Source organism: Ostrinia furnacalis, unplaced genomic scaffold, assembly GCF_004193835.3.
Source record: "Ostrinia furnacalis isolate ACB-3 unplaced genomic scaffold, ASM419383v2 OfSCF0166, whole genome shotgun sequence".
NCBI classification, from domain to species: domain Eukaryota; kingdom Metazoa; phylum Arthropoda; class Insecta; order Lepidoptera; family Crambidae; genus Ostrinia; species Ostrinia furnacalis.
The window spans coordinates 476,458-548,546 of NW_021130405.1; the positions used below are offsets into that span (position 1 = coordinate 476,458).

At 36.9% G+C, this 72,089-nt stretch overlaps 3 protein-coding genes across 5 annotated transcripts; all 3 read right to left on the minus strand.

Moving 5' to 3' along the window:
* Nucleotides 1–35: 35 nt before the first annotated feature.
* CPG6 (cuticular protein glycine-rich 6) lies at nt 36–8,668 on the minus strand. 2 transcript variants are annotated; one of them, XM_028305275.1, is made up of 4 exons: nt 8,605–8,668; nt 5,324–5,519; nt 1,609–1,719; nt 36–435 (listed from the first exon to the last, which is right to left on the minus strand). In XM_028305275.1, exons 1-4 carry the CDS (start codon nt 8,614–8,616, stop codon nt 287–289), a joined length of 468 nt encoding a protein of 155 aa, XP_028161076.1. In that variant the 5' UTR covers nt 8,617–8,668; the 3' UTR covers nt 36–286. The 2 variants fall into 2 exon arrangements, with proteins under 2 accessions (XP_028161076.1, XP_028161067.1); XM_028305266.1 differs by having other exon boundaries at nt 1,609–1,722.
* A 32,978-nt stretch (nt 8,669–41,646) lies between these two features.
* LOC114353226 (carboxypeptidase B-like) lies at nt 41,647–46,589 on the minus strand. 2 transcript variants are annotated; one of them, XM_028305148.1, is made up of 8 exons: nt 46,335–46,589; nt 45,812–46,024; nt 45,511–45,604; nt 45,207–45,308; nt 44,876–45,091; nt 43,719–43,857; nt 42,449–42,735; nt 41,647–41,834 (listed from the first exon to the last, which is right to left on the minus strand). In XM_028305148.1, the coding sequence occupies exons 1-8, from the start codon at nt 46,403–46,405 to the stop codon at nt 41,676–41,678; spliced, it is 1,281 nt and encodes a 426-aa protein (XP_028160949.1). In that variant the 5' UTR covers nt 46,406–46,589; the 3' UTR covers nt 41,647–41,675. The 2 variants fall into 2 exon arrangements, with proteins under 2 accessions (XP_028160949.1, XP_028160940.1); XM_028305139.1 differs by lacking the exon at nt 42,449–42,735 and adding an exon at nt 42,937–43,223 and having other exon boundaries at nt 46,335–46,576.
* A 255-nt stretch (nt 46,590–46,844) lies between these two features.
* LOC114353219 (carboxypeptidase B-like) lies at nt 46,845–57,459 on the minus strand. Its single transcript, XM_028305127.1, has 8 exons — nt 57,307–57,459; nt 56,620–56,832; nt 55,579–55,672; nt 55,157–55,258; nt 51,385–51,600; nt 48,809–48,947; nt 48,178–48,464; nt 46,845–47,293 (listed from the first exon to the last, which is right to left on the minus strand). Exons 1-8 carry the CDS (start codon nt 57,375–57,377, stop codon nt 47,135–47,137), a joined length of 1,281 nt encoding a protein of 426 aa, XP_028160928.1. The 5' UTR covers nt 57,378–57,459; the 3' UTR covers nt 46,845–47,134.
* Between the last annotated feature and the right edge of the window lie 14,630 nt (nt 57,460–72,089).

The window sequence follows — 72,089 nt, forward strand, 5'->3', positions numbered from 1 at the left end:
CAATATTGTGGGTCACATGGAGGAATACAACTTCGTAGTACTTTACATTATCGTATATTCATAATATAATATTTACAAAGCTCGTACAATTCGTTGTATAAAATAGTGTTCGTTTCGAGACTACCCTTGGCCAGCTGTGAAGATCTTGAGTTGAATTATTGATTTAAGCCCATTAAAACGCAGCCGGCCAAAGATCGTGCATTTAGTAAATAAGTTACGTGGCAGTGTAATTTGATTTATAGTTGAGTATTAGAATTAATTTGAAGAACACTTTTTTGTCGATAGTTTAGTGATGTCCGTAGTAGCCGAGTCCGCCGAGGCCGTGGCTGTAGCCTCCGTAGCCGCCGTAGCCGGGGTAGGCGACCTGGTTGGCGTAGCTGACAGCGGGGCCGCCATAGTAACCGTGGCCGCCGTAGTAGCCGTTACCGCCGTAGCCTGTTGAATGACATACCAATTAATGATCGGAGTAGATTAATGATGGACAAACGCACTATTTTCAAGGTATAAGTTCTTGCAAGTCACGAAGGCGAGTGAGCTTTACTTGCGTGTGTACGTGTACATGCACATAACGATAGTGTAATGTTTATCAAAACTTTTGAAAAACGAACAGTAGCGAGCCACCAGCCATGTAATGCTTAGACTCCTTCGTGAATTGCAACAACTATTATCCTTTTTATTGGCCCTAGGCTCGTACTTATTGAGGCCGATGTGGTTTGTATACTCGTAGCTTAACATGTGCTCCTAAGCAAACTATCTTCTATAAATAAAATAGCCTCGTTGTATGCTGATATAAAGTCACTTCAATCATAGAGTGTGATTTTCCACTACTCTGTGGAATCAAGAAGTACAACCACTTATTAATCACCGGATAATTGAGGCATTACGAGTGATTAATGAATGAAATCGTACTAACACTGCTTTACATAACGCCATAGTTAGGTTAAAGAAAATTTCTGTATTTTGGTATATCTGAGTAGGTTTTTACACCTATTAATTGTAAAAAAAGTATTATTTTCAAATACAAAATATAATATAATTTGTTTTTATGTGTAAATAAGAACAATTAGACTGCTCATTTACTGTCTGAAGACAATGGAAAGTGACAGTCCAACCCCAGTTCATAGATACCAATCACGCGTTCAGCGGCCAGATGATATCGCCCGCCCCAAAACAATCGGAGTTATCGGATCAAATTCTAATTACGGATACGCAACGTAATCGAATTCGGTCCTTGGTACCTGTCCAATTCGGCTACCGATAGGCCGTGCACGTAAATAAGTTCGACTGTTAAAATTGGATTCCAGGCAAACAATGTCAGTTGTTTAAAACAATATGGCTTTGTAAGCGTTGATAGAGTTCTCATGTGGTTGAATGGTATATTATTATGTAGCATTGTGCTGAAGGGTCTCACGTGGTTCCCATGTTGGTTGGATACTTCGTTCGTTCGTTCGTTTCAGCCATATGACGTCCACTGCTGGACAAAGGCCTCCCCAAGGTTTTCCACAATGAACGGTCCTGCGCTGCCCGCTTCCAGGTACTTCCCGCGACCTTTACCAGATCGTCGGTCCACCTAGTAGGATGCCTGCACACGCTATGTTGGATACTTACCAAGGCCGGAATAGCCGCCGAGGCCGGAGTAGCCGAGGCCGTTGTAGCCATAGCCGCCGTAGCCGAGACCGTGGTTGGTGGTGTACGCTACCTTGCTGACCACTGGCGCAGCTGCTGAAAGAATTTTCATGGTTTTAAAAGTGAATGTTATGTTTTTTCTTTCAGTAACACATAGTTACTGAATTCATCGCAAAAGTGCGATTGTGAGAATAAATTATAGCCTACAAAGAGGAGATGACGGCACGGATTGACTGTAAAGTCTGTCTGAATAAGGCTGAATTGCACCACCTTATTTTAACCGTAACAATTACAAAAACCAGTGCTTTTTGTATGAAGTTTGACAGATTTTTGACGTTTGTTAAAGTTAAAGTAAGATGGTGCAACTCAGCCTAAGTAGAGACCATTAGCAAGACAATATTCAAAAGCTTCTTAGCTCTTCGAAGTTAGTCTTCTTTCGACCTAATCAAAGTAACCGAAGCGTGTTACGACCTAAAACTATCCTAGGAACCGTCTAAAAGTGTTTTTATTACTTCATGAATCTCATTCAGGTAGAAATTCTTGGAAAGGTTAAGCTAAAGTGTCCGTGAAGGAGAACAAAGCGTGTCGAATTTGTATAATCGAATAGCCAATGTGAAGGTCGACAAAATTTTAACCGGAAAAACGTTATAATAGATTGTATTTTATTCGCGTGACCGCTGCTGTACTTTGTAAGGTTATGTAATTTAAACAAAAGATACTCTGGTACAGTCACGAGCAGTAAATGTTACGTATTTTATACCGATACAATATAAGGTTAAATTCTATTAGAGTATAATATTTTTTCACGTTACTATACAAGCTGTTCATTGATGAATTACTTAGGTAATTGAAAGCATTATTCTGTTTTTTATGATTCGATAAACAATCCAATCAATTTCTCAGAAGTTACACGTAGAAAATGAAAATGTCAATAGGTAATTTGTTACCCAAATGATAATCCCATTTCCGGGATACTGATAAAATTATTTTCCCGGAAATGGCTTTATTACATTTTTTTTTTATAAAAAAAAGATTATTGGTATTTGTTATTACACAAATTACTAATACTCTCGTTAGCCCCTCGTACTAAGCTAAATATGCTTGCTTGTGTCACGAGTGAGCTCATCACAATAGTCGAGCGGCGGCAGGGACCGAACCCGCGATCCCCGGATCACGAGTCGGCCAGTCCGACCCCATTTACCGTTCGGCTATCGTGGCTGACATTGAAGGTATATAGCCATATTTTTAGTTGCAATAAGTACCTAGCCAAGGTACTACCATTTCAGGGCACTGGTTTTCATCAATAGAGCACCATTTTCCAGTTAGGTATTCCTTATAGGCAAAGGCAATGCTTATTGTCTATACGTCAGCTATAAGAGACTAATAAACAGACAATTCATCAAAATCAAATTATCTAGCCGGTACTATGTCACTCTGTAATTATGCCAGTTGTATGCCAAGGATTGTAATATTCCCACGACATGTCATTACACCTTGTGACATTGTATCGGTGGCGGTCAGCGGGGACTTGTAACTCTTGTAACCATTATACAGGATGTTCCGTGCATAATTAAGGCTGAGTTGCACCGTCTTACTTTAACTTTGACAAACGTCAAAAATCTGTCAAACTCAATACAAAAAGCACCGGTTATTGATATTATTAAGGTTAAATTAAGGCGGTGCACCTCAGCCTAAACTTTTTTAAATTACGTCTCCTGTTGGTTAAGAATTTATCCCAAAAACAAACATTTTAATCCAATGGGTTTCTGAAAAATATTAAAAATATGTCATCAAAGTCATCCTAACCTTATAGATGTTGTAAAATAATGATTATAATTAAGCTTAGTCTCATTGAAGTTTAAGCTCTTCAATCATTCCATGACAAGTCATTTTGTCATATTAGATTCCCATGATCATTATATAAAATTATAATTACATGAAGGCGCTAAATCAGGATTACATGAATGCAATGAATTCTAATGAAGGAGTTGTTAAATTGCGTATGAAATTATATCATTACAATGTAATCTGCTCGTGAACTGCTCTAGATGTGGTTAAGCTTATTACAAATGTATGAATTAATTAAGTTGTTTTGTTCCAGTAATTAAATGCTCTCACAGTGATTTAATACCTAGTTGGCTTTACTTGAACACCTTTCAATTGATATTTCACCAGTCGTGTCTCGAAATTTACTACTGAAGAAACGTACAAAACCTGGTTCCAACCAAGGATCTATAGTTTTTCTACTATCAAAGTTGCTGTTCCTATACATTTGATAATATGTTGATAATTTGAACCTGGAAGAAAGATAGTTTACTATCTTTTTCATAAAAGAAAAATAACGTATGACAGAGTTATAAAAACGAATGCAGGTAGGTACCTAAACTTTTGATAAAGTTAAATTTTTCACCTTTTGATAAGTGCAAGTCAAAGCAAAGCCGTATATAATGAGCACGTTCATGAAGTCGTCTAATGTCTAATAGTAAGTATGGATGACAAGCAATCATTCTAATGTCCGACCATTACCGCTGCCCCTGTTTCTGAATCGCGTTCAACACACCCTTATTGTTTCGTAATAGCGATTAAAGTGGAATGAAACGTTGTCCGCGATCGGGATAGTTCGCAAGAGATAATGAGCACTGGAAACGGCCATTTCATTTTGCTCCGGTATTAATCTCTTGGAACGATTTGCCCTGCTCTCGGTGCACTTAACTGCTGTTTTATTGCACTACTAATGTTGGTTTATCGTATCCCTTGTTCGCTTTGGGATCTGAGTTTTAAAATTTATACGTTACTTCGAACTTTAATTGCCGAAGATCCGAACTGTTGCAATCGTACTGTTCCCGAGTAACGATTAGTGCGGAATTGAAATTGTTGGTGTAAATAGAAATGTAGGTTGCCAATAGGCAAAGGTATTTGGAGTAATTTAAAATGCGTAAATTAAAGATTAATCATTCCAAATCAAATTTTCAGAACTTAAAGGTCAATATAAATTTTAACTGAATCGAACTCAAGTTTTTCCAAATATCCAAGGAATTTATGAGTTGATCCCTAATTGAATTGTTACAAATTGCAGATTCATTTCATTCAAAATTGAATCACGAACTATGCTAGTAAGTTTCCGTCTTAATAATATAAGATTTTTCCTATAAAAAGGCTAGGAAGAAAGTTAGATGTCAGCTATAAATCGGGTTAAGGTAGCACTTTATGCTTTACCGCGGTAACGTTGTTATACGAAACATGCTACTCCTTTGTATTTTATAAAATTTGTAAGAAAATCATCTTGTAGAAGTTATTCAACAAATACGATTTATTCTCAGGTACTAGTGGAATTTGTGTGTTATTTTCTTAACCTTTTCAATGTTTTCAGACCTTGGAATAATAAAGCTTCTCTACCCGTGGAAATCCTGAAAGACGATGAAGGGACAAATATGCGAACATCAAGCCTCCCAAACCTGCCAGGGGCGGGAAGTGTTGGTTAAATCATCCATTTGCCTCCAAATAAATTAGACAATAATGCTGTTAACGTTGTTGTCATGGACTTAGAACAAGCCCTACCACCAACCAAACCGAACAGAAAAATCTGCCCCACTGGGAATCGAACCCGGGACCTCTGCGTCTGAAGCAGGTGGTCTTACCACTAGACCACAGAGGCGGTGGAATGATGATGACGATGATTTAGTGATGTTTGGCTCACCGTATCCACCATATCCAAGACCGCCATAGCCGAGCCCGCCGGCGTATCCCAAGCCGCCTCCGTAGCCGTAGCCGTCATAGCCGACGCCGTGGCCGCCGTAGCCGAGGCCTCCGTAGCCGAGCCCGGCTAGTCCTCGCTTCTCTGTCTTCTTGGCTTCTTCCGCGCACACGGCGGCGATGGCAAGAGCGGCTACGATCTGTTGGAAGAAGCAGTCGTTTTAGTATTTAAGGGTAACGTTTCTAAGCATTTAGCATGTATCTGTCTATCTAGCAATTTGTAAAAAAACTGAAATAAATGAAAGTAACTAATGATATACCTACAACTACATATGAGTTATGTTAGATCTAGAAAATGTTCCTTGGATGCAAAGATCGCTTTGCCTTGAAGTCTTTATTAGTCCATTTCAAGATTAGTTGTGGACTTGTGGTAGATAGGGGTCACTTAAAAATTAGGGATTGATGGTGGAAACGGGCATTAAAAAATTTAATTTAAAAAGACATAAATTACTACAGAATTTCTTAGTAATTATTAACAAAACAAGTTATGATTTACATTTAATTTATTAAAACAAAAATAACCTATTTCAGAAACAACAAATTGTCTTATCAATGACAATGATGACAAATTAATTTAATATAACCAGAAATACGCACAACAGTAATTAAAAATTCCTAATTAATTAATTGCTGGAGGTATGCAATCATTGTATTCCGTGCCACGAGAGGACACTTAATTATAATTGAATCCATTGAAATTAAAGACAACATTAATTACAATGGGGTTTGATTTGCATGTAAATTTAAAATCTCAATTTGATGATGTTTATGAGTTTAGCAAGCATTGTATGCGTTTAAAAATGTCCGTGACTTTATTGTAAGTGAAATATTACTATTAATTAGTTCTGCGGTGTTAATCACAGGGTTTTAATATACCTATGACATGGTTTTTAACATTTATGACATACAAACTGTAACTTTTACTAGCCACTGTATGATATGTTTCACGATCAGACAAAACACAGACATCATTTTGAATAATCTTAATCTTGAAATATACTCATACTCGTAGTAGATTGGATCTAGAAAAATTAGTTTCAATTTTGAAAACCTAAAAGAGTGAAATTATTTTTTAAGTGTACGAAACTCTACTTTGAAAAAAATATTTTCAGAGTAGTTTTGTTTTTACCAATCAACGTGTACTATTTTAGGGCTAGATGCAGGCCGCTGCCAACCGTGCGATGTGGAAGTCATTGGGGGAGGCCTATGTTCAGCAGTGGACGTCCTATGGCTGAAATGATGAGCATATATGAGCTATGTAAAATGCTAGTTTCAGAAATCACTGCCAATACGTACGTACATACAGTCCTACAATCATGAATCATTTGCAAATTCATTCATGCCTGCTACATTTCCACAGCTATTTGGATATGGTATGGTATTACCATTGAAGCCTATGTGCCAACAGCTTGTAGTGTGTCACCTTACCAGACACTTTTGTCGCTTGCGCCACACTTCCGATGCATACTTAGACAAAGGACAATATGAGGCTACAAAAGCCTTACCGTTGGTGCAGACAATTAACTCTTTGTTGTGATTGTCTACGGCTAATCATGATTGCTATCGCAATAGACGTGTGATTGTCGTTTCGATGCATATTGGTATGCATTTTTTTCACCCTATTCAAGATATGCAGGCAGGCTCTGGTAGGTTATATTTAGTATAAATAGGTAAATGTTGAGCTATACTTATATCTTATTTAAGTTTATTTGGTTGAACGTGGTAATCTCAGGAACTGCTGGTTCGTTTTTGAAAAAATATTTTTCTGTTATATTTTAGTCCATTTATTGAGTAAGGCTATATAGATTGATAGCTATACTTACGAATAGTATCACCCTACCACCAATAGGAACGTATAGTTTATAAAATATGAACCATTAATGAAAAATGTTGCAAATACGGGACTAACTATTCAAACTATTTTCACGCGTACGAAGTCGTGGGCACGACTATTTAATAAAATAATTTTATAAGCTATTTTTAAAGATCAATGGAAAACTTAGGTAAATCTTATCTCATTTAGCAGATAAGTTAGTGAACGAAAATAATGAATTTTGGTTTTCAATTAACCTTTGAAACTGCCAGTTAAGTTTATTTTTGAACAATAGTTAAGATGCCAAAATAACAACATTCTGCTTTTGACAGCTTATTATCTTAGATCTTAAACAAGCAGTTAATAACTATTTTAGTTTATCTAGATTATGACACAGTAGCTAGATCTTAGCAAAATTATGTTATTTTATGCTCTGTTGAGTTCAAATTATAAAGAAGAATACACTAATAAGATTTTTTAACAAATCTGTTTTGTTAAACCGCAATGTTTTTTTTTGGTTATGATATGCTACGATAAGTATTTTAGTGCGATAAAAGTTACTTGAATCTAATAAATTGACAGATACCATCGCGAACTTTGCACTCTAATTATTTTTATGTTACTATGTATGTATAATATCTATTAAACTATACTCACATTGTAAAGGCGAATGCTTTAGAGCTTTTTTTATTATACGTTCAAGCAAAGACAACTGGACGGATTTTGATGAAACTTTTTAATGTTTTATAGCATACATTACAAATTGATGCGATGTAAGAAATTAACTCGGTGGAAGAAGACAATTATTAGTTACATGCAACAATATGATTATTAGTTACGTACAACAAGTTGTTTTGTTAAGATTCACCTAAACTAATCTTTAGTTAACTTTTGAGGAAGGATAATATTTATAAATTCAGTTTACCGTAAACTTTCAGTTTGATTTACATTTGGAAAAGTTCAAATGTCAAAGCTAAGGCATGATTTGTGAAAGGAAGTGGTTCAATTTATTTGTACGTTAGTACATACATTAATTTTGGGTTATATCGCAATATTATTTTCTGCAATCAATCACGCATAGGGTGCGGCGCCCTATGTCCTAAAGGCGTATTTTGATTGACCTATTACAAACATAACTTTAATATAATAAATATAATTAAGTAGTTATGTTATTAAAATTGTATTTAAAACATAGTATGGTATAAATATGTATGGCTATGTAATACAATTTTTGTGACCGTATCGCCACAAAAATTCAAAGTTAATTTTTAGAAATAAATAAAAATAACTGAAAATATATGCAATAATTATATCTTTTAAAGTGAGATATTGTTTTAATTTAAACTTTTTAAATGTTAGTATTTTTCTGATTTGACTTTAACATTTGCCGCTATTTTAATACAAATCCTTACCAAAAATTTCATGTTGTATATTTATGTAGTTGCACAGCACTGAACACTGACTGACTGATGACAGGCTCCAGCGCAGTTTGCTTTTATACTATGTGCTGGAAGCGGCCAGTGTACAGCGCCAATTATTGTACAGTCGAAGGCACATCACACTGTACAGTTTTGTTGCAAAATAGAAACTATTGCAACCGCATAAGATGGTCTTTTCAGCTTGATGTGCTGAAGATTGTACATTTTTCTGCTGCCAAGGATACCTGATGCATTGGAGTTACATGAGGGATGATGTGATTCTTTTGATAGCATATAGGTGATCTGAATTAATATTGTGGGGCCTGTTTTCACCACCAATCCCTATTTTTTAAGTGACCCCTATGTAAACAAAATTCCTGATATGTGTTACCCTAGGGGTCACTTAAAAATAAGCGATTGATGGTGAAAACGGGCATTAAAGGCCGCGTAAAGAGCAAAGAAGTTTTTTATAACAGACACATTGGCAGGTAATAAAAATCTTTAACATTATTGGTCTCTAAAATAAACAGATTTCGAGGGATATCTTCGGAAGAAATTGTGGGAAAACGTGTGGGTGGTAGACCCAGTTGTTTATGTTTATTTTTCAGGATTTACTGGATATTCTTTCACGAAAATCAACAAGTCTTATCCCTGACCAGAACAGCTTTTTAGTATATTATGTAGGACCCCTTTATTAATTTTTAACTATTTAGGTTTTATATTTCCGTCACGATGATTCTAATTAATGAGCAGTATGTAATTAATCCAGCGCCTTCCTGCTACCTTTATCAGGTCGTCGGTCCACCTTGTGGGTGGATGTCCCACGCTGCGGGATGCAGGCCGCTACCAACCGTGCGATGTGGAAGTCATTGGAGGAGGCTTATGTTCAGGAGTGGACATCCTGTGGCTGAAATGATGATGATGATGATTTAGGTAAGCAAGCTTTTCAAAACTGAAAAAGTTAAAAATAGAAGTCCTAAGTTAAGTAAGTCTTTGCTTTCCTTCAATTCCACTTACGCGCTACCGCTTGGAAGTAATTTTTTAATATTAAAGTTTCAGCTTAATTAAGTCGTTAACCTAAAACAATAAAGCGGAAGTTGCCTTAATTACAATCCCAGTGCTTGATTACTTATTCCCCGCTTATTAAAAAAGGGTCGTGACGAATATGTCGGTTGTAATAATTAAAATTGGATATTATACTTTTTATGTAAAATTTTGAAGTTTTGAAAATTTGAATCTAAGGGAGCTAATAATAGATTTTGCAAACTTTCGTACTTTTCACAGATATTTGACTTTTTACGTAGGAAGGGAATAGAAGAAGAAACATTTAAATCGAAGTTTAGTAAAAAATGAAACTTTTAAATAATGGATAACGTTAAACTTTTATGAACTTAAACAAACACATCCTTAATGATAGAGCTCTAGTTAAATTAGAAATCCGAATAACTAAATTAACTTTTTATCTAATTTCAACAGCATAATGCTGCACTTTAAATGCATCGAAGTAATAAATAATCCCACTTGGTGTCAACTTGACACCTGGTTCATCCATATCTGTCATACATTCATACTCACAAAATGATTATTCCATTATAAATTAAATAATGTAGCCCATTATGATGACCTGGGTCGTTTTTATTACTACAATGGATGACTATCATGGCTTGGAGGTGTTAGATAAAGTTAATTAAATTACTAACTAGCAAGATAAGTACTAGTTAGTTGTAGATTAATAGTACTGGAACAAATTGTTCGTAATCTTAGGTACCAGGTGGTGTCGGAGTATGTATGTATGCATAGGGAATTCGGTGAAGAAAAAACTGTAACAAGGGACACCGGTATAGCTGGGTTTTAGATATAGAAGTAGTCAACCTCCAAATATTAGGAATGCTTACCTCTTCAGCCTGTCATCTAAAACACTATTTTGTAGATGAATAATTAAGAACCTCATTTTTGAAATCTTTTTAAAATAAAATAAAACAATGTTAAAGAAAAGGTATTTTGACCCTAAAAACTAATTTTCCATTTATTTTCTTATTTTAACTTCATACCACACTAATTGTTAATGGGGGAACATTTTTTCGGTGAAAATAAACCTGATGAAGATTTATCTTACAGACTCTTTGGAGACTTAATAATATATTATTATGTTTATATCGCGGTTTCATAAAGGTTCTTTGTGCTAATTAAATCGTTGAAGTTCATTCGAACAATGCTAACCTTTTGCAATAGCAGAGTAAACGGTCAAATCCACGCAGCCCTTCGAAGAATAATCATCAAACAAGTCCGATTTGTTTGAAGAATTTCAATCTGGGGCAAGCCAAAATTATGTTTCGACACAACGATTATCCCTCCCATACTAGGAACTGTTGCGTTCGCAGACATTGTTTGTATTAATTGCAATATGTTCCTAGATCCCATTAGGAGATAGAGCTGTAGGATTGTTAGGCCTTCCGTGGGTTTACGCAACACGCAACAACTAGGTATTGGATTCTTCTTCGACGCGTTATTCGTGTTTTGTGAAATCTAGGATTTGTAATCCATCTATATCCATATTCCATATTTCATCTCTATCCTGAGGGCTCCAGCCTGTGAGGACCTATCCATCAATCGATCAACAGAAACCGTTTCTTTATTTGCTTAAAAAATATTCTTAAACAATTTTGCTTCAAAAAATTTGAAGGCGTTTTCGACCTCCATAATTTATTTCATTTATATTATACAGATTTACATTCATAAAATTTTATGGAAGACAATAAAAAAACTAAGCCTATAGTTTTCGCCCATAAATCATCCTTCAAAAACAAAAATCTAACGCTGAACACAAAAACTTACAAAATATTAATTATTAAGCTAGTTTTTGTCATATGACGAAAACTTGACTAAATATAACTTAATTAGGTACTGTACGGCAATGTTTTTTATGTTTAGGTAAATCTAACAAAGTTATTTATAATGATGTAACCTCGGAAGGAACGAAAACCCTGTTGATTGATCATTATAACAACGATATGGTGGACAAAACTTTATGGGAAAATGCTGGCATTGATTTGTCCAAGATTTCTACACCGTCCATTGTCAAAGTAAATTGTCATTTTTTGTGAATAAACCTCACCTCACACCGACATAAGGTTTTTGAACAAAAAGCCGTATCGGTGCGCACGCGTCCTTGGTAAGGTCGCTCTAGTTATGAGCTGTATTCTGTTCACACCTTCACGTAATGTTTGTTTTGTTGCAACTTAGAACCTTAACTCCAAACTTGGATGAAGTTGAGAAGATGACCTGATTTTGTGTGTGAGTAAACAAATGGAAGGTTTTCTTCAAGTAGCCAACATAAAGCGACATCTTTGTTTTGAACTGATGAATAGTTTCACAGTGCAGTTTTTATCAATTTAGAACAGAATTTAGAATATTTTATCATCTATCTTCTATGCAAAGCATTTGTGAGGTTGTAGAACTTTAGCTTACACGCAAGTAAGAATTTTTTATGCTAATGAGCATCCAGCAGTAAATTTTAATTTAACGAATGAAAAATGGAGGCGTTACCCTAAAATCATAGAGCTTAACAATGCAAAAAGTAAAAAATAACATTATTTACTGCGACCTTGAACTCTAAGAGTTCAGGATTAGTGTACTGTCTCTCATAATGTATTGCGTTGGAGAGTCCAAAACAGATAAGAGCTGAAATACGATGGCAAAGAAATTGGGTGTATCACAAAGGCGCGGTCGTGTGTTTATCGAGCCCACCAAGATCGAATACAAAGGATCGCGGGTAAATGGGAAAATGTTCCTGTTACGTACCGATTACCCCTACTATTAAGCTGAGACAATGACGAAAGCATTATGAGTCTTGAATCGAGAAAGATTTTTTGTAACTCAACCGCATTAGTCCAGTGGCAGGATTAGAACAAGCGTTCCTCGGATCTCGAGACGGCCAGTCTGTTACCTTCACTTTTCGGCTATTGTCAACATAAAACTTCGTTCGTTCCTTCGTTCCAACCGAAAGACGCCCACTACAGTACAAAGACCTCCCCCAAGGATTTCCACAAAGACCGGTCCTGAGCCGCTCGCTTCCAGGCACCTCCCGCGACCTTCACCAGATCGTCGGTCCACCTAGCAGGAGGCTGCCCACGCTATGTTTTCTGGCCAGTGCCGGACATTGGTACTCTCTATTAAGTTATACTCTGTTGAATATTATGCTTCTTGCACTAACTAGAACAGTAACTGAAGACGATATACATATACAAGCATGCAGTCAAATGGCTCCTTGCTCTATGCTGGTTGCTTTAGTCGGATCACCCATTCAATGGAATTCTTGAATGGAGACTGCGCATCGAAAAGCGAAGCGTGGGACGACCAAACGACCATCTGCCTGAAGTGATGGCTTTATCCGGTCTTTAGTCGAAGCCGGTAGATTGATTAATCTTATAAAATGGATTAAAAGTTAAATAATTACAGTTTAATCTATTTTGTCTTCAGTAGGAAATCCTGTTTGGTTCAGAACACAAATGATAACTGACTGAGTACTTACTCTGTAATTTACCAGAGGCCAATTTTTTTCACTACAGTTCCCCGACTGGCTAGATGGTTTGGGGAGGTCTGATGTTCGTATTATTGTCCTTTATTCAACCTTTACACGAGTGGGGGTAGTTCTATCATACTTCGTCAGAACTCATGGTCTATTTATTGGTAGTACCTACACGTTTTTTATAACCACAAAGAGGAAGCTCTTAGCCTACGTCATCTAACCTGATGGAAAGTGATGATTTAATATCGTTTGTTCGTTCGTTTCAGCAGAAACACGTCCACTGCTGGACAAAGGCCTCCCCCAAGGATTTCCATAAAAACCGGTTGCATCCAGGCACCTCCCGCGACCTACACCAGATCGTCGGTCCACCTAGTGGGAGGCCTGCCCACTAGTGGTCGCCACTCAATATTGATGATTTAATACAGATAAAACTAATGAACTGTGTGATCTTAGAGTGGTCATCCTCGGATATGTCGACTTTTTGTCCACTTCTTAATGACAGGAGTTAAGCTTCAAACTATTTTTATAGCACTATTATTTCCATTTACGATCAGTAACAGATTGATAACAGCATAATAGAGTTGGAGGCCTCGGTGTTAAAGAGCAAATCTCCAACGATTCCTGATTATTGAGAACGTTTTCAAAACACATTTTGTGTTGTAAGGAATCGGAATTAATGTTCTTATTTAGTTTATGTCAGAGATTTTCTTGTCTAGATCCTTGTGATAATTGTAAGAGGTTAGACATTACAATTAACAAATCTTACGTAAACACGATTTCCAATAACCTGGAATTGGTGGTGTAAATCGATAATGATAATTATGTTAGGCTCTATCATTAGGTACGATAACTCTAAGTTATTATCAATTATGGAGGCCTTTAGCCAGAAGGACGATTTAAAGGTTGTTTACAGCACTTGTGAGTGAGAATCGTCGTAGTAACGCTTCTGCTATCGGGCACGGGATCCGCGATGATATCACGCGGTAAGAGCGTGTTTTCATTTGTTCCCGGTTTTTGTATCTCGTCATTTTTATCTAGGTTATTCCTAATTATATGATTTTGATAGGTACCTCAAACAACAACAAAACCTACATCTTGTGATAGATCCATTCGAAGCCTTCTTTAATATTAAGTAGGTAACCCTTTCTGAACCGAAATCAGAAACGAAACAATAGTTTCCCGAATTCTGGTCTGAGTTATGCTGGTGTTAATTTCGATAGGTGGTCTTGCTTTTACTTACACCAAAATTTCTAATTAACGTCTTTTTTACGGTTCCATAACAATAGTCGGTCGTAATTTTCATTGGAAACAGTATCAAAGCTTACCACCGTTTCGCAGCGATCGCATGATAAATCGTTCGATCCGCGACTCCTAAGAACGTTAGATTTATTTTAGCTGTGATCTAGAACTAGCTCAACTTTTTAAAGCAAGATACTTAGCACGGAATAATTAAAATAGTTATGAATAATTTCCTGAAAAAACTCATTTTCATGACCAAAGGTAACTTAATATCCCTTAGTGTGTATAATTTTATTCGCGAGTTATTTTGTACACTAAAAATACTACGCAAATATTTCTACAGATAAAATGTGAATAATTTGCAAAATAACTCAATTAACTTGCAAAAATCAGAACACATGATTTTAATCTAGAAATCTTAATTATTTTCCGCGTAATTTAAAAACAATAACGCACAAACAAAAACGTTATTGAAATTGGGCTAATTACTGAAAAAAATCCTCTCACTAATTTGCGTCGAAAATAGTTGTTTACTTAATTAGAAGTACCTAATTACAGTTGAAGAATTGGTGAGTTTATGTACTGTTACAGGCCTTGGAGTAAGTTTGCAAAAATGGTGAAAGAAGTGATCGGCCAGCCCCTAAAATAGTCAGTCGCGATCCTATTGTTTTGTGAGATAATGGAAAGGTCAATGGAGTTGTTAAAAAATTCTTCGGTTGTGGTATTTTGGTCACCTTTGCCTTTGCATTTTGTACTTAGGGTTTGACCAATGGCCGATAGAGAATGTCATTAGTGTAAAACATGCTTAAGTAGTACCTTAGAAGTACATTGTTGGTAATGTTGGTATGTGCTGTGTTTTCATTTCCGGATTTTTAAAATACCTAATAGATATAGTAATTATGTCAAAAAAGCTGTGCCGAAGTTAGTGGATTAAGTACTTTTTTACTTTTACGTTCGGCTTTCCCAATCATGCGCCGGCGCGTCTTTCCATTCTATACATAGCCAGAACGCAAGGGTGTGAAACTAATCGAGTATAGTTTGGATATGAGACTTTTTTTACTAAGCTCCTCCAAACTATACACGACCAGTACGCATACGCTGCGTACTGCTCTCGTATACTTTGTAGTGACTTAGGTCAATTATCTTCCTCCAAAATATACATCGCCAGTACGCATACGGACTAATCATGTATGTAATGTAATAAGTGCGTGATTACAATTTATACGCGAGTAGTTGCATGCTAGTCATTTTGACTTATTGACCTCTCTTTCTATTATATACTAGCTTTCCGCCCGCGGCTTCGCTCGCGTGGAATTTTGTCTGTTACAGAAAAACAATATCGCGCGCGTATTTGCTCACCGTTTAGACCTACCCTGGACTACGACAAACATTTTAAAACCAAAATCAGCTCAATCGGCCCAGCCGTTCTCGAGTTTTAATCAGACTAACGAACATCAATTCATTTTTATTTATATAGATAGATTAATTCATATCTGCGTGTCTACTTTAAACATTGAATCATCTTACGACACGTGTCATTGTTTTGATAAAGGATTTTTTGGTGTTTCTTATTCTGCCATAGAAAAGATATTTGTTTTGGGGCTGATATTTCACCAATTGTAGGTATGGAAATATGTCAAAATGATTTTGTTCTTGAGATAAAAGTTAATAAATAAAATAAATAATAAATAAATATCCTTAGACATTTTACACTGCGCTTCTAGTCCCAAACTAAGCAAAGCTTGTACTATGGGTACTAGACAACGGATATAAACATAATTAAATACTTTTTTTTGTAAATACATACTTATTATACATAGAAAACACCCAGTCCAATACAAACAAATATGTTCATGCACACAAATGTTTGTACTGTGCGGGAATCGAACCCGCTACCACTTCGAACCACTACACCAAACGGCCGACAATACAAACCTAGCATTTAAAGTCTCGCATAATATTGTATTTAATGCGCGTTGAACTTTCTTCTCTCACTCTCTCTCATATTAATTAAATTGTTATTTAATTTGAAATCTACCTAATCAATTTAATTTCAAAAACCACTTACAATAGTTTTAAAAATCTAGATTTATTATAGATTCAGTAAAATAATAATATTTTATGTAATAATATCAAATAAATGTAATTTTAAATATAGTTCCATATTTTACTGAATTTTACTAAATCAATATCAACTAAACACACTCTAGTCAAGTGTAAGTGGTGTAGTAGAAACTAATCGAGTATAGTTTGGAGATGACTTTTTTTACTAAGCTCCTCCAAACTATACACGATCAGTACGCAAAATTCGTGTATAGTTTGGAGTTACAGATTTACAAACAGGCACTCCGAAATATACACGAGCAGTTTCCTATGGGTGCGTTCTGGCCATGTATAGAACGGAAAGACGCTGCGCCGGCATTTACGAGTAGCTCTAAACAATGTAATTTTAAAAACAATATTTAGTGTTCTAACGTGCCTGTGTGTAGGTACTAGAAGCCTTATACTAAATGAATAGGACAGATCTATGTACTCTAGTAAGTAGTAAGATTCTCTATTCTCTAATATATCTACTAAAGTACCTAGTAAGATTACTGAAATATGGTATCTTTAGATGTTGTTAGTTATCTAAGTACCTAATAACACCCGTAGGATCAACCGCTATTAGCGATACCTACAATTAAATGATTAAACCTCTTATTATCTAGGATAGGATATTATGAGAGTACGCTGTTATGATTCATTTTTGAGGTCATGTTTTGATTGTCCGTGGTATTTACACACCACACACACATACACAGACACACACACTCACACAAGCGCGATCTCAAACATTTCTTAGAGTGCTATATTTTGTAATTCGTAAGTTTTTATCTCCAATTTTGTAGACTTTTTTGCGTGTTTCTAACATTGTATGTACAAACGGATCCTCCGAGAGATGAGAGTACTGGTCTCTGTAACACAGGCTCCTCGCCTAGCTCAGACACCAGTCTCTCACAATCTATTATATACATGATGTACTATTTTTATTGTAATACTTTTATGTCAGTTAGATTGTAGAGAAAAATAAAGATTTTTTATTATTATTATTATTATATTATTACTTATTGACGTTACGGATGCAGGAATCCTTTCAAGCTGTTCTTCTTCTCTCTTGTACATTGTAATTCCTGAGGGCACAGCAATGGGCATAGTCCATAAATCATCTGACATATTATATTCCAAAGTATTGTATCATTATAAGATTCCGTAAAAACATATTTTTTCGGACAATCAAGTTTACGCGTCAATGTATTTATAGTAGTCATAACAATAAAAAGTTCTATTGTGTCTGGGTTACTGTCACGAAAAGTGTTTAATATCCTAACCAAACAGAGAACAAATACACGAGGTGATACAATATTATGTTATCCCATCTGTTAATCAAATCCAGAGTCACTAAGTCCGCATAAACACTTGAAAAGTAAATGTACACTAATTAAAAGAAGTAGCAGTTTTATTCAAGGAGCAGGTGTAACGGAACTAAACATTTAGTGGCATACGCACTTGACCTTGACACACAACAATCATTACCATGTGTGTGAATATTCGGCGGCAATCACCTTGGTTAACTCCATAGCACGGGGCTCTCCGGCGAATCGCTTAGATACGCCATGTGTCCATTGTCTATGTTTAGCCTTATAGCTGATTAGGTTTAATCGCCAAAGCTTAGAAAGTGGACGTGGCAATGAGCTGAGGATCTGAGGTGAGAGAGGTTTTATAAGGACCTCTTATAAGATACAGGGTGAATTTGCAATCAGTGTCCAAATTTTTAGGAGCGACTCAGAATAGATTTATTTACGTAAATTTTTTTTTCTTTTTTAATTTTTTTTTATTCGCTGTCATGCCGCGGTGTCAGAATTGGCACAGGTGAATAAATAATTTACTTCGTTCATAGAAAAAAACGTACACACACTTGTGTGTACGTTTTTTTCTGCAAAGCTTAATAGATATAATGGTGCGAGAAAATAGGTCTTAACCTTCAACCGAGAGTTCGATTTTAAATATTTTTTTTTGCGAAAAATACCACGATTAGAAATAATTAAGATAAAGTAGTATTGTTAAATAGTTTTATAGAGCTTATTAAATATATTGTTTGCAAAATCACCCTGTATATCATGAGATAACACGATCAAAGAACGGACGACATAATACAGGTAGATGGACGATGAGCTGATCACGCGTAACTGAAGTACCGACACAAGTTTATTATGGAAAATTATTACCGATTAATTGTTATTACTCATGTAAAGGTTTATTCATGTTTACGTCAAACTATAGAGCCTTTCTTTGTGTAGTTCAGCGGTCTTAATAGTAATTAGTAACCCAAATCAATGTCTGGCTCAGAGGAATATGAAGTGACTGGAAAATCAAACACCTAATTCGGTTATTACTTAAGTAATACCGTAATAGCACTTAAGAACGGTGAATCATTAATAGCCGAATACCCTTATGGGAACATATTACTTACATCATTGAGTAATTTATTGTTAAATCAATCATAGCTGGGTTATTATGAACAATTACTGGTGATCTTGGATACTACAATATTGATCAGTATTACGTGTCTATTACCGCGTATATCCGTTAAAGTTATATGATAAAGAGCAACCTTCGCTCAAAGCTCTGCTTTGTTTCTTGTTTCCCAAGAATTTTTCAGGTCTTGGGTGTGTGGTTCTGCCAGAACAGAAAAGGATTCTTCCCGTAATGTCGTAACAAGTGACTATTCAAATAACTGTAGGCATTAAATCCAAATATTCCTATTAGAGTTACTTGGACTTAGAGTGAAAGCACATGATACTTTGCGGCGGCGATGCGACTCCGGAGCGGTGTCGCTGCGACGTCTTACATATAAATCTGTGGCGGACACACGAGCGGTGCAGCGCCGCGTGATATGGCGAAATTTTTGCAGTGCGGCGCCGCAAAGCATCGTGTGCTTTGGCTCTTATGATGATTAATTGATCATTTATATCTCAAGAGCTGTCTATAATCCCTAAAACAAGTGGGAATAATGTCTTCTTAATGTTGAAGTTAGTCTCAGAATCGTAATAGTAATTCCAAGTAGTAGAGGCTTGTACGAGGCACTTAGCAAGTTTATAACTTAGATTACATCTGACCATAGCTTTGGGACATTTAAGTTTACTAGGACTCATGCTAGTTTGTGTAACAAGTGTAATTTACATACCTATTTGCTTACTTGTCAGTGTAATTACATAGAACAAAGATAGATTGTAGGTAGCGTAAGACACGTAACATTTTCTCTATGTCCTCAAGTGTTGTACATAACAGAAGATGTACGAAATGTTATTAACCGTAAAATTGTGAATCCCGTTAGATTATAAACTGACGTAGTTAGGCTACAATTTAACCTAACCCAACAAGCTGTTAGTTAGGCACTATGTCACGCGTTTTATTATAAACTGACGGTGTTCACCTCATGTTGACATCATCAATGAAATCTATGACGAATGTTATTTTGTCTAGAGCCACTGCTGAACTGATTTTTTTAATATAAACAAACAACTCTTTGTGTCTGATGTGTTTCCAAGACACTGAATAAGATTAAAGTTTAATTAAGTTACACTGAAAAAATGTTTTTAAGTGAAACTTAAGAAAGTTTTACTAGAGTTTGCACCTTGGATTGCTACGAGCAATTAATCGATTGTAAGCTAAACAATAATGTTACAAGGAAACCTAACACACTTTGAACTACCGAAGTACCTAAAAGTTTCATTCAAATTATATCGGTGCACGTTCAAACTTTTAACTAGCAGATTATATTAGTTTGAAAGCGATATTAGAATAAATTAATAGATAAAGTTTCATACTCAATTTGACATAATGTCGTTTAAGCTTAGCAGACCACCGACTTTTAGTTGGCCGATAGTTGGGTTGGGCTTGGGCTGTTAATCAGTATGGAGAAGTATGAAAGTGCGTACATTACACCGATTTGGCATCGGCCGATTCTTCATACAAATTAGAATCGGGCCCAACTATCGGCCGACTAAAAGTCGGTGGTCTGCGCCTAGGCTTAGGCTGGACAAAGGCTTGTCCCATGGATTTCTACAATGACCGGTCTTGCGCTGCCCGCATCCAGGTCCTTCCCGAGACCTCCACCAGATTGATAGTCCACCGAGCAGATGGACTACCTACAGTTTATCCAGCTCGTGGACTTTTCTACCCCTACGCGTTTCTACGATTATGATATACTAGCGGCCGCCCGCGAATTCGTACGCGTGGATCCCGTTTTACCCCCTTCATCTACCTTTCTTACGCGGTTTAGATTTTTTCATACAAATGTTTTTTCCCGCTAACTCCCGTTCCCGTGGGAATTTTGCAATATCCTGTTATAACTAAGCTTTAAGTTTACTAAGGTACCTGCATGCCAAATTTCAAGCGTCTAACTTAAGCGGTTTAGGTTTTTCATTGAAAAGGATTTTCCCGCGAATTCCTGTTCGCGTGGGAATTCCTAAGTATACTATAACCTGCCCAGGAGTATGAAGAATAATTTTACCAAGTTTCGTTAAAATCCGTCGAGTAGTTTTTGTTTCTCTAGAGAACATACAGACGGACAGACAGACAGACAGACAGACAGACAGACAAAAATTTTACTGATTGCATTTTTGGCATCAGTATCGATCACTAATCACCCCCTGATAGGTAGTTATTTTGAAAATATATTTCATGTACAGAATTGACCTCTCTACAGATTTATTATAAGTATAGATTTTTAGTAAACAAAGATAAAAAAATTGCTATGCTATTGCTAACTCCGTACATATTGTGTAAGTGCTATACTATGCATTGCTTTACTTACCAACGCCCTACTGACCTCAGTGATTCATACAACTCTTTGTTCAAAACATTGGCATTTTATTAGAGATAAAGCTCAAAGGTTATATTAAATGTATCATTCTCTATGATTATGTTTCCGAGATATTGAGCTAATAATATAAAGTAGGTACAAATTATGTAAAGGAATTTGTAGCACGATTTCAGTGGAGAGCATTAGTTTTGTTTTGAAGAATAGTACCTACTATTCTTCAAACGTTTTCATCAATAAAACGCCATTTACCCTGTAGGCTTTGTCAAGTCTACTTTTACACCAGTAAACTTACCTAGGTATTTTGTAAAATGACCCATTAGCGGACCAACGATGTCGTTAACGATTACTTTTCAATGAAATGGAAAATGCTAACAACCTATTAAGGGTAGCTTCACACGCGCCGCGTTACTTCTTTTAAAAGACAGGTGTATACAAAGGGTCTATTCCCAACTCTTGTTCCCACCGCTGCAACTCCTGTGTATTCAGGAACTACAGCTCGACCGCTAATAAAAACCCTACCAGTGAAGGTCTAGTTTGTCTCGGGGGAAAGTTAAACTGTCATTAGACCCGCAATGTAAAACATAGGAGGAGTTCGAAGTTCACCTATGTGTTGATACAGTTATTATCCCAATTAAACATTCATAATATGTCAAAAGTTAAACAAGCTAAAGTGGCAGTGGGCAGTGCACATAGCAGGCAGAACTGACGGCCTACGGGGCAGTCTACCCAAATTTTGATTGACAGATGTCTTTTTAAAGGTTGGGTGCAGGCCACTTCTAACCGTCCAATCGAAAAATAAATGGTTCCAGTAAATGTCCTACAGCTGAAATGAATTTATGTTGTTTCAATTAACATATTTAATGTTATCTATTTCCACTTAAAAATAAATGTACTTAAAACTACAGAAGCTTGTCATTTTATATCAATTTAATTAACGTATTTTAATTAATACGTTTTGATAAATTAACAAATGAAATATTCAACAGCTGGTAATTTATTCCATTATGCAACAGTTCTCACGAACAGTGAAGTGTACAATACTGCTATTACAAATACGGCATACATCCTTGCATTTATTTCGAGTGTGTTTGCTATAAAAGAACAATTTTCACGCCTATTAGTCACTTTTTGGGGTTATATCACGAAAACAATGTTCTTTAATAATTTAAGTAAAAAAAAAAAATAAGAACTAACTTTTTCCCGCGACTTCTCAGAATTTATTTCGATCTAACGTACCAGCAAATTGACACACATTCGAAATCAATTTTGGTACCGCGGTCACTTGCGACCGCTTAGGGTTCCATGCTATCACAGAAGGACCAACGAGCGCGTTCTGCTTTTTGAAATCTGGATAATATCTTTCGCTGTTTTTCTACCCTTCCCTTCATGTTTTTTCTGCCTATGTCCCTCAAAGTAAAAAAAAAATACTTAAAAAATTCATTAGCTTTAGGCATAAAAATTTAACAAACACACTGAATTCCGACACATCCACTTTTCCCTTAATATTATTAAAGTAGTGTTAATTTGGCCTCCGCTCGGCATTTAGGTGGTAAAATCCAAACACGTGTAAGGGAATCAGACGCCTATCACACATGAAAATCAAATACGTATAATTATATCTGTAACACCTCGCACCAACTTAAGTAGTTGGGGCTTAAAGAGCTACAAATTGGAGGTTCTAGGGACACTGGTGTTATGAGGATCAAAACACACTTTTGATACTATCAATGGATCATTACTAATTTTAGTGTAAGGACTATGATAATGGAATATGTATTGAGTGTAGGTACGTGGGAATTTGCCGCCGTTTATAGAAGCTACGAAGGTTGTATTAGTTAGACAGTTAATATTTTATAGGATCACTAAAATATATTTTCAGTTATTGTAAGATTTATGTCACAACGGTTACATTTTGTCACTTTCCGAACAATCGGCGTATCAATATTTAAAAATATTACGATATTTCACAAGGAGGATGGTAGTTTTCGATCGAGAGCCAACTTTATTAATTCTGTATTTTTTTAAATATTAATATACCTACTTTGTGATTGGACTTCATTTTCCTATAGTCAACATTTAAGCAAAGTTAATTAAACTAATAACAACTTAAGTCAATAAAATCTACAAGAGCAGGCAATATCCGATACAGCGTCCAAGTAGCCACCTAAATTACTCCAATTCAGAACATAAATTCGGTTAGCTGACTAATACCATTCAAGATTTTATGAGTCGCATGAAGTTCGGATACACTCCACAATACACCAACTTCGAAGTTACAGTGGTGTTTACAAAAGTTTCACACACTATGTTTAGTTTAATGCAATGTGTCTCGTGTCACGCGACTTGGTTACAAAACTTGTGTGCCATTGAGAATATGACTTGTTGTTTGACTATTAATGGGGGTAATTTTGATTTAAAGTTCTAGTTAAGACTTAGTCTTGGTTTACTTTGCTAATAATAGTAAATGGGAACAATGTAGAGTTACTTCAATGTTGACTTTTGTTGGGTGTTTTTGTTTTTGATGAATGGTTATTTCAATCATTGTGAGCGATTGGTGTTATAGATAAGGAAAGTGATTGAAATAAAACGATAGGTAACTAAAACGATAACTATTGTATTACGTATTGATCGTTTTTTTTAAACCCAATAATAAAAAGCTTGAAACTTTGATAAGTCTAAATCCAATTTTGAGTAAGTAAGTTTTTTTATAAGTTCAAGATTGCGGTTACATGCTGAATGCGTCTTACTTATTTTCACGTATATTATTTAAATTTGGTATCAAACTGTAATAATTTCAGTGGGTTCTATATTATAATAATTTTAAAATTTCAATAACATAATCAATTGCCTATTTCCCTATTCCTGGCACATTACAATTGAATTTGTACGGACAGCATAACAATACAACACTGGCATCTTCTGTAGTTGTAATAAGGGTGACTTTGCGACAAAAATGGACACCTGATTTGCTGTCTACTGTACCAGATCATAAGGCAAGGTTGCACAACACCGCAAAAACGGTTGCCAGTGAACTTGACAGTCGCTCAATGAGGTGACGCGTCGGCGCGTACGCTGCTCTGATTCACTGTTACAGCTTGTTCGACTGTATCACGTGCGACTTTTTGTCCGAAAAAGAATGACGCAGCTCGAAGCTTATGTAAAAAGTTGAACATGTCCCCAAAACTTTCTTGATGATTTTCTGAACTAATTTCAATAAATGCATAAAAGCAATCGAGGTAGAGCCACTTGCAAACTTCATGCAAATATGTTTTATGAATTGTTAAGACTTATTTAATTACCTAGGCTTAAGTTTTCCTCACTTAACTTACTTCACTGAAGCTAACGGTTTTGTAATTATAATTGGCATTCATATCGCACTCATTTTAGTCGAATAACTTCTGACAATTTATTCACTTTTGTTATAAGGCCGATTCAATTTTACTATAGTTACGTATAAAAACAATTGTTCAATAAGACTATGATTCATTGAATATAACATTTAGGTATCTTTTCCTACATAATATAAAACTATTATATTTGACATAGATACTTATTCGGGTTTCAAAGCATTGAAATTCTACAGCTAGCCCTTCTATTCCTAAACTCTACATAATTTTGGCCAAAGCAAATAAGGCTGTGATTTTTTTTTCAAATAAGGAGATCCTCGACTAAAGTAGATACCACTCGGAAATTAACTTTAAGATAAAAGGAGATTACGTTGCTCCTTATCGGTTAATCCAATCGAAATGTATGCATGGTTGCGGTAAACGGGTGACTTTGAATTTTTTGTACATTAGCATATTGTATGTAACATATTGTAGCCTACAAAATGTACTAAAACACATTAAGATAAAGTAAACATAATATAATTAAAAGTGACTCAATTAAATTAAATATAATGGTGGGAAAAACATATAAACCAAAACAGTTTTGGTGTAATAAATCTTAGCATGACAGAGGTCGACCTGATGGAAAAGATTGTAAGGATACAAACAAGCGGCTAAGGTGATGATTTTATGTTTCCTGGGGAGTTTTTAGATGAAGCAAGTAAAATATAGGACAACAAAAAAAAATTAGTACTTACCTAAGTAAGGATTGTCAGGCCCCTCCCTGACAATCCTTACTTGGGTTAGTACTATTTTTTTTTTAGTACATAAATATAATTAAAAAATATAGAAAGGACAAGCCTGGTTTACATAAAGACTCTTTTTCACATGTAAAAGTCCATGGATGTTTTACAAAGATACTCAAGCGGGGCCTCTCTTGATCGGGAGTCAAAGGGAATCGATATGGCGGCGTCCACCCTCTGGGTCTCATCGCACTCGAGTCTTATCGATGGTTCCAGCTAATCCGAATGGGAATCAAAAATCCTTTGCAACGTCACTGAATGCTGAGGTTTCAAATCACCACAGGTTTGAGTTTGGCAAATGACAGCGGTCAAATACCTGCCTTGTCTTGCATAAAAAAAAAGGTTTTACGAAATCGGACAGACAAACATAATTTTCCTGAATGATTTTCAGCATAAAATATTATGATAGGCGTAGGTATTTTTAGAAAAACAAAAGGTTTTATAAATGCACTTACTTACCTACTTATACAAGTAAAAAGCTTCTGGATAAGACAGAATACAATGTATCCACAGACTCTTTTTATTATTTTTGTGAATAATAAATCATGTGTAAGTTACATCCAATATTAGATTGGACATTCCAGTCGACATTGCTTGATTTATCACTAAATCAACTGCATAACAAAAGTAGTAAACTATAACGAGACAAAATAATAATATATCAACAGGAAATATTTTACCTGGAACAAAGATTTACGGTGAGTGAACCTAATGGAAAGATTTATATACTTACAGCAGATCCTCCATCCAGCCCATTTGTATTGGACTCTGAAATCCACACACAATTCAATCAGAAGCAGGTTGGACATATTACGCGTTGTAGTGTACGAAATAATAAAATAAATAAAATGTCAGAAGAACTAAGGACTATGGTAGAAGTAGAACAGAATATCACTACAAATTGGTATAGAAAAGCGGAAATGGTTTATAGTGAGTTCTCTACGTGATTTGTAGAGTTAAATGAAATAATATGAATTTCATCCTAAAATGTTTGTAATATTTTGCATTAAAATCTTCCTAATGTTTTTCGAATAGTAATAACAATTTATAGTTAAATAATGACGGTGAATTATCTTTGCTTATTATTTCTTCCGTGTAATTTTATAATTGAATATTACAATGTTTCAAGCCATGTTGGTACTTATTGTGTGAGTTTTTTAAAAAGATAAAAAAGTAATTATTGGTAGTGAAGTTTCATTTTATAGAACCAGGAAGTAATGCGTATTACCACAATATAAAAAGGGGAATCGTGATCTAATTTGGTTTAATCATTTCTTAACATTATAACTTTAGACTTGGTATTCGTGAGAATAATGTCAAGGTCACAGTCAGAGTTAGATTTGACCAATTGATATGTATGTCAACCTCAACATGTTATATTAAAAAATTATGACAAGCAAATCCCGAAACATTTATTTAAACCAACTATATCACTATATCAGTACTGTACTTAAAAGTATTAAAGAATGGACGGTTCACGAATACCTTGGATGATCAATATGATCATGTTCAATAGAGCCCCGAAAAATAAAAATAAGTACTTCAACACCCTACCTGACAGAAGACAGACGTCGAACCTTAACTTCGAACTCCTCCTATGTTCTTCTGATTAATTTCGTTGCGGGTCCAATGACAGTTTAACTTTCTCCTGGGACAAATTTGACCTTCACTGGTTGGTTTTTATCGGCGGTCAAGCTGTCCTGTCCTGTGAACTTGGCTACACAGGAGTTGTAGTGGTGGGATTGCGAGGTGGAAATATAGTCACTGACTGACAGACGATCTACCAGGCCAGATGACTCATCAAAATAATTACATTTGTCAGATTTTATTAGTCATGCGTCATTAGTCACGCGTCAACCATGTTTGCGGAAGCGCACACCGACGGCTTCCACGCGATAATTCGGAAGCGGAGCGCATCGCTCCTAGAGCGTCTCCGCGGCAGTACAAATGGCATCCTGAGGGCATTGGCTGACAGGTGGGACTCGCCGCTGCTGGGGCGCTGGCTTAGCTTGCACGTCTCCAGTGCTATGTAAGCGGCTTCATATTTCATTATTTGTATCTTACTAACATAGGCTAAGTGAAAATTGTTACTAACACTATTATGGACCCCGGTCTGACAATAAATTTTTTCAATTCAATTCAATTAGTATTGACGCTTCCTATAGCACTATTAACTGACACTTGACGGGCTCAAAGTGCTCGCTTTTCTATTGCAAAATAAGGAAATTACTCCCACGCTTAGGCAATCAAACACGAGACGATTAATTGACATCCCACAACTCTATATTTCTCGTAAAGTTCACACTAATTCCAGATAGTGACTCAGCTAAGTAGCTGCTTTGACTATCAATTTGAAGGTACTCACTGCCAGTAATTGTAAGGCGAGGCCCTGCTGTTGATACTACCTGACATTTTGTTGTGCGCAGACTATATAACAATGGATTTCAAACAACTGTGTGTTTTGTCTGTTTCTGACTGTTTATTCAGTTTCTGTATAAACAGATAATATAACTGTTATGTAACATTAATTAAACTTGTTAGATTTTTCATGCTATACCTTCTTCTTTTTCCTCGGTCCCTCACTGATGAGGATCGCGACCACAGATAGTGTTCCTCCACAGACTGCGGTCATAAGCTGTGTGGACCGCACGATGCAAACTCCCGCCCACCGCCTTCCTCACCATCTCGTCGGTGCCCTGCCCCGAGCACGTCTGCCTTCCATTTGTCCCAAGATAATTTGTTTCTCCAGAACAGGCCTTGGAGACCGCATAATATGTCCAAAGAAACAGAGGGTACCTAGGCTTTAGGCATATAGTGGAGAGCCGCGTGGTGATGTTGAGCTCTTTTAATATGGACTCGTTGGTTCGCATGGAACTCCAGGGTATGCGGAGTTATTTCCGCCAACACCACATCTTGAAAGCATCGATTTTACTGCTATCGCGGCTTCTCAGGCTCCAAGTTTCGGCACCGTATACGAGATAAATAAGGAGAATACCAGGGCTCGGACCAATCGTATCTTAGTTGTACGACGAATACCACTGTTCTTCCCAGATCTTATCCAGGTTCGTCATAGCACTTTTGGCTATGTATTATACCAAATGAACTAAATTCGCTGATATAGTCTGATATAAGCGAGCTAAAGTGGCAAAGGACATATAGCACCCAAAACTGACAACCAAAAAGGCAGCAAGGTTCTGTAGTGGAGACTACATACCTAACTGGTAGCGTAGTATATCCATCCAAGACAAACGACCTCATAATGGTAGCAGAAAGGCGCTGGATGCAGGCCGCTACCAACCGGCCAGTCTCTACATTATTGGAGGAGAACTCAGTTCAGAAGTGGACGTCTTGTGGCTGAAATGATGATGATGACTAATTTATCATACGAATCTTATCTTAGCCCTAAAGTAAATAGAGCATAAGTATGGGATTTGAAAAGCAAAAATACTTAAATAATATCACTTAATATACAATACACGTCAGTGGCGTCGTGTATATCTAAGTGCTTATGCTTATCACGGTTACATTTATGTACCCAAGCGAGATTGGAATTCGTAATCTCCAGGCTAAAATGCTGGCGTTGTCGTACATAACTTTTCTTTGGCCGAGTTTTCATCTAGGAGTATACTCGTACTTACCTACTAGAACGTTTCATCCACGAAGACGCGCCCCACCATTGTTCCGCTAATGTTTGAGTGTTATCGGTACACGCTAAGTCCATGAGTGCACACGCACTACAATAATGACGCTCGGATTCCTCAGATCAAACTCCCCTAATCCCGCGCTTCCCTCAACAAAAATTGGTAGGGCGCGTCTTCGTGGATGAAACGTTCAATAGGTACCATATCTCTTCCTAAAAGTATGAATATGTAATATGTGTATTATGAGAAAATTAAATAAAAGGGATTTACCTTTATGTAATCTTAAGCATTTTATTATTCTCCGAGTGAGCTCGAAGCAAAATTTTGGTGGTTTTGGAGCGGATAACTTTGCGAAGATGGTCCAAGCGATACTAGACAAGAAAGGATATAGTTCCGACCTTCACCTCCGTAGTTTCTGAATGGATATTTTATTCCGGATAAGTAATCCTGATGTATTAGATATTCGACTTTACTACAAAGGAAAATGAAAGGAGTTTTTTATCTAGCTCTCGACTTTCTGTTTGATACTAAACTGGTTTATGTAGGTACCCTTACATATCTGGAATAATATCTTATATTGGCTCTATGTAACAAAATACCTAATATTTTGCTTTGCCGACTTGCACCGACGTTTGTAGATAAAAGAATGCGCCTTTTAGAAAATTCAAGGCAATTACTTAGTCCGGCTCTATAACAGTGAAGACCTAAAAGGAGCCGGATCTAAGAACCTAAGGAGGACTTGTCAAAAAAGCTGGTTTACCGAGGGCTGAGTGTGAATTTACATCAAAAGTTCTTACTGGTGAGCGCGTTAAAAATACGTATATGAAAATTTTAGTTCTTGAAAGTTTCCTCTAGGGGCGCTGTACAATCCGTCATACACAAAATGTAATTTTTTTACGCGCTCACTAGTGACGACTTTTGATGTAAACTTACTCTAAGCCCTCTGACTGTACCTCAGAGAGATATGGAAAGGTCAATATTTGACACTTCAATACGGGTTAAAATCTTCATGTTTATGATAGTCAGTGCCATATAAAATGTGAGAGATTGTCCACGATGCTTCTTGAGAGAAGTTTACTACCAAAAGTGACTATTGCCTAAAATGGTACCTAGTTGAGTACACGTATGTATTTCTTTTTATTGTAAAACATAAACGCTTGAACTGAATGAAAATTCTTGCGCCTATTTCAAATAGTTAAGGTTTCATCTTAAAGTGAAAACATCTTTGAATTACTAAGAGGCGTTAGAGGTTTGGATGTAACATAATTATAAATGATGACTGTATAGTTTTATGAATAAATAAATAAAATTTAATTAGGACAGTTGCCTTAGTTTATAGTACAATGTGCAATTAGGTATAAATAGTTACCGTAAGATAAATGGATTGATGCACTCAGGAGGATCTGATGAGTGCTGCTGACAACGCCACTCTTGTGGCGGAGTTTTGGGCTGACACTGTGTAGGTTTGTTGTCGACACGAAAAGAAGAAGAATTGATTTAATGTGATGACATGTATGTGATGACATGTATGTGATGTATGTATTAGTAGTCTAGATAAAAAAGTCACCCCATTACTGAAAGCTTAGTTACAACAAGGAATTATAAGGGGGGATTGGACTGGCCAGACGTGTTGGGGAGGCAACGGCATTCATCGAATACAATTAACAAAAATATGTTCATTGAACAATGAGGTAAATCGCAGGATATAAAGACAAGCATTTACAATTTACCGAATAAAGCAATTTGTTCCGAATAGTAGGTACCTATTTGCTATTCGATTAGGCTATTGGTCAGTATTGCTTCAAAGGAAGGTGGATATGTATACGTCAAAAGTTTTTTCGTATAATTTACCATTAATCACTATATTAATCGCATTCGGAATACTATTACTGTGCTATTACACTGCTCATATTGCATCAAATTGATTTCTCACCATTGGCACGCATGCATGATATTTTTTTAGAAAAGCAAAAAAATACACATTCGATTAAAAAAAAAAGTTCAGTAAAACAAAAAAAACCGGCCAAGTGCGAGTCGGACTCGCACACCGAGGGTTCCGCCGTACAAACGTAGCGGTTTACAATTTATGACGTATTAAATCAAATTACTTACTAGATATCGTTCAAACCAATTGCATGGTAATGCGTAATGCACATCATATATTTTTTTTAGTTTTAATATTATCTTATTTTGGAACTTACAGAGAGGGGACACATTATAATACTTTGGAAGTGACTCTCGCGCAAACCGTTCAGTTTAGAACAATCATAGTTGTGGTAATTTCGTGAGAGTCAACATAGTTAATATTTTTTATTTTATAATATAACTAAAATAGTAGGCCAGTACCTTGTAAAAGTTCTTTTATTAAAGTTATTTATTTACAACATTTTATAGTCATCGTTTTAGAGCGTTTTGAATTTTTGCGTTGATTTAGAATTTTTCACAGTTTAGAGGCAATTAGAATTAAGAAGTGTTTGATATGAATTTCAACTTTAATATCTCTACGCGTTCATGTGAAAAAGGGTAGGTAGTAAGTTTATAATTATTAAAAAAAAAAAATTATGTCATTTAAGCAAAAATAATATTTTAATATTTTATGTAACTTCAAATTTATCATTTTCGCAATTTTTCCTTTATCTGTACTATATAACGTTGCTTCGTGCCGAATTTCAAGATTCTGAGTTCACGCGAAGTACCTTGTAGGTTTTGATTCCCTAGCGTGTGACGGAAATTCGTCTAAGGTGTCGGTATAAACTGCTGTATCTTTTGATCGCGTTAACTTAGAAGTTTGATTTTTTCACTGCTTAAAGGGACAATAGACCTAGATATTTGGTATAAATTTCAATCTGATACCTTTATTCGTTCGTGAGATATAAGGTAGTATGTTTCATTTTATTAAAATATTTTTATTATATTATGTAAGTAAAAAAATGAGATTTTCGCAATTTTTCCTATATTTGAATTATATGACAATGCTTCATGCCAAATTTCAAGATTCTGAGTTTACGGGAAGTATCCTGTAGGTTTTGATTCCTTTGCGAGTGTCGAAAATTTGTTGAAAATATCGACATAATCGGCTGTATCTTTTGATTGGCTTAGCTTAGAAGTTTGATATTTTCACAGCTTAAAGGGACAATAGACTTGAGTATTTCAGCTTGATACGTCAACGCGTTCTTGTGATAAAGGGTCTTGACAGACAGACAGACGGACAACAAAGTGATCCTATAAGGGTTCCGTTTTTTCCTTTTGAGGTACGGAACCCTAAAAATAAACTGTTGTAAAACATTTTGTTCAAATACTCATTAGCAAATATTAGGTAGTACCTATTACAAGGAGAGTTCTCAAAGTTATTTGAAAACCATTTAAATACGACGGAAAATATTGTGTTGATAAAAAATGAAAGAAATATAATTAATTAGTGAATTAATTAGTGTTAGAATAAATTAATTAAAACACAATAAGTAAAATTTTTTGGATGAGAATTAACTAGCATATTTTTGTTTTTTTCTCTCATAATTAATGAAATAATTTATAATGAGGAAATAAATAGTTATTATACCACGAGCTGTTTTACGGTAAGCGATTACCGTCTCCCATTGACATCTGCCTGAATGAAACAATTTTTTCACTGCTTTTAACTCTTATCTTATTAGGTTCTAACTAAGATTTTTAATTCTTTCTTGGCAACATAATGCATTAAAGGGTTAAGAAAAGATTTGCACTTTTTTATAGATCTCAATGAAACCTAAAGTATAGAGTAATATTCAATACTACATAATTGAGAATGTTACTAGGTATGCAAAATCACTTGAAACCTATGTTACAGTTAGGCTTTTACATTTACAAATACATTAGTTTTTATTTCATTCAAAAATACCCAGTAGTTATGATTTTATAGGCATTCAAAGTTCGCTTAAATATTGAGTGCCGCCGACGGTCACGTGACCCCGCGTGACGTAGGGTAAGTGCGTTAGTTTTCGTCCAATTATCGGAGTTGCCAACTTTGTGATGCGAAATGAATATCTTAAAATACCCTTACTCATATGTATCATATGTCATTTTAGTCCTTATATAGTCTACTTTACGTTAATATTATATGATAATAAGTAAATACCACGGGTTTTTTTATAAAAAATATTTTATGCAAAAGAGGCTATTTCACTAGGTTTCGTCCAAAAAAATCAGTTTTCGTCCTAGTGTACGCTAGTTTTCGACCACTGTGTAGAAAAAAGGGTGCAGTTGAATTATTAACTTAAAACCAATTCTACAATACAGTAACTATGGATTGTGGTATATCATTTGAAAGGTAATTTTATTAGCTTTCAAATGATATCAAAAAGATTTCAATAAGTTTCTTACCTAAATTTAGGAAAATATTGCAATAGGTCGAAGGATAAATGGACGAAAACTAATCTACAGGAATAGCTAATTTTGGTTTTCGTCCACCCCAGTGCTTGCTCATGACGTCATGGACGAAAACACAACAACGTTTAAAGCTGTTTTTTGTTTTCGTCCACATCTTTTTAACGGTTTTTATGGGTTTATCACTGTTAAAAAGTGGACGTAAACTAAAATGTTTAATGTAATAGCAATAAAGATCATATTGGAAGAAAAAACATTGTATTTTGTAGGTCCATTGAAGTAAAATGATTATTAAAAATATTAACTAGGTGTCAGGGTTTCCGTCCACGTGGACGAAAACCAAAATCTTGCAAAATTGTTATGCTAGTATTAGTCCACTTAATTATCTAAGATTTCTATACAAAAACTTTAATAAACCCTTAAAATAGTGTTTATTATGCTAATAATTAGACATACGTGCCAAAAACATTACGTAAAGTAGCTAAAACAGTAATTAAACATACCATGAAAGTTCCCTACCGGCACGTTTTTTTTCTAACTTGACGACGTTTTCCATTCACCTGTGTGCAGCAGCAACTTCCGTAGATTTTTTTGGAGTTATTACTTGTCAAATTACATTTTCATGCAGGCAGAACTGTTACTTAGATATTATAGATTGTAACAACTCCAAACTTGCACGGAAAGTTAGGTTTGTATTCTAATTTTCCGTATTTGTTTGTGGCAAGTCGGTCAAATGGACGAAAACAGGAGCTGGACGGAAAACCGGCGCAATTACCCTACATTCACAGTGTCCGCTCACTAGAAAACGGATATAGACATACTTAAATACATTTTTTTTTGTAAATACAAACTTATTATACATATTAATCATACATCTTTTGGTCTTGTCATCATTGCATGCATTACTTGTTTATGTAAAGTTGTGTTGTTGGTAGATCTTTGTCAATAAATAAATAAATAAATAAATATTAACACCCAGACCCATCACAGAANTTTACAAGTAGCAAAATTTAACAATTTGTTATTTTAACTATGAATCAAAAAACTGGGCCTAAGTTACCTCAAAAATTTTCTAAGTAAATATCCTATTTATTAAAAATGTTGTTATGTTTTTACCCGCGGTTTCTTCCACGTCAATTTCCACTTGGCCCACTTTTTTAACGGGGAAAAACCTACCTTGCGGGGACAGGGCAGGTTATGTGGGACTCACCAAGTCAGAAGGAAGGACCAAGGCATACCCAATAAAAAGACCCCGGTGCTCCGTCATTCGCCTTATGTGGGAAGGAACTGTGGTATTCCGGACAAAGCCTTCACTACCACAGTCCCTCCCGGCGATTGCCCGGATTCTAATACATTTTTTTTTTCTAAACTGAATAGTTTGCGCTAGAGGCACTTCCAAAGTGGTAAAATGTGGGTGCCCCTCCCCCTCTAACTTGTAAAATAGGAGAATGATAAAACTCCCGCCTGGCTAGCTACCACCATCTTACCTAAGTCTGTCGCCATAACAACAATGTTAACAGCATTGTTGTGTTCCGGCAGTTAGAGGTAAGATAGCCAGTTCCTCCGTGGTTGAGGATTCCGGGTGAAGCTTGCTTCTACCATCGGCCTGATCGTCACTTACCAAGTAACTTGTTTTCTTGTCTATTAGCTTTCTGAACGAGTCTATTTCCTTATTGGAAAATTCCTAGTCTGTAACACTCTTGCACTTTTTTCTTCGATTCCAGGCCATCCTACCACTTGGGTTTGCAATGTACAGTCAACTGAGAGTTAGTCTTGGTTATATTCAAATATTTGGTATAATTTACTATATGAAATACTTCACATGAAATTGTATTCAATAGTCAGGAAACGTAATAATAACATGAGTTATTGTCACTTACAGACTAGAGAGGGCCAACTCCAAAATGTACAAAAATCTATCTAGTTACTTCGCTTATTATTTTTGTACCCATTGGTTAAAATGGATTAGTGATAAAAGCAGTGAGGCACAAGAAAATCACATTATTAAAGTTATTTTGTTCGTGGTTACAGTAAAATGCTGACTTGTAATTGACTGTACTTTTCCGCCAGATCTAATCGCGATGTTTTCCGACCTAATTTTCCGCAAAAGCAACGGTTCAAAATTCGATTCTGTGCCATTTCCGCCCGCGGCAGGCTGTTTGATTTTATTACTGCCATTCGTTCTCAGTTCATTCTATCATTCATCGGTTTATTCTAACTCTCTTAGCTCGGAGTCCATATTAGAGGCGTAAGGTTAAAAGGTTTGACATTACAAACTGAATTCAGTAAGGCTACGTGTCGTCATAAACAATATTATTATCCCATGAACTTCAAACTTTACCCGGTATAGACAAATACAATATTTTTCATTTGTCGGCCGTTTGGTGTAGTGGTTTGGAACGGCCTACTGTTCCGAGAGGTCCCTGGCACAATTCCTGGTTCGATTCCCGGTCGGGCAGAAATTGAAATATGATGAATTTTAATTTCTGTGATGGGGGGCTGGGTGTTACTATGTATAATATGTATGTATTTACAAAAAAATGTATATAAATATAAATATGTTTATATCCGTTGTCTAGTACCCATAGTACATACAAGCTTTGCTTAGTTTGGGACTAGAAGCGTAGTGTAAAATTTCCAGGAATATTTCTTTATTTATTTATTATTAGCTTTGAGCCTTATGTTATCTCAATGGAGTACAAAATTCAGTCACTACCAGGCAAAGGTTAAGTAGTTTAGAACGAAAATGGAAAATTTTGTCTAATAAATGTCTCAAATGAAATACCTATAATTCTTGAATAGAAATGAATATAAAGCATTTGGCATGAACTAAGAAGAAGCAACAAGCCTGTCACCACTTGTTTTTCATTAAAAACATTTTTAATCTTTGCATATGAAAAGACGAGGANACTAGCTTTCCGCCCGCGGCTTCGCCTGCGTGGAATTTTGTCTGTCACAGAAAAACTTTATCGCGCGCATCCCAGTTTCAAAAACCGGGATAAAAACTATTCTATGTCCTTTCCCGAGACTCAACCTATCTCTATGCCAAATTACATCAAAATCGGTTCAGTGGTTTAGGCGTGAAGGCAAGATAGACAGACAGAGTTACTCTTGCATTTATAATATTAGTATAGATTTTTCTGAGGCAAAATTTTCTCGAATAGAGAAATATACAGATTGGCTTACTGGATATTTCTTCCTTGTAATTCCGATATCCTGTTTCGGAGGAATTAATGGAAGGTAAGGTTCTGAATATTTTTTCCGTAAAAGATTTTTACACTTTCCAAGAAAATGTAGTTGAAGTGTTGAAAGCTTATTCATCGATTTATTGTTTAACAGAAGAAAATTATACTACCTACGCAGCTACGGTTTAAGAAATTGAATTAGCCTTCTTCATACCAAAATTAGCCACATAACAAAGTTACAAATTGTTTTAGGGTTTATAAGTGCAAATAAAACTGGAATTTAGTAATAAATGTTTATAATGTCATATAATAACGCTAATTGAAAATGAGAGTAATTACAACATTTACAAATAAGTACTCAGTTTCATAATACTTCATAACAAGAGTTGACATAACATTAATTTGTATGGCACAATTACTATAAGTACCTAATTAATAATAAATTGAGGATTCATTTTCCAGACATTAAAATAAGTTTTTTTTATCATTTACAATGTAAATAACACAAAAAAAAACTTTTAAAGTCAAACAATCCTTAGTAAACCAATTTATAAGTAAATGATCTTAATAATTTATAAGGAATGTTAAATTACTACATCTATTATGATAACTATCTATTTGACTTTTTGAATACGTAGATAATAACTACTTATGAATAATTTGTGAAAAATTATGATGGACACTATCCTACTATTAATGTTGACAAATAAATTCCATGATAAGTAGGTACTTACTAATATAATATGGTCCAGTTATATTTAATTTGCTTATACTATTGGTCGGACTTTTAAATGATTTTGTGCATAATTATTAAGTACATACCCACATAATAGTAATCCATTAAATCTACCATAAACTAGAAACCTTTGGAAAGATAAATAATATAACCACGTGGTAATAACAGCAAAATAATAAAAAGACGTCTGTTTGAAGATAAATCGGATAAAAAGTGCCCCTTATCCATCTTCAAGTACTACAGTTTACACTTGAAAAGTTTATACAAAAACGAATGCAGTTACTGTAGATCTTTTAAATGTCTGTCGCTCAACAGAGACAAAAAAACACAGCCATATGCCACTTCAATAGCCTGCAGTGCTCTTTTTAATTTGGTTGAAAACAGAACTCATTTTTTGAAGATTTGTAATGATTATTGTCATTTTGAAAGACGTCAGAACCAGAAATTAGCATTTTCAAATTGTGCCATTTTGACGCCAAAAAGACTAGCCTCAGATTATCCCACGTGGTGTGAACACCTCTACAGCGGAATCTTGTCAGTTTTCAAAGGCATCAGCTCCACTGGCATGAGTTGCGGTGCCAAATGCTGGGGCAGTAGGGTAGGTGACTCCTTGCGACGGCTCCCGATGCGCAGGAGTCCTTTTTTGGCTGCAAACATCAGCAGCAGCGCCGCTGACACGAAGAATGACACCATCTGGAAATAAAAAGATTTGAAATAAATTGTTGTGTTAAAAAGGTTCATAAAAATGTGAGCTTGATGATGGATATGGATGGCAAAAAAATTGTGATCAGCCAGTGTTACGAGGGATGACTCTTTGATAGACTTTAGTCGCTAACTAACTAGGAGTAGGATGGAGGAGATTCTTAAAAATAAAAAAAACAACGGTTAAATGATGATTCAGATTCTGACTCTAAAAAAACTGTATCAGCTGTGTAAGTCAGTCGACTAAAAATAATTATAAAATGTTACTTTGGTCATCTGAGATCATTATGTTTAGATATACATGCGCTTCGTTCACGCTTGTTAATTTTGTTATTAACAAAAACTATATTTCCAGACAGTTACAGGAAAGATAATGAGCTATACTGCTTCGATACAATAAGTTACAATTTTAATTGGTTATGGCAACTTAAGCGGAACATTCAAATACCTATCTAAAACAGTTTTAATAAAATACTCTAATAATTTTTCATAACTAAATATATATATAAAAAAAGTTTTTTTTCGTTTGTTTATTTGTTCTGTGTATTTAGTTCTGTAAAACTATACGATGGATTTGATTTTAACCATTTTAAAGTCGTTGTAGCTTTTGGTTTTAAAGTCGGACTGAGTCGTTTCAATATTAAAATCAAGGTATAATTTAAATGATAATTTTGAGATTAATTTTCTGTAAGATAAGTAACCTATAAATATTTTTTTTGTATTGCACTGTATGATTTGATATTGAAATTTTGCGAGTTGTGACATTATTGTTCAATGTATCCGAATTTCTCTGCTTAGTTACTTGTATTATTAATATTAATTTAGATTATAAATTGGCATTTGATATCGCACAGGCACAAGGCATACTATTGTCGGTTTATCACTGTTGTTTCACCCGTGTTCAGGATCGAATAACAATTTGATTAAGGAAATAATATAATGTTTAGGCAAACGTATTGATAATGGAAAATAGTCAATCGTAAACTTATAATTGGTAACACCATGTTTTCAAAGTAAGGCTGCAGCTGCGTGGACAACGTTATGTAACGTGAATGTGCCTCAGATGATTAAAGAATATTCTAGATTTATTTCATTTAAATACGAGTGGATACTTACATAAGTATCATACATAACATAAACAGTCAACATAATTCGTACATAGTAAACATTCATAGGATGTACTCGTAGATGTTATACAAAAAAGTATAAAAAAAAAATAGTTCTTGAATAAGTAGACCCCTGTGAACTGTGGTTACGGGTTCGAATTTTGTTAGAGGCAAACTTTGATGGCAGGGACACGTCCTTTTTCATACCCAGTCATATCATGCATGTATGCATGTACATAGGTACCTATTTATTTTAAATAAGTTAACACATAAATATTCATTAATGTCTGTTAACCCACTGAAGTAGAAACTAGTACTTTGTTAAACCGTTTTGTAGTTGTCATAGTATGCATACAATAGTCACTCAGCTTATTTGGGGTTTGGGGTCACGTCCTAACTCGTAACTGAATAATGTTAGTAAAAAAGGTGATGAACAATTTCAAAATGTTTCGCGTCATAAAAATACCTACTACCGATTGTACTTTACTTAGAGAGGTCGCAAACAATTTTAAAATTAGATTTTTTTATGTGACAGGAGGCAAACGAGTAGACGGATCACCTGATGGTAATTTCCGACCCGTTTGAGTTTTTTTCTAACGTCTCTCTCTACTTTTCTATGCTACCTTAACGTGACCGCCTCTACACCTATAGTTTATTGTTATTTCGGGAATATTCGAAAAATGCGCGTCTTTGTGTACCCGACATCCCGGCGAGCGCAGTCGCAGGCGATGCTTACACAATCACGTATGAATGGAAGTAACTTTGTTTTGTTAACGGTGACAAAGATAATGTTTATCATTGCCATGAGTAGGTATAGAAATGAGTGTTTTAAAAGCCATTAGTGTTTGTTTTCCTTTCACTTCCTTGATCACTCTCAGGCTCAATCACGTATATTACTGTGACACTTTGAATAGTGTCACAAGTGAAATATTTGACTTTCTAAATTATGAAACAAAGTCAATTAGAGTAACATTTCCCAGTAATTACAATTTCCAACACCGTTTGTTTATTGTCGAGGAAAACCCTAAGGTTATCATAAATTAACTACATTAATTAAACAAGATTTATCTCGAGAACGATGCCAGAGAAGGATGGCTTGAGGCGGCCTCGCACAATAGGATAAACAGAGACAGGAAATTAAAACAATGGAGCGATAACTGAAATATCTACTATGCGAAATTTGATTCGCAATAAAATATGTTTTGACTTACCGCCGAGATGCCGAATACACTGACAACTTCATAGGATAAAAACATGGTCAATTACAACACTCAGAAGCACCGTAAAAAATGTAAACACGATTGTGCGCACGCGTCGATGCCACGGCCTACAGTCAGTAACTGCGCGCGCAAGAGAGCGAGCTATAGAACCTTAGTATGACTGGTATGACACACCGCGTGAGGCAACGGTTGTCTCGTTTTACCTTTATCATAATAGGGCTATACAGAGAAACCCCATTTCTACCTTTGGAGTGCTTTGGATTTATAAAATACCACGTCTTATGAGTTGTGATACCACCTTTCACTTGCTGTCTATTCATTCACACCACTCATGGTGTAAGAATATAAATTACTGAAATTTTGTTTTATGTGAGTTGTGTCACTGTTGAATATCGATGGCAAATTTTTAAAATAATCACCATTATGTAAAAGCTTATAGAATTAATGTTATTTTCGGTATTGTTTAAACAGTCATGATTACAATTTCTTTCTAAAGTAATGACACAATCATCACCCTGCCTTTTAAGCAGTATTATTCCTTTTAAAGGGACTGGACCTACTGTATGAATCTATAGTCTTCATTGTGATAACAGGTAGGTGGGCTATGTGTGTGTGTACCCAGCATTTGACAGCTGGAAAACGGTTACATTTGTGCTCGGAGCGGCAACGTCGCCATCTAGTGTCATTTTCGGGCAGGTTTCGCAACTCACGCGCACACCTGTCGGTTTATAACTAATTGATAGTACCTACTTATTGATCGAAATTAAATAATAGGAAATGATTTTAATTACTGTTTCGAGTGTAAGTTGTCGTTGTAAAAAAAATATTGCCACGGGCGGAAATGTGAATAGCTTAAGTAATTATAAAATTGATTTCCATAACCAAAATATTTGATACCAAATTAACTGAAATTAAAAAAAATCAAGAGTAAATGACGTTTTTTTTTAAATTAAGTAGGTACATTTTCTGAAACAAGGATTGATTACCCGCATACTACCTACAATTTTAATTGCACTTAGCGTCTAGTAGAGACTAATTCCTACCTCCTCATTAATTTATTTTCGAAGTTTTGTTTAACTACCTAGCTCGCATCAATACTTATGACTATAATATTTTGTATATTTTAAAGACTGTAAACCCTTGAAAAGGAGGCTGACAATAGTGACCGAGTTTCTTGCGCTGCTTCTGCTCAGCACTGGCCCATTTATTGTCCCGAAGCAGTGGTAGGGTTAATATTGGGACGTGTAAAAGTGCTTAAGCCTATTTGCAAAAATAAATGAATTTTATTTTATGAAGGTCACTTCAAAAACAAAACAAAACAACAACAATTCTTAAATACTTTTTATTACACTCTATTGGCGAGCTCTATAGAAGGATCTGGCCAGCCGCGCGGAGACCGCGATGCCTTCCCAGGTCTCGAAATTGATGTGCTCGATGTACTGCGGCGGCACCAGGAATCCATTACCGTACCCTGGCAGCTCCAGGGTCAAGGAGAAGGGGACGCCCACGTACTAAAAGCAAATAACAACACGTTACCACAGGAAATTAATAACTTATCATTTTCTTGCATTTTCTTCTTTTCCATCATACATGTCTACTTGTCCAATGTCCTTACACTACATGGATTCCTCCTGAATCACTGTTGATATTCGGTCTCTCTCTCTACCTTTCATCTGTTATTACCTGAATTCGCTCACTTTCGGTGAGAGTGAGAAGGGAAAATTATGACTGCACATTTCACTATATTACGATACTAGCGGCCGCCCGCGACTTCGTACGCGTGGATCCCGTTTTACCCTCTTAGGCTGGTTTTAGAGTCACGCTGACGCTCGCTGACCGTCAGCGCTGACAGCCGAAATGTATGAAGCGTCGGAGCCGAGCAATCAGCGTCACTCAGGAACGTTCCCTTATTGAAGACGATCAGCGAGCGGTCAGCGCGATTCTAAAACCCGCCTTAGGGGTGGAGTTTCGTAAAATTCGATCTAGTGAGCACCTACGTTCTAAAATTTGAGACTCCTAGCACTTGTAGTTTTTCGTGATGAGTGAGTGAAACACATGGTTTGTGCTAATCAGGACACCTATCGTCAAATAGCTTTGATTCATTATAGAGCAACTTGAATCTTACTTGTCCATAATCGGCTGCGCTGCCAGAGTCTGTGTACAAAATCATTGCGCTGTTCCCAATTTTGTACCACTCCGCTGCTGGCAGCTTCAAGGCGTCCATGGCTGCTCCCATGGCAGCGCTAAGCACATGGAGATGGATGACGTTGTCCGGGAGCGTGTAGTCTCCGAACCCATACAACACCCAGTTGCCATGGCTGTGGATGTTCATGAATATTTCCATCCGGTCCAGGTTCTCGGCGATGATGTCCCGAACGATCCTCGTCTCGGACTCGGAGAAGGGCGCAGTGCCTGATATAAAAAATTAAACATAACAAACATAAGACTTATCACCACCAATATTAACTTTGCTTCACGACTGTAATAATATTAANATTACTTAAGCTTTATGTTATTTTGCTATCGCTAATCAGAACTCCTAGCGTACTAGCAATTTTGGGACCTATGGTGGTCAGGTAACTTTGATTCATAATAGAGCAACTTGAATCTTACTTGTCCATAATCGGCCGCGCTGCCAGAGTCTGTGTACAAAATCATTGCGCTGTTCCCAATTTTGTACCACTCCGCTGCTGGCAGCTTCAAGGCGTCCATGGCTGCTCCCATGGCAGCGCTAAGCACATGGAGCTGGATGACGTTGTCCGGGAGCGTGTAGTCTCCGAACCCATACAACACCCAGTTGCCATGGCTGTGGATGTTCATGAATATTTCCATCCGGTTCAGGTTCTCGGCGATGATGTCCCGAACGATCCTCGTCTCGGATTCGGAGAAGGGCGCAGTACCTGATATAAAAAATAAAACATAACAAACCATTTGTCATGACTCATCACCACCAATATTAACTTTGCTTCACTGCTATAAAGACTATGGGTGCCTAAGAGCACCTTCTCTAGTTTTATTAATTTAGATAGTAAGTAGTTTAGATCATCCTATTATAAATGCGAAAGTTTGGATGTCATGATGTCTGGATGTTTGGATGTCTGGATGTCTGGATGTTTGTTACTCTTTTACGCAAAAACTACTGAACGGGTATTGTTGAAACTTTACAGTATTACTGTTTATAACTCAGATTAACATATAGGCTATAATTTATGATAATCTGTGACAAACTAAATTTCACGCGGGTGAAACCGCGGTCAAAAGCTAGTACACAATAAACAAATCATTGCCATCTTTTTGAGAATGCCATTTTGTAATTACCTAAAAAAACTTGGCTAATTTTAAAACTGGACAAGCTAAGGGGATTGCAACTAAAGCTAAAACTCTCAGAAACAAACCTGGATAGACATCAGAGCAGGGGTTTTGGGACACCCCAGTCGTATTCCAATTGACGTCGAAGTTGCGGTTCGCATCGACGCCCACGCATTCCGTGCTCACCTCCAAGTTGATAGAGCGCGTGCGACGCCACAGTCTCACCTAGAAGAAAAACTGCAGGTTAAGATAATGTTAGGGTCCTAACGAATATTAGTGTAAATGAAATAGCGGACTGAGTCGCTATCGTATTCATTTAGATATGTTTTTTACCTAACGATTTGAGATGAACTCATGGTAGTGTTCACCCTGGGCAACGTCCGCGTGGTCTGTTCACGCGGGCGGCTAACTTCTCGCCTGCGCGGCAGGCAAATCGGCGGGCCTGTCAGGCAACCCGTAACCCACAATTGAGTGGGCCGGGGGCCGTCGAGGCATTTGCCCGGGCCACGATACAGGGGACATCTTTAAAAACCCCCACAGGGGCTGGCGGGGCGTTTGCCCGGGCCCATTCTTTGGAGGGCCGCTCTCGGTACTTCTCTGATCAGCAGAGCTGACCGAGCAGCGGCATAGAGCAGACCGTAACCCGCTACGGCGGGCCGGGGGTCCTGTTTTACCAGGGCCGCGAGGAGAAAACCTCTATAAAAAACAACTGGAGGAGGGGATTGGGGGTTCCCCCGAAGCCAGAGAGGCTTGCTCGTGAGCGAGCCTCTAGCCTGAGGCGGAGCTGCGGACGAATGTTCAACCAGGACAATAACTCGCGGCTCCGTTTCTTTGGGCTCTGGTGGAAACCGTCGGGTTTTAGTGGGTAGGCGGGGAGAGTCCCACATAACCCACTGGCCGTCCCCATAGACCAGTGGGTATGCGCAAAGCATTTCCCGACGAAAAAAAAAAGAGGCACTGTATTCAAATAGGTGCTGTAATTCTCGCCAGCCTAATTACAAGAAATTATAAGAGTACGCGGTATTCGTGCGACGACGGTGGTGTCCCAAGGCGAGTGTGTGAACCGAGCGCCGCCGATGATGACGCTGTCGGCGAGGTGACGTTAGTCATCGTATGCCGCACCCGCACGTTTCCTCCCGCGCGTTGTTGGCTTCCCAACAGATAATAAGCAAGAAGTAAAAAACATGATCCCTAAATCTTGGGTAGAGCTAAAATTTGGAAGACATATTCCCATTTAGCTTACGTCTGTGTGCGAGTACTCATATCCATCGGGATTGGTCATGGGCAAGATGATCCAGTCGATGTCCTCCAGCAAGTCTCTGTCCAGATCTCTCAGGTCCTCCACCAGGCGGTGGATGGAGAAGAGAGTGACCGGGGTGGTCACCCATTCACGAGCGTGCATCATGGCATCCATAAAGTACACGGGTTTGGAGGTGTCAGTGAAGTTTGTAGTTGAGATCTAGAAGGAATAATGAAGGTTAATTATTGGAATTGGAGTAAACATGCCACCATCAATGTGGGAATTGCAACGTGTAGAACATGTGAAAAATAATTATTTGAGGGTTTGATCATACCTTTAAATACTTGATGTCCCGCCCTTCGAAGCTTTGTCCAGCATTTACAAGAGTGACCAGCTCTGGGTATTGAGCAGCTATTTGTTCCAAGTAAGCATCAACCTAAAATTAAAAGGATAGGAATAATAAGGATAGTAGGTACATAATTTTAGTATCTCAGTTTCTACTGTGTTTTTAGGCCAAACTTGTAGGGTTTGCCAGTTTCAATGTCTTTCAGTTGGAATTATGAATAATCGATTTATTGATGGTTACGTTACTCTCTTTACTCTGATTAAACTACCTACCTAATTGATGATCAGCTTACCTCTTCATAGCGAGGGTAGTCGTTGAAGGGCATAAGCCTTCCACTCCTGCTCTGCTTCCATTGGTTGACTTCTTTTTCGTGAGCCTCCAGAACCCTGAAATAGTAATTTTTATCGTCATTAACATTTTTATTTTGTCCACTATGTTCTGCACACTTTGACATAGCAGGCAGGTGTGTCTTGATTGAACTTAAGTAACCATTAAAAAGGTGGGTACATTTATCCACTTGTCTTTTTATTACTCATACTACTTGCATCTCTCTCTCTCTTACTCCAATGAAGAACAATCACACATCGACTTACTTAGCAACATCAGCCACATGCAGATAATGTTCAAGGCCGTGCTTGTCTAGGTCGTCCAGTACAGCAACTCGGTCTTCTGGCGACAGCATGAGCTGAGCATCACGGGATTCAGGGTTTCCAACTTGCCATACGTCCAAATCCAGGCTTTGCGTGAGCTCCTCGATGAAGGCCTTGTCGGATTGTGTTCGCAGCTTGATGCCGTGGACTGAATAGCTAAAGAAAAAGGAAACAAAATCCATAGGGTTAGCATCTGTTCAGTGTTCAGTATTGAAGAGGATATCACAATCACAGATGTTTTTCTAACTGTTGGATAACGGGCGAAAAGTAATGATTTGAAATACTGAATACTTGGATTGATAGAGTTGTGAGAGTAAAAATGTTTAAGGATTGCAAGCATAATAGATTGAATATAGGTAGGTACGCTATGAAATTTTGCTATCATGTCTGAGTCGGACGCATAAATGGGTGCTTAGATTTTATACTGAGCAAGTTTGTTTTATAAGCAACATTAAGGAACACTTACCCTGAATACTGATCATGTTTCCCGGCACTGACCGTGGCCAACAAAAGAAAAACTAGGCTAATAGCCAACATTGTGCTAATATTCCATCCAACAATGAAATGTTCCCCCAATCTTCCTCGATCGTTCACTTACCGATAAAGTGTGATAATATTCGACCTATTATACAAATTTGATAAAGTATTTATCGCGTTATATTACTGATACGTAAACCAAATAAAACAAGTTGGATTTAATGGCTTGCTAAATTGCTTTTTAGGGTACTCCCACACTGAAGCATTTGCCTGTAATGTAACGTTACAGAGAGGTGAGGGAAGAAAACCAAGCATTACATTGCGCAACTTGATAGTACAATGTGTAGTATAATTTGATACAACTTGTAACAATCTTATTTGAAATGGTAACTTTACAGGCCCTTGTAACTTCTTCATATCGATGAATTGATCAAATTTCTAAGGCCTTATCTTTAAATGTGGGTGATTTCATGAAAGACTATAAAGATAAAATGCTTTGTTAGTAAAAAATGCCGTATTTATTTATTAGGTTTCCATCAAACATTTCGCTGTTATGAAATGAGATATAAATAGTTTTTTTTATGCAGAGCAAGGCAGGTAGACCGCAATCGTACCTGATGTCGCGTCAATCAAATCAATCAAATAATGTGTAGCAAAGAAGTAATGTGTAGGCGGCTTAGCGAGCTAAATATCCACATTTTACGCATTCTAGAACCTCATAGTTTTCCCGCACTTTGGTGGAAAAATAGCCTAAGACTGAAGACTTATGACTACGGTCGTTTTATTCCTCTACTGGCGAGCTCTGAAGGTGGTCCTGGCCAGCCGCGCGGTGACCGCGATGCCTTCCCACGTCTCGCGGTTTATGTGCTCGATGTACTCTGGGGGCACGCGGAAGTCGAACCCGTAGCTCGGCAGCTCGAGGGTGTATGAGAGAGGGACGCCCACCAGCTGAAACATGTCATATTGTGTTGTTAGACCTAGAATTATTAGGTACCAAACTGTGGTGTTTACTATCAGGTTCTTTCTGGATATTTTCTCCAAAGAGTCTTGTCATTCACCAAATCCTTTATTTGCTTCTGGTAAATTAGTGAGGGTCATGCTCCTGCAATGGAGATAATGATCGGGTGATGATGATGATGATTAGCACTACACCACGATGAACCACATGATGTCGTGCCCTGAGTGCCCGAGCAACTGCACGCTGGAGGAAAAACGAATGCTGCTGATAACGCCACTCTTGTGGCGGAGTTTTGGGAACTGTGTAGGTTTGTTATCGACACTGCTGTGCAGGTGGATGGCGTTAGGAGGGAGCGTCTCGTTGCCGAACAAATAGTTTTCGTGGGTTCTCTTTTAACTGCCTCTACATATTATTATACCCCTATCAGGATTCCAACACGCTGCTACCTAGCTTGCTTTATATGTTACTAGCGGCTGCCCGCGACTTCGTACGCGTGGATCCCGTTTTACCCCCTTCATCTATCTTACGCGGTTTAGATTTTTTCATACAAATGTTTTCTCCCGCTAACTCCCGTTCCCGTGGGAATTTTGCAATATCCTGTTGTAACTAAGCTTTAAGTTTACTAAGGTACCTGCATGCCAAATTTCAAGCGTCTAACTTAAGCGGTTTAGATTTTTCATACAAAAGGATTTTCCTGCTAATTCCCGTTCCCGTGGGAATTTCGGGAATTCCTTTCTTAGTGCACCTCTACGGTACCTAAGCTACGTCCCTTCCAAATTTCAAGTGCCTACGTTAAGCCGTTTAGGCTGTGCGTTGATATGTCACTAAGTCAGTCAGTTTCTCCTTTTATATATTTAGATAAGTAGAATAATACCTGTCCATAATCCTGCGCACTCCCAGACGTCCCATACAAAATCATGGCACTGTTCCCGACTTTGTACCAGTCTGCTTCTGGCAGCTTCATGGCATCCATGGCGGCTCCCATCGCTGCGCCCACCAGGTGCAGGTGGATGGCGTTAGGAGGCAGCGTCTCGTTGCCAAAGCCGTACAGCACCCAGTTGCCATGGCTGTGGATGTTCATGAAGATCTCCATGCGGTCGATGTACTCGTCGAAGATGTCTCGGAGGATCCTCGTCTCGGGCTCGGAGAAGGCCGAGGTGCCTGTGGTGGAAAATGTATTTTGTGTATATTCACATTACTCAATTAGGTAATTAATTGTCTATGCCCCTGATTATATTATTATCCACTTATTTATTTATATTCTATTGAAAATACGTGACTTCGTTGTTCATATTTTCAAAGGGATATGCCTGTTTTCATATATTCAATAAGAGAAATGATTAATTCCTCTTTTGTTTATTGTTGCGTTCGTTCGTTCGTTTCAGCCAAATGACGTCCACTGCTGGACAACGGCCTCCCCCAATGTTTTCCACAATGAACGGTTTTGAAGTGAGCTATAGAAAATATCGAATGCATGCATGTATGTATAGTTAGGTAAGCCAAACCTGGGTACGTTTGAGAACAGGGGTCTTGGCTGACCCCAGTCGTATTCCAATTGACGTCGAAGTTGCGGTTCCCGTCCACGCCAAAGCAAGTGTCGCTAACTTCCAAATTGATGGAGCGTGTGCGCCGCCAAAGTCTAGTCTAGAAGGAAGCAATCATTCAAAATAATTATTTATTTTTAGATTTTGCTCCAATTTATTATTTAGTCCACTTCAGTTTGAAATAATAATTTCATGTTACCGAAAGATACGTGACTTAGGCCCGATTCGACCAAACTTTTACCGAGAATTCTGAGATTAACATTTACTCTTGTTTGGTCGAATCCACCCTTAGGAGGAAGGAGTACTACCTATTCGTAGATCAGCAGATTGATAGGTCCCATTATGTAACTAACTAGGTATATTTTTAGTATTTTGGTTTAACTGATTTAAGTTTTTGTTCACATATATACAACGTGTCCCAAAATTCAAAGATAAGCCGGCGCCGCAGGGTAGACATAGTCATGACTACTTTAGGAAAAATAAGAAAAAAAATATATCTCAATTATTTTTTAAGTTACACAATAAATAATGAAATTCGTCGAAAATTGACACCCCTTATGACATTTTACATTACCACGGCCACAATTTTTCAAATACTTCTGTTTTTTTGTTTGTATCGGCAACTTAAGTAGTGCTGCTGTCCATTCCAATTCTTAAAATCCCCAGAATCCTTGCAGTTTTTACACAAAAGTTAATCAAAATATGAAATTTCCTTAAAATTTTGAACGATTTTTACATTCACTCCACTTTGACTCGTCGTTTTGTAAAAAAAAAGTATGAACACTACTGCGGCAAGTTTTTTATAAAGTTGACGCAACTATCCAAGATTCCAAAATGGTATAATACTCTAAGAAAACTAGTCGCAAAAAAGATATGCGTACCATTTTTACAAGCATTCCGCTTGTTAGTTAGTATGAGATAAATCTTACAACTGAATTTAAAACCAGTTATCCTCAACCAATTGAGCTGAAATTTGATATGCTTGTGTAAGTACAATGACATTGCAATATTATGGTATCATTGAGCTGGATGGAGTCTGGAGGTGGCCATAGGAACTTCTAAACGAAATGGCGGAATTGCATCTAGTTTAGGTTCGATGGATTTGTCTTTTCGAGCAATTTAGTGCTAGATGATGTCCAGGGTCCTGATGATGAAGTCAAGAGGTGGCCAGGAGCTGGCCTAGGAACTCCTAAACGAAACAGCGAAAGCTTATCGAGTTTGGGTTCGTTGGATTTGTCTTCCCGGGCACGTGGGCGGGCACGTTGAGAAACAACTAAAAAGTTTAAAATAAAGTTATAATCGCGCATGGAATTTATTCCTCTTTTTTTCTGTTTGCGCTACAAGCTTTCGAAATTATTTGAACCTTGCATACAATTATTTTTATCGTTAAATTCTTTCGTAAAATTTCGCATTAATGCTTGTTTTTCAAAAAGTATTTTTTTATTATAACTTTATTTTACACTTTTTAGTAGGTTCTCAATCTCATGGTCCAAGTGCTCGGGAAATCAAATCAAACGAACCCAAACTCGATAAGCTTCCGCCATTTCGTTCAGGAGTTCCTTTGGCCAGCTCCTGGTCACCTCTTGACTTCATCATCAGGACCCTGGACATCATCTAGCACTAAAGTGATCGAAAAGAAAAATCCAACGAACCCAAACTAGATGCGATTCCGCCGTTTCGTTTAGAAGTTCTTATGGTCACCTCCAGACTCCATCCAGCTCAATGGTACCATAATAATGCATTGTCATCGTACTTACATAATGTAACCAAATTTCAGCTCAATCGGTTGAGGAGAAATGGTCTTAAATTCAGTTGCAAGATTTGTCCCAGACTAACTAATAAGCGAAGTGCTTGTAAAAATGATACGCATATCTTTTTGGCGACTAGTTTTCTTAGAGTATTATACCATTTTGGAATCTTGGATAGTTGCGTCAACTTTATAAAAAACTTGCCGCAGTAGTGTTCATACTTTTTTTTTACAAAACGACGAGTCAAAGTAGAGTGAAAGTAAAAATCATTCAAAATTTTAAGGAAATATCATATTTTGATTAACTTTTGTGTAAAAACTGCAAGGATTCTGGGGGTTTTAAGAATTGGTGTGGACAGCAGCACTACTTAAGTTGCCGATACAAACAAAAAAACAGAAGTATTTAAAAAATTGTGGCCGTGGTAATGTAAATTGTCATAAGGGGTGTCAATTTTCGACGAATTTCATTATTTATTGTGTAACTTAAAAAATAATTGAGATAGATTTTTTGTCTTATTTTTCCTAAAGTAGTCATGACTATGTCCATCCTGCGGCGCCGGCTTATCCTTGAATTTTGGGACACGTTGTATATCCTATCACCAGCATTAAACGTTTCTAATAATATGGTTATGTAGGTACATCTCAACCTTAATTTTGTAATTCACACTTCGTTCGGTCATTTCAACCCAATGCCGTCCACTGCTGGATGAAGCCTGCGCTGCCTGCATCGGGGTACCTACTTCCTTACTATTGCTAGAACAATTAATAAATTAATTATAAAAATAATTACATCATCATGCGAAAACTCGTATCCATCGGGGTTGGTGATGGGCAAGATGATCCAGTCGATGTCCTCCAGCAAGTCTCTGTCCTGATCTCTCAGGTCCTCCACCAGGCGGTGAATGGAGAAGAGAGCTGTCGGGGTGGTCACCCACTCCCGAGCGTGGATCATGGCGTCCATGAAGTAGATAGGCTTGGACGTGTCGGTGAAGTTAGTGGTCGAAATCTGGAGAGAACGATTTAAAAAGATTATTTACGAGCTATTTTCGATTTGGTTTTCAAAGTGCGGGTAGTCCACCCACCCACAAGGTGGACCGACGACGTCATAAAGGTAGCAGAAAGGCGCTGGATGCAGGCCGCTACCCGCTGCGTGATATGGAAATCATTGGGGGAGGCCTATGTACTTACCTCCCCCAAGTATTTCCACAACGACCGGTATTGCGCCGCCCGCATCCAGGCACCTCCCGCGACCCATCTATCTAAATATAGGTAGATGACTCAAAGGTGACTGAGTGACTGACATAGTGACCACAGCACAACGCACAACCCAAACCACTGGACGGGTCGGGTTGAAATTTGGCATTCAGGTAGATGTTATGACGTAGGCAATGTAGGCATCCGCTGAGAAAGGATTTTACGAAACTCCACCCCTAAGGGGGTAAAACGGGATCCACGCGTTGGCTTATAATAGGCAATTGAAGTTCCTATCATCATCATCCTTACCTTTAAGTATTTGATGTCCCGCCCTTCATAACTTTGTCCGGCGTTCACGAGAGTGACCAGCTCTGGGTATTGGGCAGCTATCGTCTCCAGGTATGCATCTACCTAAAATATTAAGAAATGTATTATTATACACAATACGTTTGTTAGTATTTTTCGCCATAAGAATAAATAAATTAATGTGTAAATTATGAATAATCGCCGGTTATTATGAATAATTAGCGCATGATTTGGTAAATGTGATTAATATGAGGTCATTTATGTGTGTATAAAACTAAATAGGCGGCTATTTTTCACTTTAAATCAAAACATTATGTTATAGGCATCATGGAAAAGTAATATTATGCAAGAAACATTCCAAACTCATTATGCCAAATTATATTAATATATGATATCAAAACGTTCAAAAGTTTGGCTGTACACCAGCACGTACACAAGATGTTGTTCTATTTTATGAAATTTGTTAGTACTAAGGTTGAATTATTAAATAATCACTGTTAAATGTGATTAATTTATCACTTTTACCGCGACTGTCGGTAATTATTCATAATAACCGGTTATTATTAATAATTTTCAATTTATCACATTAACCGTAACATATACACAAAATTATCTACGAGTACTCATGAGCACCTATTTAAATTCTCATAGCAATTTTTTCCGAGGCTAAATATTTGCCGTTAAGTAGGTGTTTATGATCAATTTCCGGTGTACTGATTAAAGTCTATCATTACGTAATTGGTATAGTTAAATGCATTTATTTCTTACAATATAGGTAAATGGTTTTGCTTTTCCATCCCCCTTTTTAAGTTAGTTTAGTTCTAAGTGAGTTTTAAAATAATTTTGTTCCTTGGCATACCTCTGCATAGCGGGGGTAGTCGTTGAAAGGCACCAGCCTGCCACTCCTGCTCTGTTTCCACTGATTGATCTGTTCATCGTGAGTCTCGAAAGCCCTAGAAGTANTAAGGTGACTAGCGGCCGCCCGCGACTTCGTACGCGTGAATCCCGTTTTTCCCGCTAATTCCCGTTCCCGTGGGAATTTCGGGAATTCCTTTCTTAGTGCACCTCTACGGTACCTAAGCTACGTCCGTTCTAAATTTCAAGTGCCTACGTTTAGCCGTTTAGGCTGTGCGTTGATCTGTCAGTCAGTCAGTCAGTTTCTCCTTTTATATATTTAGATGAATTTTAGGAGCATGTCATGAAACCAAAATTATTAGCATACAAGAGCTTGTTTTAAAAAAATCTTTTTATTTATGATGGGGAATTTACTGCGGCGTAGTAGCAGAGATTTTCCGTTTGTAGATCGTATTAATTTCGAAAAATAGGGATGTTTCGTGGATAAAGCAAGAAAGTAGCAAGAGTTTGAATTAGTCCGTCGGTGAACTTACCAAAAATAACTCTAAACCATCATCAGACCCTGCAGTTTACCTTAGAGAATTGAAGACTCATGATTTTCAAAGTAGCGTACTTATATAACATTAGGTACTTGCTTATACAGGGTGTCCCAAAAACAATGGATAACCCTTCAACCATCAATAGGCCTCGCCATGGTTTCCCTAACGTCCAATTTTGACCCCAGTAAAAATATCACCGTTTTCAAGATTTTTAAGTTTTTGTGCATTTTTAGAAAATTGTACGGCTATGTGAACTGTTATAACTCCAATTTAATGCGGTGAGCGTATATTAGGTTCACATGTGTTCTGTTAGAATGCTGTTATCTATATTAAGTTCCACATTTGTACCACTACAGCGCTAATGTCTATAAATTTATTCTAATGTGAACTTATGTACAGCTTTAAGATGTACCTAGTTCAGGTCAATTGTGTATCTTTAATTCTTTCAAATACTGAAATTTTAGAGATCCGCAATAAAAATTATTAATGTCCGTTAAATCGCCTAGCCCAGGTACTAATAGTCAAGTATGAATACCTAAAGCATCAGACGGTAGTGTTCCCGGTTTAAATTCGTTTATTATGCCTGACAATTTATTCAAAGCGGAATGAGGAATACGATTTTCAATAGCCCATGTTCTTATTTTTTTGCTAAAGGTTAAATAATTGTCTAAATCAAAATTGTATTCACTATCACTAGAACTGCAATCATCACACTCTGATATCTGTATATTTTGAAGGGAACTTTCAGGTTCAGGCATAATATTTTCCTCTGCATCATGTACAGAACCACCATAAATACAACTAAAAACAGGCTTGGGGAAAAGTGTAATAGAATATCACATTCACATTCATTTTCAGCTTAAAGCAAATAAGAGTAGTACTTGTGGACAAATAAACTGCTATTGATGTTAATGGACAACACATATAGTCCTTTTAACAGCCTACAGTGCACATGCGAACCATTGAAACACTTTTGTACAGATAGTAAAAAAAGGTTATTTTATTAACACAAACAAGTCCTACTACAGCTACTAGCTGTATAACAGTCTAAAACAAGTAAACATAACAGCCTTTGGCTTTATAAATGACCACGTGTGTTCTATTAAAATGCTAGCTCTATAACATCGTACAAGTAGGCCGTTAAACAGCAGTTGCCGTATCTCTACCCTCCTATAATGCTCTTAGTCAGACGGCTGACTAAAGGATAGTTGTTAGAGTATTATAACACCAACAATCGTATAAAAGTATAACTCTACACTAGTCTACACTCCTATAAGTCCCTTAGACAGGTATAGGTGTAATTAATTGCAATAATACAGCTTATACATCACGAGTGAACTGTACTAATGCTTTAAGTACACATTGGAACTAAATGTGAACTCTTAAATGGAGTAAAATGTTACTTGGGAGGCACCTCCCGCGACCCATCTATCTAAATATAGGTAGGTATATGACTCAAAGGTGACTAACTGACTGACATAGTGATCTGTCAACGCACAGCCCAAACCAATGGACGGGTCGGGCTGAAATTGGGCATTCAGGTAGATGTTTTGACGTAGGCATCCGCTGAGAAAGGATTTTACGAAACTCCACCCCTAAGGGGGTAAAACGGGATCCACGCGTTGGCTTATAATAGGCAATTCAAGTTCCTATCATCATCATCCTTACCTTTAAGTATTTGATGTCCCGCCCTTCATAACTTTGTCCGGCGTTCACGAGAGTGACCAGCTCTGGGTATTGGGCAGCTATCGTCTCCAGGTATGCATCTACCTAAAATATTAGGCAATGTATACACAATACGTTTGTTAGTATTTGTAACACATTTTCTGCCATGAGAATAATATTTTGTAGGTACACAAATTATCTAAGAGTACCTACTCCTGAGCACCTAGTTAAATTCTCATAGCAATTTTTTCTGGGGATAAATACTTGCGATAGCCGTTAAAGTAGGTGTTTATGATCAATTTCCGGTGTATAGTTAAATGCATTTATTTCTTACAATATAGGTAAATGGTTTTGCTTTTCCATCCCCCTTTTTAAGTTAGTTTAGTTCTAAGTGAGTTTTAAAATAATTTTGTTCCTTGGCATACCTCTGCATAGCGGGGGTAGTCGTTGAAAGGCACCAGCCTGCCACTCCTGCTCTGTTTCCACTGATTGATCTGTTCATCGTGAGTCTCGAAAGCCCTAGAAGTATTTAAGTATTTAAAAAACTTTTGTAAATAATTTTAAGCACAATAGGTACCTACTTATTTGATCAAAAACTGCGTACATAAACTTCAGTGATAAGGGGTTCTAGAAATGAATTTCGAGTAGGTATCTTATGATGATTAACAGAAAAATAAGGCATTATGTAGGACCTATGTGATTAAAAAGTAGGTACGTTAAAACGTGTCCGTTTGATTAGGTTAGGCTATGTTTTTTCCCCGTAAAAAATAATAGACCCTTGAAGCACTCAGTGCTATTCGTCTCTTGAAGCACAAAATAGAACTTAAAGTCAGCAATAATATCTAATCCTTGAGTTGACTGACTGTAGCTTACGATAGTTACTCATGTCACAATTGGTAGCGTCAAATATGATAAAAGATATGGAAACCGGTAGTACTTGCACATTAGCCCACATCCACCAAAGTTGTGGTCTTAATTGTTACTACTTTAACAAAGTTTATTTTGACAAAACTTACGCTAAATATGTTTTTAAACAAAATTAGTAATTTGTATAGCACAAATTATTAAAAGTCCCGTTATTAGCCCCTCTTACTAAACCAGTGGTTCTTAACCATTTTACCAAATTTTCTGTCTTGTCAGGGACCACCTCATAATCGGTCAAAACCAGTTTGCCTGCAAAAATCAGTTAAAAGTGGTTTTAACCAAGGTGTGCAAGTGCACTTCGTGGACCACTTGGAATGTCTCCAGGGACCACCAGTGGTCCGCGTACCACCGGTTAAGAACCACTATACTAAACTAAAATAATGATTGTGTCACGAACGAGTGGGCTCACCACAATAGTCGAGCGGCAACGGGGTTCGAACCCGCGTTCCTCGAATGACGAGTTACCTTATCCGTATGCGTTGATTAGGGTGAAGTGGCGTTTTAAAAGTTTGCCGTTTTTGGTTGTTGAAACATCCACTTACTGAGCAACGTCCCGTAAATGCAAATAATGCTGGATCCCTCGCGCGTCCAGTTCGTCCAGAACAGCAAGCCTGCTGTTCGGGTCCAGCATAACCAAAGCATCCCGCGCTCCAGCAACGCCATCTTGCCACACGTCCAAGTCCAGACTGTCGGTCAACTCCGTGATGAAGACCTTGTCTGAGTCGTCTCGCAGCTTGACCCCGTGCACTGAGTAGCTAAACGTGAAGACAAGATGTAGTGAGATGGTTGGATTCTGACCTTTACACGCAAGACATAAAACGACCAATACGCATAAGACCTAAATCAATGTTTCTAGTCTTGTTTGATATATTTACAATTAGAATTTACGTTATATTGGGAAAATAGTCTGCAAATTATCATAAAAACTTGCCGATTGGCGAAAAGCAATTTCTTGAATATTTCAGAGGGTACATTTCGGCGATCTGTCTGGTTTTTCAGCCATGTGGTGATGTGGCAGATTATAAAATCTAACGTTATGGGTGTGGTTTAACCTTTTCTATTTCACCAGTCTTTGATTATTTGTCACTGTCATAGCTAATTTCTCTCTCTATCCGGTCTGGCGTAGCCGGAGAAACCCTCACACACGTCCTTAAGGTTTCTAAATCGCTATGTATGTAGGTACCAAGCATCAAGTTATATGGACGTCTATAAAGTAACTACCTACTCACCCTGAATACTGGTCATGTTTCCCAGCGTTGATTGTAGCTACTAACACCAAAACTAGACCTATTGCGTACATGGTGCCAAACTTCCTTCCAAGCGAGGAATGCGCCTCTACTGGTCAGTTATCAATCGTCTTTATCATTAGACTTAATTTTATTGCCATTAATTTAATAACCATAAACACGTACGAAGGTATCATGATAAATATATTTTGTATTGATGATAAGATACTTATTATTTACTAGTTGTAGGGTACCGTCACAGAATATTGTAATAGCAAATTTTACTTATGTGTATTGGCTTTTACAATGACTTCATCATCATCACATCATTTCAGCCATAGGACGTCCACTGCTAAACAAAGGCCTCCCCAAATTATTTCCAAATTGACCGGTAGAGACCTGCATCCAGTCTGCATTTTCAGTCAAATTGCAATGACTTGTATGACAAAAATATTTACTGCTATTGGTAAGAAGTAGGCTTTAATTTTGTGGATTGAGCGTGCACCATCTCTTGTTCATGGTACCTCTTGGTTTCAAATTCACATAATATTTAAGGCGGGGTTGCACCATCTTATTCTAACTTTAACAAACGTAAAAATCTGTCAAACTCCATACAAAAAGCACTGGTTATCGTTATAGTTACGGTCAAAGTTAGGTGGTAAAGTGATTACCGTCGGCCAAAGACATCCGCAGACCCAGGGGCAGGTTAGGTTGCAATAGTGCTTTATGGTCTGCCTAGGTACCTACTCTCCTCTCGCCTCAGTATATTTTTCTTCTCGTCTCTCATTTTTTCTTCCCCAAAAATGGCATTGTAATGGAAATATTCGGAACAAATTAATCAGTGAATCGAAATTCAGTTATTTTCTCTTATCACGTTCATGATGAAGCGTTTTTGATGTTGAGCGATTTTATCTTGCAGGCCTAGATTATGATCATGTTATTATCTGTCAGTCTGTCTCCGATGAAATACAACTGATATTATTTTATCTTTCAGTTAAAAAATTTAATGCATTGAAGTTTTTGTAAATAAGATTAAAAGTTAATATCCTGCTACTCAAATAAAATGGCTTAAGTGATAATTTGTGACAAAATTACTTACTATATTCGTGATAAAGGACTGTTAAAGCACTTCTTCACCATGAACATTTATTTACCTGTAATGTACATATCAGTTCATATTTACATTAAAACAGTGAGTAGAACTAAGCAGCTGGTATAAGCATAAAAGTATTGTAATTTCTTTTATTTTTATTACAATGAAATGAAATAGTTAAAATCTTAAATTAATTATCAAAAATATTCTCAGTGAGATGGACTTTTACACTAAATCAGGATAAGAAAACATTTGACAGGACTTATAAAGATTAGGCAGGTAAGTATGCTAACTCCCCAGTATTTCAGGACTTAGCGACTTAACATAAATTGGCGTCTAGGCCTGTTAATTAGAAGATCCTTAAACTTTATTAATACTATTAGAACAAAAGTAATGTCAGTCTTAGCAAAAAGAATTAATTAAACGGCTGTGTAAATACCTGCATCACACAGTTTACGTTACTCGTGTTTTTTCATTTCAAATTGTATGAAATTTTAGATAAGTTGTATAATCTTTTCCTAAATCCTGTGGGCTGATGTCAAAGCCCTTGTGTATCGTAGCATTCACACGCGTCTGATATGCCAGTACTACACTGAAAAAAATGTTTGGTTACTGCTTACACAACAAAAGTGACCACCGAACTAAGTGTTAACTATAACCAAACTAAGTCTAGCTCACTACAGAATTTTGTTCCTCATAACCAAAGTGTTGGGTGGTCACTTTTTGTTGTGTATTTAAGCAGTAACCAAATATTTTTTTCAGTGTAATTGCACTGATGGCTTTCCGATTTTGAGTCGTTTTGATCGAAAATTGATTGATCTATGGCATTTTTTCATCTTATGAAATGCTTATGCTACCAAAAATACTGCACTTCACTATAAAATATTGTAAATAGAGCACTTGTGATGTCATTGTATTCTATCAAGCGTATTGTCTGGACGTGCGTAAACTTTTGGAGTAGAAAACGAATTTTATGAAATCCAATTTGTAAAGAGTGGAATAGAATACAAATTTACGAGTATCCACTAACAATAAATAACTCAATAGAAGCCCCACAAAGTGGGTCATAAATAAAAGTTTTATTTTCAACCGCGTAACAAGCGACCAAACAATAGAACAAATACCGTTCGAATGCTGACACAGTTTGGTTCTCACACTTGCTGATATAGGGCATATGCACACACTACAAACTAATTTACTTCATGATGACTGAATTATTTTTAATGCAGAAAGAAAAACTGCTGGACAAAAGCTTCCATCAAGGATTTCTACAACGATTGGTCATAGAGCTTTTTCAATTAACAACAAAATAAGTCACATTAAACATTAACAGTTACACTATAGGTCGCTATGAAATGATGTTGATTCTACTATAACACTTAATCAGTATCATTATTATTATTCTGTTTAATGGCTTCAATGGTGCGTATTTGAAGCACACTGGTTTCGCCAATGTCGAGTGTTTAACGAGACACGGTGGACAGTGAAATTTGAAGATTGCCCGGTGGTAATTTATTTCATTCCATTCTTCATTGAGTTTTTTTTTGGTTAGTATCACCACCTAAAACAATGCGAGACACTCACAGTAAAGAACGATACAAACAAATAATTAGTAGATCTGGTACATAAGATTAAAAAAGGGATATAGGATTAAAGTGTTGTGATCATACATGTCAATACCCTATCCAACAATATTTTTGGGATGTCCTTATGAAGTGGACTCGAAAGATACAACACTATGACAATTAGAAATTAATACACAATAAAACGATATCATGTCATAAAACCGTGAAACAAAAGTAAAGCGAGAAAGGGCTCTAACGATGAAAACTGCAACTATCGGACAAGAGTTTTAAAAACAGTCGGATAAAAGACTGCAGTTAAAAGTATCATTGCTCGAGTAACAAGTTGCCTAACCGGACTGGCGAGATAGTGATGCTCAAAGTTTCCAGTCGAAGGTTTGGATTCGGGACTTGTTATTTTTGGTTGCACATGGTGAAATGTGGTACCTACCTACTGATAATTTCTCGTCGTTTATACATTCGTAAATATGCATTCATTCAAGTAAGGAGTCCTATTTTGGGCAACGAGTGTTTTGTATGTTTGTTTGTTGAATGTTATAGGTATTTACTGGAAGAAGTAAGTCTAAGAATAGGTCTACCTAATAACTCAGTCACTGCCTGGGGTATGGGAGCGGCACGGGAAAAAAAGGATTTGTTTTGATTCCGAATCAATTCAAATGATTTGACAACTGATGCGTATAACGAAATTTATTTTATTTTAAACTGGTTTCTACTTAGGTTAGGCCCGGATCGAACTGACGCTCTGAACTGAAGGTGGCTGCATCGTGAAAATGCTCACTCTGCAGGTTAAGATGCCAATTCAGCATTCAGCAGTTTATCCAATATTTTCAAGGTGTAACAGTGCCTAGTAAAATAAAAGGTGGAACATAAAGGATTAGGAAAAATATGTTTTATTTAGTCCGACAAAGCGCGTAGGATTAGTGGTGACACATTTTGTGGCGTTCTCTATAATTCTCATTAACATCCGCCCATTCAGAAGGGCGCCTGTTCACTGTCAGACAGGATTGAGCCGGGTCTGTGCTCTAACGGATTTTCTGATGACTGTCGACCACACCCTAGATAGGCTCAGTAGACCCCTTCCATTATGTGCCATTGAACGGATCTTCCAGTCTCTTCTTCTATGTCTAACTTACAATGTGTACAACCTAAATTCAGTGACTAGTGGTCTAACGGTTAAAAAGTTGAAATCTCTCCTAAGACTTTAAGGTTTTGGACCCACTTGATGCAAATTAACCGCTTGAGTCCCAGACGGCATTAATTAATGTCATAACAATTGATTATCTATTGTGTCTAGATTCGCGGGCCTTGAAGGATTAAGCTTCTATGCATTGATGTCGCAACTTATTTTACCCGCCCCTGCGCCAAACTATTATTATTATATGGCCAAAGAAGGACGGTTAATAAAGCAATAAAGAATTGGAAATTGAATTTAAATCTTCATATCTCAAAAGTAGGAAGGACACCCTTTTAGATTTATTTTTGCAACAGTAGACAGAGCCCTTCTGCTAAGATCCATGTACAGAGATAGACATTTGCAAATGCTCAAATTCATAAAGATTAGTTTAGCGACTTAGCAGTCGAAACGTGATAGAAAGGCTGAATTAATTTCGCGTTTACATTACTGTGGGTGGTGTTTATATAAATCCGATCCAATCAATCTGGATCTTCTAAACCTTTTTCTAATGGACCACCCTTCTCCCTCACCTCGGCAGCAAAAAGGTTAAAACCCTTTTTGTCTCAGCTAGGATTTAAATTATACCTAACTCAGACTTAAGCTCGTTACCGCATTGGCGGTGGATTAGGTTTTTTAATATAAACATGATTTACATGGCCAGCCCATGTTAGGGATTACGTTATTTCGTGATTGAATTTAAAATAAAAAAGGCTTTGGTAAAAAATTGTTTTGGACATCATTTGGTACTTTATTAGCTTTTGACCGCGACTTTCAGCCACGTGCAAAAAGCTAAAGCAAACAGGGCACATATTTAGCTCTAAGTTACATTTAACATAATATCTGATGTGCTACATGATGCAATTAATACCTGAATAATGAAAGGGGAAAACATTTATATACTCAACTAGGGGCCGCCCGCGACTTCGTACGCGTGGATTCCGTTTTACCCCCTTAGGGGTGGAGTTTCGTAAAATCCTTTCTTAGCGAATGCCTACGTTATAACATCTACCTGCATGCCAAACAGCCCGATCCGTCCAGTGGTTTGGGCTGTGCGTTGATAGGTCACTATGTCAGTCAGTCAGTCAGAGTTATTATATTTAGATGGAGGCATAGCAAAGTTACAGTTTTATATTTTTAAACGACTTCAACAAAAGAAGGAGGTTCCCAATTCTTTTTTATTTTACTTGGCTGAGTGATTCCACTACATTCATTTAAAGTAAGTCTAAACTAAACCACTGCATCACTGAATCAGCTGAAAACTCCAATAAATAGAGCGTAAACATCCGTTTGCACGAAACTTGTGGATATATTTTAACTTTAGTTATTTACGACTTGCTGTTGACAATAAAATGGCTAAATCAGCCTTTTCGAAGTTAATATATCAAAACAATATATTGTTGCCAACTTCAATATACGACAGTAAATAATTACATTATTTTGGTACCTACTTACGTGTCGAATATCTATATCTATACTAATATTATAAAGCTGAAGAGTTTGTTTGTTTACTTCAACGCGCTAATCTCAGGAACTAGGTACCCGTCTGATTTAAAAAATTCTTTCAGTGTTAGATAGCCCATTTATCGAGGAAGGCTATAGGCTATATACCATCACGCTACGAGTAATAGGTGCAGAGCAAAAATTAAAAATGTTGCGAAAACGGGTTTTCACGCGTACGAAGTCGCGGGCACAGCTAGTCTAAGATAAGAGTGACTATGAAAAGCAGCGTCTTCTTAAGAGCTTCTGCTACATTATGACTGTCACGTATTAAGAGTATTATGTATAGTGTAGCCTAGCTAAAGACATATCTTAACGGGTGTTGAATTTCTAAGTTTCTGGGAAGAGGCCTAGTCGTATTATCTACTTTAAGACGATATCAATAGGAATGGATAACAGACCCTGTTCCTGATTCCTGAGCACATTCATCAATTAGAGAATCGAGAGAAAGCTACCTATGTCTACGAAAATGTTTTAACAAAGTTGTTTTGAATCAGGGTTGTGCGACATTCGCCCGTATTCACAAACGAAGCTTGCTTAAGTGAAGCAGCAAATCGAACGCACAGCGTTGAATAGAGCTCTGCGATTGGTTCGTGTGTTACACTGCGTGCGCGCGCACTGTGAGATCTCATAGCAATGTTTTTGAATACGGGCGATTATCTCGTAGGTAGCCTTTCCTTAAAAATGCTAGACCGAGGTAACTTATTGGTTATTTTTACCCAACTGCGCCAGAAGGAGGGTTATGATTTTTGGAAGTATGTAGTCTGAAGTATTGAGCGCATGTGTTGCTTGGGAAATGCCAGAGCAGCTCATAAAGACCAAGACGGCTGTAATTAACATAATTGGTAAAGGGCAGTGCTAGTTATGATGACTGCCACCTGATAAGCACATAGTACACCAAAGCCTAAAAGAATCACGGTGCTAATAAATCCCAAACATGCGGCAATGAGACCGATCGGCATGTATCGGATCGGACTAAAGGGCGGTAGACACGTGCCACAAAGGGGTGTGGGGCGGATATTAGTCACGGTGTGAATCGATTAAGTTAGTATCCAAATCTGCATCTCACTTAACATCAGGTGTGATACCTCAATATCTGTCTTATTCTGCATAAAAAGCACTTAGCTTAGTAGCTGTTAGGTATAGAAAATCTACCAATGACGCTGTCGTATCAAATCTATTTTGATATCGCGCCTAAAGTAGTATAAATGTCTTATTCACTAAGCATTAAGATCTCTGGAATGATGAGTAGGTATTTCAAATAAAGTGAAAGTTTCATGTTAAAGTATTTTTCCCTTTTTTATGTGATAGGTGGCAGACGAATCCCTTCCCTTGTTTCATATTTAAACGGTAGCTTGTATAAAGCTGACTTACCATCAAAACCGTATATTGTTAGCAACAACTCATTCGCACTCAAAAATTCGCACCACACCGGATCGTGTCCGAGGGCACTAAGCGTGTTCGAACGAGCGCAAGTGTAATTTATGTGCACTCGGCAATGGGCCGGCAAATTAAGTTTTACTATCACAGGTATAGGGTTGTTTTACCAACAACGGTGTTTACTGGCCGGTAATGGGCCCACCTCGCTGCAAGCCTTGTTAGCTTCGTTAGTGCACACTTATGAGGGAGCGGGGAAATTGGATTGATTAGAGTACCTAAGNTAAGTAAACCCTGTAATATGTAGCGTCAAGAATATCCATTTTGCACCTTACAAAGGAAATGCTTGTTAATAATATTGCGGGTATAATGAGATTATCAGCTGACAGCGAATGACAAAGGTTGATTCTAGTTACCTTACTGCCATGGGCAAATAGTTATGATTATGAGAAACTCGATATTGTAACATACCAAGGTGTCACATCTACATAATCAAGGTGGTTTACATTATATCTACAGGTATTGGACACTGTCCTGCAGGACACGGACTAAAGGACAGGCAGACAGACAGACAAATAAATTCGCTATCCCTAATATTGGTATACTGAAAGAAATCATAATGCGTGATGCTTTTTCTAGATCACAGTCATCCTGGCGTCATTTCTACAAGCGAATTGTAGCTGAAGATAGCACACAATAAAAGCTTTGTAACCGGATTTATCTCGTCAAAAGCGGATTTGAAAATGTGACGTACTACGGCACAGATGCAGTGACGTCACAAATCAATCATGGCCGCCACGCTCGCCCGTTTTGAAGATAAACCGCCCTAATATGCGCCACACAAATCAACTGGACGGTGACAGCCCTGGAGTTTAGAAACGCTTCCGTTTTAATTAAAATGTATTTTAGGACAACCCTGACAGGTAGTTTAGTAGTCGTTTACTATAGGTAGCAGTGGATTGGCTTAATGGTAGAAAAGATAGAGTAGTTTACTAATGGCCCTAGTTTCAATTCCTGCTCCTGAATTATATTTCCTGAATAAAATTAAGACGCCAAAAGTTATCTCATAAAAGAAGGAGAGTGGCTTTTATAAGTTGCTGTGGAAAGTTTTAAGAAGCAGGCTATGTTATGGGTAGTTTGTAATATAAAAACGCAAAAGTTTGTGAACAAACAATCCCCACTATATCCGAAAGTAGAATAGGATTTGATACAGCTTTTCACTAAATTAAGCCAGGAACTAAAATTTGACCAACTATAATTTGTCAACTGACTTATGGATAAGCCTACGGCATCGTGTCCTTTTGTCTTAGGTCTCATCCCTTCCCGTTAGGCTCACAGAAGTTGGCTCCTTCAAGAGTTGTTCCGCTGACAATGTGCTGCGAACAATAGCTATGACATTCGAGGAACAGATGCGAATTCGGGAATTTATAGGATGCGGATTTGAAGGTGTCTACTTAAAAGGAATTTGAGATTTATAAAAACAATCGTATGGCTGGCTGTCGTAGCTACGAAATTTTCGTAGAAAGATCGTAGACTACAACTACGACTCGAACGAAATGATTTCAATAAAACCTAGTATTATAATTTCTTTATTTGACAGGCCTGAATGTTTTACATGAAAAATCATAACTAAACTTGTCGCCGTAAGATTCGAGTTTTTTTTTAAATTTTATTCTCTCTAACTAACTTTTTTAACTCTTTTTATCGATACGTATCACTATCTGAAATTAGCTGTGATGTACTTTTTTTAACATGTTTTAATTGTGATGCCCCTGCCTTCGGCCCTGTGTCTACGTGCTAAGACGTGAGTATTGTGAGAGATTTACAACCTTAAAACACTCAAACTCGGCTACTTACACAAGACAATGGCAAAAACTAGACGGCTTTATAGTTTCAAGACATTTTCTTTAGGGATTACTTTTCTTTCAGCACTTGCTATAATATTATGTTTGTCTCGAAGCGCTGGTAGGGCCCAAAAGATAAGGAGACATGTAAAGTGCCTCGTAAGGGCTACATTTTTTAAAATATATTTTGACGTTCATAAGTGCCACTACTGGTCTAAATTGAATAAAATATTTTGATTTTGGATTTTGATTGTATGATTTTTTCGGTAATAAGCGTTTGCGTAGTAATTATATTGTCCAAGTACACAATTCGACTGTTAAACTCTACAGTCTGTAGATAGATTTGATGCGAAGGTTAGATGATGGTTTCCGCCTTCGGAGTCTATGATGACGTGACACTTGACGTCATGGTTCAGTTCATTAGTTTTTTTTTAAGAATATTATAATGGATGAATAAGCAGTGGCTGGATTCGAACCAGCAACCAGCGTTTCGATTCGTATCAGCCAGTCTAACACCGACACCATTGAGTGATTGACCTATTATCGCTCCAACAGTCTGACTGCAACTAATGATTTCATTACTAACCTTTTGAGCAGTTCTGAAATCCGTAATTCGCTATGCTATAACCAAACCTCCACGTTTAGTGGACTAATCGCCTGAACTGGGTCAACAAATTAGGCAAACTAAATGCGTCTGAATTAGCTTGCCTCTAAAAACCACTAACTGCCAGTGATTCATTTAGTATCTCGAGGCTCGCGCCGGCTTTACAATGGTGTTACAAATGCTAAATGAAAGGCTTTGTGTTTATTTACATCTGTTCAATAAATGTAAAATTAATTTACATCTCGTAGAATTTATTTTCACTACTACTTTGTAGTTCCTGTATCTATGACTAGCTTTTGCCAGCGGCTTCACCCGCGTGTAATTTATTATGTCACAGATCGATATAAATTATGTTAATGTGGGTTATAAACAATTTCTGTAAAGTTTTATCAAAATCCGTTCTGTAGTTTTTGCGTGAGAGAGTAACAAACATCCAGACATCCAGACATCCAAACTTTCGCATTTATAATATTAGTAGGATTGTCAAGCTGAATCATAGGGGGATTTATGAAACATAGCTGAGAACTAACTGAGAACCAAAATTAACCCAATATGGATTAATTTTTCAAACCTAAAATCTAGGTTATCGGTACATCTAGCATGAACAACTTTCGTCTTCTAATCGTTTGCGTATTCGACAAAATTCGTTTTAGTACTAAATCTTTTGATGGCGATTCGAATACGCAAACGATTCGAAGTCGAAAGTTTTTAGTGCTAGAGGTACAGTTCATCCGTTTGTTACAGATACTCTTTAGTCTCTGAGCGATATTATACAAAAGCATACTTTCTAGAGTCTGTTGTAAAATTATTAATCTTTCATATCTAAGTTTCTTCTCAGAAAGAAAGAAAGAAAGAAAGAAAGAAAGAAAGAAAGATACATTTATTACACAGAAACAAGTTTTATTTTAATAATGAGAAACAGAATTGCCACCAACATCAAAACAAGCCGAAAGTAGGTACATTCCACTTTTAATCATCTCGCAAATATTTTGATCTCGTCAAACTCTGGCATCCCTGGACTAATCTAATACAATCGGGTTTTCTCATTATTTAGCTCAACAATCAGGCAAATATTCCATTGTTTCTAATTATTGAAGTGCCTCGAAACGAAAAGCAATGAAAAGGCTGTCAAAGCTGTACAAAGAGTGGGTATTGAATATTGTTCTGTTTTTCTAGCGTTAATTATTTTGATTAATAAATATTTTGGATACAGGTTTCGTCGAATCTTACTTTTGACTAGGTGTAATTAATATAATAATCTTTAATGGGAAAATGAGTTTTCATTAGCTTTTAATTAAAATTGTATATTTTTTGAGCTGTATTAGAAAAGTTAAAGTCTTTCGGTCTTATNACCCGTTCTCGAAACAAGCGGGCAGCTCGCGCGGCGCTTTAGCGGCGAAGTGTTGTGTGAGATATTTGTTTTTATTCGCAAACGAAATGTCTGAACAGCGGCGACAATTTTATTTCGATTCAATTTTATTCTTAACGCTCGATTTATTGTGGGCAAAAGAAGGAGTGCGCTGCCCGCTCGTTGCCCGCTCCCGCGCCGCTGTTTTCGAGAACCGGTCTATTTGATTTTACGCATAAGATCCTGCCGCTCCCGCGCCGCCGCCGCTCCCGCCCCGCTGCCCGCTAAACTCGAGGCTGAGGCCTAAATCATCTCGCAAATATTTTGATCTCGTCAAACTCTGGCATCCCTGGACTAATCTAATACAATCGGGTTTTCTCATTATTTAGCTCAACAATCAGGCAAATATTCCATTGTTTGTAATTATTGAAGTGCCTCGAAACGAAAAGCAATGAAAAGGCTGTCAAAACTGTACAAAGAGTGAGTATTGAATATTGTCCTGTTGTTCTAGCGTTAATTATTTTGATTAATAAATATTTTGGATACAGGTTTCGTCGAATCTTACTTTTGACTAGGTGTAATTAATATAATAATCTTTAATGGGAAAATGAATTTTGATTAGCTTTTAATTAAAATTGTATATTTTTTGAGCTGTATTAGAAAAGTTAAAGTCTTTGTCATTAAAAGCAAGCATCTCAAGAGCAAAGTCAAAAGTTTATATCTACATTACTTAATGCCTCTGACAGCTGCGTAAAGTTGTTTTAACAGTCTCAAACAACGTCCCAACTTTTGTACAAATCAGAGGCGTGTTCATGTCTCCATTTTAAACTTAATTACGGCTATCAAGCGACTCCTGAGTGGTTCTAGCCACGTCAGCGTACATGTTGGCGCGACGCCAGCGCTCAAGAACGCCTGCTCTCTCTGATACTGCAACACACTTATGCACGCGTTGCTGTGCAGCATTAGCAGGCGTTACTCAGCCGAACGGTGTTAAAGATGCGTTGTTGACATCGATGAGAGCCTATTGGTTACAATTTCGTCATAAGAATAAAGTCAAGGCTAAAAAAATATAGAAAGTACTAAGCTAAACTACATAGAACTCGAAAACTCGTATAGGTCGTGCAGCAAAAGTTGAGGCGATCAACACAAGCAAAGATGTCTTAATACGCTTGTCGCGCTGGACGTCTTGCGTATTCTGACTGTTTTGTGTGTTTTGAATTCATTATTTAAATAAATAAATAAATAAATAAATAAAATATTACTTACATGAGTATGTGTTAGCCTCAACTTTCGGTGTACGACCGACCTTTACTATGATCTTCAAAAAACATAACCTCTTTTTGCTCTACAGTGTTCATTATAATTCATGAGCTTTGTGAGCAAGTGAAAATAATTATCATAATGTTTTCTGCTAATGGATGAATTATCGAAACACGTCTTTAAGCCCTTTGCGACAAAGAAGACCTGGCAATTACGAGTGTATTGTTACAAACGTACGTGTTAATATTTTCTAGTTGGAGCTTTTACTTTGTGTCACAAAAGAATATAAGTAGCCTTGAAGTGAACGTGGCTAGAAAACAATTGTAGGCTTTCTTTACCATCTCTTTGACGTCTTTAGTAGCGAGGACAGCCTCTATTGGAAAATATTGCTGCTTTTGCTGAAATAATTTTTGTAGCGTTATAAGTATCTATTTTAGCGTTGGAACACATAATAGTAGTTAGAAGGAACCCATTTCCATAGAAAAGTGACACTAAAAATTATAATGTCGCTGTTGTTCTTGTATCAAGTTAGGTAATATAATTTACTGTGGAACTCTTGGAAGAAGGTATTATTGAACCTATTATTTTTTTAACCATTCTCCTAGAACTTTAAAACTAATAGGTACAATCTCTTTAGAAATCAACTAAACTGGTGCAAAGAATTCTCGGGGACAATACGTTGAAACTCTACTATCCTTCTTGTAAATAGCAAAAAGGCCCTCGAACTTTGAAGTTTTTTGCGCCAGTGTCAGAATTAAGAGCACAGGGAACCCTTTCGTTCTGTTGTCAAACATGTCAAAGCGATTCTCGCTAGTTTTTGCGACCAACTAATTGGTTCTCACTGAACTGCACTCTGGTTTAGCGCCCTTTGTAGGTGAGAATCGAAACGAATTGTGTTGTCCATTTGTAGAAACGTGGATACTCTCTCAGCGTTCCAATTTGTTACGTTGAACGCTTTTGAAGACTTTTCTTCTATTACTTGAGCTTTAAAGAAGGTGTAGGAGGTATAGCATCCTGCAGTTGCCTATCGCGAGAGACTTACCAAATTCATAATTTTAGATTGTTTTACATTAAATGAAACCACATCGATTAAAATGGTGCTTCAATTACTTAGTTCAGTCACGTGTCTACTTTCAGTGAAAAAAAATGATTTCTAAAAATTCAATTACATTTTTCTTACTTCTGACTCTGAATTGAATACAATTTTATTGTATCGATGAAATGTAAAACGCGGTTCTTACGAAAACGCTTTTATGATAGGGGCTTAACTTAAGTTATGTGAGAAACCTATTCAGCTTATGAAACCAATACCTACTTGCTCCGAGGTTAACGTAAATTCCATCTACGAAATACCTACCTAAGCTACGGCGGTTTAGGATCAGCTATCTAAATATTAATGTTACATTTCTCTTTGTTCCCATCTCATATCTGCGTTTCCCCTCCGTTGCTCCTGCAAAGAACCATCAAACAAATTACGTTATTTCCCACACAACGTATTAAGACATTACCCCCGTTTAGAATTACCCATCATTCGTAGGGCTGTGAAACGTTTATCCGATTGTGTATAAGATGATTGATTTTGATGTTGTTTTGTCGCAAAAAGTATTACAGGCATCCCTCAGAAGCGGGAATAAAATAATGGCACTCTAAAATTTTCAGTATTTCTTTTTTTTACGTAACCATTACATAATAAAACCGACTCCAAAAATAATTACTAATTACCTACTTATTCATTAGGACGAATTAATATTTATGTAGGTATACCATGATTAATACTTTTGGAGTCGGTGCAGGCAAACTTTACATGTTTCATGATCTTGGCACCGACTCCAGAAGTATCAATCATGGTATACCTACATAAATATTAATTCGTCCTAATGAATAAGTAGGTAATTAGTAATTATTTTTCTACTTTTTAGTGTAGGTTTTTTGGAGTCGGTTTTATTTTTTTTAATAAATTTTTACTTATTTCTTGCTTTTTAGCGTCATTGGCTGAAAAGAGAGAAGAGAACGCTTGTCGCGCTGCCGTCTTGCGTATTCTGACTGTTTTTCAGTAATCTCATAATGCTTGTATGTATTAAGTTAGTAGGTTTCAAGCTAGGTAATTTACTGTGGATCTCTTGGAAGAAGGTATTATTGAACCTATTATTTTAACCATTCTCCTAGAATTTAAAACTAATACAATCTTTTTAGAAATCAACTAAACTGGTGCAACGATTTCTCGGGGACAATACGTCGAAACTCTACTTCTTCTTGTAAATAGCAAAAAGGCCCTCGAACTTTGAAGTTTTTTGTGCCAGTGTCAGAATTCAGAGCACAGGGAACCCTTTCGTTCTGTTGTCAAACATGTCAAAGCGATTCTCGCTGGTTTTTGCGACCAACTAATTGGGTCTCACTGAACTGCACTCTGGTTTAGCGCCCTTTGTAGGTGAGAATCGAAACGAATTGTGTTGTCCATTTGTAGAAACGTGGATACTCTCTCAGCGTTCCAATTTGTTACGTTGAACGCTTTTGAAGACTTTTCTTCTATTACTTGAGCTTTAAAGAAGGTGTAGGAGGTCATCCTGCAGTTGCCTATCGCGAGAGACTTACCAAATTCATAATTTTAGATTGTTTTACATTAAATGAAACCACATCGATTAAAATGGTGCTTCAATTACTTAGTTCAGTCACGGAATAATAATAAGTACTTCGTTTAGTGAAAAAAAAATATTTCAAAAAATTCTATTAGATTTTTCTTACTTCTGACTCTGAATTGAATATAATTGTATCGATGAAATGTAAAACGCGGTTCTTACGAAAACGCTTTTATGATGGGGACTTAAGTTATGTGAGAAACCTATGTCAGCTTATGAAACCAATACCTACGTGCTCCGAGGTTAACGTAAATTCCATACGAAATACCTACCTAAGCTACAGCGGTTTAGGATCAGCTATCTAAATATTAATGTTACATTTCTCTTTGTTCCCATCTCATATCTGCGTTTCCCCTCCGTTGCTCCTGCA

What these genes read in the sequence shown, in the direction of transcription:
- CPG6 (XM_028305266.1), bottom strand. An exon ending in TCTTGGATATGGTGGATACG is followed by an intron (nt 1,723 to 5,323) that starts GTGAGCCAAACA and finishes AAATTCTTTCAG; the next exon opens with CAGCTGCGCCAGTGGTCAGC. An exon ending in CGGCGGCTATTCCGGCCTTG is followed by an intron (nt 436 to 1,608) that starts GTAAGTATCCAA and finishes GTCATTCAACAG; the next exon opens with GCTACGGCGGTAACGGCTAC.
- LOC114353226 (XM_028305148.1), bottom strand. Translation starts at nt 46,405, where the DNA reads ATGTTGGCTATTAGCCTAGTTTTTCTTTTGTTGGCCACGGTCAGTGCC. An exon ending in AAACATGATCAGTATTCAGG is followed by an intron (nt 46,025 to 46,334) that starts GTAAGTGTTCCT and finishes CTTTTTCTTTAG; the next exon opens with CTATTCAGTCCACGGCATCA. An exon ending in ACTACCCTCGCTATGAAGAG is followed by an intron (nt 45,309 to 45,510) that starts GTAAGCTGATCA and finishes TTTTAATTTTAG; the next exon opens with GTTGATGCTTACTTGGAACA.
- LOC114353219 (XM_028305127.1), bottom strand. Translation starts at nt 57,377, where the DNA reads ATGTACGCAATAGGTCTAGTTTTGGTGTTAGTAGCTACAATCAACGCT. An exon ending in AAACATGACCAGTATTCAGG is followed by an intron (nt 56,833 to 57,306) that starts GTGAGTAGGTAG and finishes CTTCACGTTTAG; the next exon opens with CTACTCAGTGCACGGGGTCA. An exon ending in ACGAGTTTTCGCATGATGAT is followed by an intron (nt 48,948 to 51,384) that starts GTAATTATTTTT and finishes GCTTCCTTCTAG; the next exon opens with ACTAGACTTTGGCGGCGCAC.